Raw genomic sequence first — 62781 nt, 5'->3', positions numbered from 1 at the left:
TACCCTGTTCCTTTTTTTTTTTTCAGCTACACCAGTCAGTGTGGTGGGATCTGCTTGCACTCGCCGCCACCAGGCCACAAGAGGCAGGAGAGGACATCAGGGCAGGCTAGACCCCATGCTGTTAGGATCTCTTCCTTTTTGAATTAAAAAATGTTTTGCATTTCTTTGTCTGGGGGTAGGGGGAGATGCACCAGGTTGACTGTGCTGAGGTCAGAGGGCAGCTTCAGGAGTCAGAAGGCAGCTCCCTCCTTCCACCATGTAGGCTCTGGGCTCTGAGGTCTTGCCTCATAATACAAAATAAATAAAGAGATGATTGTGAAAAACCTGCTGGAGAGGTGTTCTCTCCACTTCCAGGGAAATGTTTAATCTAAGAGAGGGTTTCGGGAAAGTGGGCCAGGTAGCCCAGTGTCAAAAGCCCAGTTCCTAGTCCTTTCTCTGAGGGCATTCTGACATAGGAATGACAATTCTAGAGCCCAGAGGACACCGGACAGGACACTGCTGTTCCCTCCATACCATATGCTCCAGTTGGGCATTTGGAGTTAGAAAGGGCTCATTCGGTAGAATGCTTGCCTTGTAAGAAGCACTCATGTTAAAGAATACAAATAAAAATCTGGGTATGTGAGTGTGCATCTGGAAATGCAGTGGAGACAGGCAGATTCCTGGGGGTAGGTCAGAAAACAAGCTGGGTGGCTCTTGAGGGTGTCACCAGCTTCCTTACACCTGTACACATAGGATGATGACTCCAACACACACACACACACACACACACACACACACACACACACACGAAAACAGAAAGAACATGCAAGCTGAGGTGCGGTGACACTGGCCTGTAATCCTAGCACATGGGGACTTGGGAGGCTGAGGCAGGAGGAATGTGAGTTCAAGGTCAGAACAGAGTACAACCCTGTCTCAAAATACCTAAAGGAACAGGAAGAGGCAGAAGAAAAGAGGAAACTAGGCAGGAAGAGAAAAAGAAGATGGGGTTGGCGACGGGGCAGAAAAAGCAAACATTAACCAGGCTTGGTGGCTCACAACTTTACTCCCAGCCCTTGGGAGATTTCAAGTCCCTCCCCTACACACACACACACACACACACACACACACACATCTGCTAAAACTGGAACCAGGTGCCAGAACCAGTATGACCAACATAGCCTGAGATGAACAAAGGCTCCAGTGGGCCCAGCACTTCTGCATTTCTGCCGTCCCTGGCTTACAACCCTCTTCATTTCAGGAGTGCCTTTCCTTTATAAACAGTCTTTATTTTTATGTCTAACCATGTGTTCCTGGTACAATTCTTGGTACAGAAAGTTGGAGATCCTAGATCCACTTCTATATACAGGTTTCCTTGTTAACCTTGAATTTCAAGAGATGTTTTATAGGTACTATACATACTTGCATATATACATATACACACACACACATATATATACATATACTATTATGTGAATTGAATTTGAATTATTTAGTGATCCAGTGGGTCAAACTTGAGGCTTTAAGTGTGCTAAGCAAGAGCGCTATCACTGAGCTACACCCCCCAACATGTCTTTTTAAACTGTTAAACCTTACAAGTCAAACTTCACAAGGCTGGTGTATAGAAAGTACATCTGTCTTTCTTGTTATTTATGGCTGGTGCCTTGGTGGTGCAAGCCTTTTATCCCAATACTTGGGAGGCAGAGGCGCTCGAATCTCCAATTTTGAGGCCAGCCTGAATACAGAGTGAGTTCCAGGGCAGCCAGGACTACATAGAGAAACTCCGACTCGACGAAAACAAAACCAAAGATGGTATGTGTGTGTGTGTGTGTGTGTGTGTACACAGCTTGTGAAGGTCAAAGACAACTTTAGGGAGTCATTTTTCTTCTTCCACCCTGTGGTGTAGGTACTGAGAATCAAACTCAAGTTGTAGGGCAACAAGCGCCCTCACTTGCTGAGCCATCTCGTTGGCCCTTATGTGTTATATGATCTATATAATATAAATGCATGCGTGTTGTGTGCCTGCGTGTCCCGGGCACGCGTTCTAAGGCGGCTCCAGCGGTGGCCTCGCGTCCTCTTAGGCGTCAGTGCTACTGCTTGGGAACCCCAAACCAAGAACGAGAGCCCCGCCGACTGCATCACCCGCGCGTGCGCAAGCCTCGCGGTTTACTAGCTTCAGTGCGCAGGTGCAGCACGAAGCCAGGCGCCTGATGTCACTAGCGCGCCGGGATACGCTACGGAGCGTCGCTCGGTGACGTCTTCGCCATGGAGACCCAAGAGGGTGAGAACCGAGGGCAAAGGGGAAACCGAGGCTGGGACGGCACCGTGGTCCCCGTGGTCCGCATGCGTGGGGAGCACGCGGCTGGGCCTGTTACCGCAGGGAGGGAGGGTCAGCCCCGCCCTCACCCTGCCGGGCTAGACAAGTTTAAACCAGCCAGGATAGGGAGGTCGCGCAGCGTCTAGCACTCGCCCAGCAGGTTCCCTGCCCGCGCTGCAAAGCGTTTTCCACAATTAGGAAACGTGTGCACCAGCCGCGAAAGTATGGAAAGCATCCATTACTGGTCAGTGGGGTCTGCTACTGCAAACGCTGTGATACCAGCTGGAGAGAGAGAGGAGAGCGAGAGAGAAAGTGAAAAAAAGAGAAAGAGAGAGCGAGCGGGAAAGGAAGGGAGTGGAGTGGAGAAGAGAGAGTTAGAGCGGAGGGAGAAGAGAGCGAGCGCAGAAAGAGCAAGAGCTCAGTGGTTAAGGGCGTTTGTTGGAAAGGACTGGAGTTCAGGCCCAGCAAGCCTATGCGGTGGCTCACAAGTCCAGTTCCACGGGAACGGACCCAATGCCCTCCCGTAAGTGCATGCACCACCCACTAGTAGAAAGCAGGTTGCTGGCGGTGCACATATACAATGAGTACATCTTTGGTTTTGTTTTCTTCGAGTCGGAGTTCCTCTATGTAGTCCTGGCTGCCCTGGAACTCACTCTGTATTTCAGGCTGGCCTCAAAATTGGAGATTCGAGCGCCTCTGCCTCCCAAGAATTGGGATAAAAGGCTTGCACCACCAAGGCACCAGCCATAAATAACAAGAAAGACAGATGTACTTTCTATACACCAGCCTTGTGAAGTTTGTAAGGTTTAATAGTTTAAAAGGACATGTTGGGGGGTGTAGCTCAGTGATAGCGCTCTTGCTTAGCACACTTAAAGCCTCAAGTTTGACCCACTGGATCACTAAATAATTCAAAAGACTACTTTCTAGCCAGACCTGGTAGCACACACATAACCCTCACTCTTTGGGGGCTGAAGGAAGAGCACTTCAGGTTCAAGTGCCATCTTGAACAAAGAGACACCCTGCCTCCAAAAGGTGTGTAGCTCACTAGTAGAAAGCTTGCCTAGTATGTGGAGCCGCTAGTACTTCAGAGAAAAGAATACAAATTCATTTACAGCTAGGTTTTACAGTATGCTCCAGCTTCCTAGCAGAAATGAAGGTGCTTCTCTCAACTGGTGAGGGAGCTCGAGGGAAAACTAATATTTTTGATTATCTTAAGCTGGTCTGATGTCACAAATTCCTGTGCAAATGGTGTCACAAGAGCAGGTATACTTGTGCCCACGTGCATTGTGGGGTTGCTTATCAGTACGTTACAGTCCTTCGCTGCCTTAGGTGTCTCCAAGCAAAGCATACGTGAACGGATTTGGGACTATATGGAATCCCATGACATAGCTGACTTCCCCCGACCTGTTCATCACAGGATCCCCAACTTCAAGGTAGTGTTCCTGGGGTTGTTAGAAGGGGATCAGGCTATTCGTTTCAGGGGCACAGCTCCCCTGCTTTGTGGTGGGACGGATTTGGGGAGGGCATGGTGTGCGGAGGCTGCGTCCAGAGGGCCTGGAGGGCACGTGGTGTTTGGATGAGGCTTACTCCATCACTCCTTGAGCCACAGTCTCTGCACTTTGGTGGCTCCCAGTGCTTTTCACGGAGCTGGCCTCCCTCAGCCACTTAGGGGGGGGGCTTGTGAAGCCCACAGAGGAAAGCCCAGCCTTTAGTTTCAGCCCTGGGCCTCAAGGTCCTAACATCAAAATGTAAGTCAACCCAAGATGACGATTGCCTATAGTTTGCCTTAAGGAGGCGGTGTGAGCCAGGTGCTGGCTCAGGTTGGCCTTCCTGGCAGGCAGAGGCAGGGGGATCAGGAGTTTAAGGTCATCCACAGCTACATTGTGAGTTGGAGGCCTGACTGGGCTGCAGAAGACTGTCTCAGAGGTGTTTGAAAAAATCTGAAGTGTTTTGTGAAGACATACCAAGGCCCTCGTGGGCTTAAAACCAGGCATCCACCTGCACTCTGTGTTGCCTGGACTTTCTCCCTGCCCTGGCCTAGCTCTGGTCCTTGACTGAGCATGCTGCAGACTGCAGGGCCTCTGGAGACCATCCCTTCTACGTCTTGTTTCTGTGTTCTGTGGGAGACAGATGGATTTCAGGGAAGAGGGTGTGGGAAGCCCAGGACCAGCTCATAGTATGTGGACTGAATCAGACAAATCAAACAAGGCTTCGGGCCTCCTGTTCTTCTGCTGGGTAGTGCCTACACAAGCTCCAGTCTTTTGTGGAAATCCTGCAGATTCTGCCCTTGAGATCTGTGCTCTCTTCAGAGTTTTCTTCTAGTAAACACTGAGTTCTGGGTTAGCCCCTTCCCACCCTGTGCTCTTCCTGTCTCCTTGGGGGACCCTGGGCTCCTATATCTGAGCGGATGCTGGGCTGTGATGCCTAGGCCAGACCTAACCCTGTCTTCACAGTGACACGCAGTCACATCTACACAGGGCGCTTCTCATGCAGCGGAGCATTTCCCACACCTTCACGCTTTCGGTGCAGCCAGAACCATTAAAGTCAACCCTGATGCTCCTCAGAGAAACGCCCGCTTCCTGGTGCTGGAGGTAAGGGTGGCACTGTTTCTGCCCACCTAGGGGTCCTACCTGGCTGGCCAGAGCATCAGAGACCTGGAAGTCTTTGCTGGGACACAGGAAGTGAAAGTGGACCCTGATAAGCCCCTGGAAGGTGTCCGCTTACTGGCACTGCAGGTAACTCCACTTTCCAAAGCTGCCCTCAGTCATGAAGGCTCACCTTCCAGAGGACGCTGCATGGGCGGGAGCAGTGTGCTGAGCTAGACCGTGCCATGACCGCAGTTCACTGCAGTCTGCTGCTTTATTACATTGTTACTGTCCTGTTCCTTGAAACAAAACCCGCCTCAGTTAGAAACCTGATACTGTGTCTCCCAGACAGTAGAGTCTGGGTCTAAAGGCGTGGGCCGCCTCTCAAAGCAAAGGGAGCAGCCCAGCAGAGGCCACTTGTCTCCTACTGCTGTCACAGTAACACAGAAGCCTCAGCTGTGCAGGGCGCCTTCCACGCGGTCCAGGAAGGAAGGGTGGTGATGTGGGGGCTCCTACCCTGTTCTCGAAGCTGAACAGGATTGAGCGGGATTGGCCCATGAGACAGCAGGGAGTTGGTGGGGGTGGCACAGGGGATGGACACACTCCTGTACTATCACCGACAGTCCCTTTGTGGCCCAGAGGGGAACCGGGCAGGAGAAAAGAAGCAGCCTGGATCTGCTCAGGTGTTCCTTAGCCCTTATCCCTTTCCTCCTGCCTCGGGGAAAACAGGCGCCCGCCCTGTAGTTGACTGACTGTCTTCTCCCTCAAAGAGCAAAAAAACACTGCTGGTCCCAACACCACGACTGAGAACAGGGCTGTTTAACAAGATCATACCACCGCCTGGAGCCACCAAAGACACGCTGAGGAAATGTGCCACTTCCCAGGTGAGTGCTGGAAGCTCCCACCTTCAGGGGCTGTGCTCATGAGTCACTGTACTGTAAAGTAGAACACCACGGAGTGGGGCTTACACAGCGTGGTGAGAGCAGACACACTCAGTAGCTCCATCCATGCAGTAGATCCTTGACTGGATGGTTTCACCAGGAGAGCTGGTGAGACCCAGTATCGAGCACTCTGGCGCCCTCTTGTGGTGGGTTTGGTGCTGTGCACCTGTCATTTGGAACTGCTGACAGGAGCCTGATTGCCTGCCACCAGACACTTCATAGTCCCACTAAACTGGTCTGGAGATACACTCAAGGGATGGAGAGCCAGGGTTCGCATCTTACGTAAATAGCACTTGGTAGCTTTTTAAAGAACCATAAAACCCATGTCATTTCCATAAGAGGATTGTCCCCTGAGTCTAACATGTAGTGGTTGATTGATTCACCATTTCCACATAACTTTTCTTATTGAAAAAATAGGATTGTCGGGGGGCAACAATCAGAATGTAAATAAATAAAATAGACTTTTGAAAAAAAAGAAAAAATAGAATTGTTTACAGCTTACAAAAATGTGTACACTGCGCTATAAAGATAGAATGTGAGTGCATAGAGGGCTGGTTTTGGTGGTGCACATCTGAAATCAGCTGCTGGGCAAGCTGGTGTGGGAGCATAGCTGTCCAGACATGCCTTGGCCTCTCAGAGTAAAGATTAAAAGGAAGAATGTGTGCTTGCATGTGTGTGCAGTGTATAGTGTGTGTGTGTGTGTGTGTGTGTGTGTGTAACGCACCTCACTAGAGCTCTTCCGTAGCATGTATGAGGCCCCATATTCCATCCCATCACTGAAAGAAAATGGGAAAAGATTTTTTAAAAGAGAAGGAAAAGTAAGATAAACCGTGGTTCTGGTCAAATCCAGACCCACAGCTCAGGGTTCTCGGAGACAGGGTGGCACTCAGCCCCGGGCCCCAACTCAGGAAGGGAGGAGCCTGTTCCCAGGGCCACAGAGAGGGACGGCACAAAAGGGTGTGTGCTTCAGGCATGCCCAGCAATGTGCTTCAGGCTCACCCACACTGATCTTGCCAGGTCTCCGACCTGCTACAGGGAAACAGTTTCCTCACACTTTATACAGGCTTCTGATGGTCAGGATGGGTGGCTGCACTTGGGATCCATTTCCAGAAGCAGGAGTGCCTACATGAAGCCACAGCCACACGGGGGTGCCTACCGTTCCTAAGGTGCATAACCTATGGCCTCATTTCAAACAGGCATCCTGGTGTCCCTGTGCTGTGAGGAACCTGAAGCTCCTGTGGCTCACCAGGCTCCGTCCTGCTCATGTCCCTCCCACCTGGTGCTTGCTCCACCACCCCATGGTGCTCACCGGCATTAGTGCTGTGTGACTGTGTGATCAGCTCTCTCTGGCAGTCTTCCTGGGATAGGGACTGTAGGAGACTCACCCTCCTGATGACTCCCAGAACTGGCTGTCTCAGGACACTGCCTCCCGGAGGGTGGTATGGGACTCACACCCACTCTGCCCACTTGGAGACTGTGAGCCCTGTCTCACATTTCCCTTCACAGGGTGTGCGGAACTTCAGTGTCCCAGTGGGCTTGGATTCCAACGTCCTCGTGGATTTGGTTGTGGTGGGATGTGTTGCTGTGTCTGAGAAAGGTAAGCTAGAGAGACGGGCCGTCTGGATGTTCCTGAAGGCTGCCCTGTGCACCCCCCGCTCGCCACTGGCCATGCTGAGAGCTGACGCCAGCCCCTGTGCCGCTCACCTGGACAGGCTTGGTCCTGTTTAATCAGTCCACGTCATGTGCTGAGTGTGATAGGGGCGGGAGGGATTGAGTCTCCCACCTCAACTAGCGCAGTCTGGAGCATCCTCACAGGCCTCTGTGGAGGCCTGCCTGCTCATGGTTGGAATTATCCAACAATAACTTCTAGCAGACTGATGTTGAGCCGTAATCTCTCTCCTGCCTTTAGTTTTGGGCTTTAAAGATAGAGTGTTGCTGTTTAGCTCAGGCTAGCTTACAGTCTCCATACAGTGTCCTTACGATCTTCTCTACTGTATACTCCTAGTCGCCTTCCCTCAGGTTCCCAGTCCTATCCAATTCCTTCCAGACTCCCATGCATGTGTGCCACCATGGAGGACAGTGGTTCTCAACCTGTGGGTCGTGACCCCTCTGGGGCTCACATATCAGATATTTACATTACAATTCATGACAGTCGGAAAACTACAGCTTTGATGTACCACTGAAGTAATTGTATGGTTGGAGGTCAGCCCAACATAAAGAACTGTATTAAAGGGATGCAGGGTTAAGATAGTTGGAAGCCTCCTGCCTGCCTGTTTCCTGCCTCAGCTCACCTGGCCATGTAGCCTGCACATACCATCTGCTGCCTCTCTGTCCCTTTGTCTCCGTGTATTCCTTTGTGCATGTATTTCTGACTGTCAGGAGCTCAGGCAGGTCTCGGTCTTAGAGAGGCATCTCGGTGGTGTGCTTGCTCCTGGGGTGATGCTGTGGCAGTACCCAGACCCCAGGTGAGGAGAGCCTGGGCCCACACCGGAAGCCAAAGGCCATTACTTCTTGCTCACTGCTTTGGTCCTTGTTCTTCTGCCTGCATGAGTCCACAACTGTGAAGCCTGCTATGCCCAGCCTCCCCTTCCCATCCGCCTTTTGTTCCTGGGACAGGAAAACCAAACACCTGTCCCTCGAAGTAGAGCTTTCTTCTGTATCTTCACACACTGACTTTCGGTTCGGATGCCAGCCTCTGAGCCAGCCTCTGAGTGCTGACGGCAGCTCTGTGCCACAGCACCTGGCCCTGCCCATTGCTTTTCACGGTGTCTTGCTGTCATGACAGACCCCCAAGTGCCACTGTGGTCACTACACATGGCATCTGAGGCTCCCTCAGTCACTGTGTACTTTCAGTGTTGGTGCCTGTGGGTTTATGCTCCAGGCCCCCAGTGGGTGGTGGTGAACAAAAGGAACTCTGGGATCCCGTCCTCTCCACAGAAGCCTGACAGGAACTCCACTTCTGCTGTGCCCATCTCATCTCTTAGGCTGGCGAATTGGAAAGGGAGAAGGCTACGCTGATCTTGAATATGCCATGATGGTGTCAATGGGAGCTGTCCACGAGGGGACGCCGGTTGTCACGATTGTCCACGATTGCCAGGTACATCCTGCAGACCTGTCACCGGTGCCCCTGCCAGCTGCTCCAGGAGTTGGGGGTTGGGAGAAACACCTGCTCCTCCTCATGCCTGCCATTAGAGGTGTCGATTGGCGATGCTCGGTTCCTTCTAGGTAAGCCTGCTATAACCTGACTGTCAGTCTCCACCTTGTCCAGGTTGTTGACATCCCTGAGGCTCTTCTGGAGGACCACGACCTCACAGTTGACTACATCCTCACTCCCACCAGGGTCATCACTACAGGCTGTGCACGCCCAAAGCCAACAGGCATCATCTGGTCCAAGGTGGGTCATCACTGTGGCTGATGTGGAGTACTGTAGTGGCTCTCGTGGTGTTCCTTGTGTCCTGACCACTGTCCACTAGCCTGTGTGGATGGGTATCATAACTCTGAATGGTGTAGCCCAAGTGGCCTCTTCAAGCTGAGCCCTAGAGTCTTACCCAGGAAGCAGTGATGGAGACGGAGGGTCACTGTGCTCTGGCTCCCTTGCCAATGATTTTCATTCTCTGTGTCTCTATCTCTGTTTCTGTGTGTGTGTTCATGTGTGTGCATGTGCCGAGGTCAGAGATCAGCTTTGGATGTCGTTCCTCGGGGTATACACTGCCATGCCCTGCAGGGTTTCCTGTATTTGTTGCTTTTGCAGCTCTGTGGGGTTGAACTTAGGGCCTTGTGATGCTGGGCAAGTGCTTTGCCACTGAGCTGCCTCACGGCCCGTTGCCTGTTTTGTTTTGGAGGCAGTGTTCACTGTCTAGGTCTCTCAGGTAGCCAGGTAACAAGCCTACACTGCCAGCCCCAACTTGCAAACTTCTAGGTGATTGACACGTGAAAGTCAAATCCATGTTTGTTTTTGGAGGATGGAATGTTTATCTTTTGTGTGGTTAACAAGTAGCATTTTCATTTCATGTGGCATGTTGACAGCAGTAACGACCATTCCTAATTGCCAGTCAGGAAAAGTAGGTTCCATGTCAGCCTGGGCAGCAGCAGCAACTTCATTCTGTAAGCCCAGATGTAAGCAGCTGGGAAATGGCAAAGTCAATGGGGCCACACTGGGCGTCATCACTCCCTACTCAAAACAGGCTGCTCTAGAGAGGAGTGACACCTGGCTTCACAGTAGCCTGAGCATCGGGACATACTGTTATCTTGGTTTGAGCTACTCGGCTTGATAGGAAAGCAACCTCAGAGCCTGAGAGCTGACCTGAAGTACACACTGTAGAGAGCTGACCTCATGTGCACACTGTAGAGAGCTGACGTGCACACTGTAGAGAGCTGACGTGCACACTGTAGAGAGCTGACGTGCACACTGTAGAGAGCTGATGTGCACACTGTAGAGAGCCAGTGTGATCTCAAGTGGCCTGTAGAGAGCCTGCTTTGGAGCCATGGCTGTTCTCTCAGTGCTTCCTCAGCTGCTCTGTGGCCCCCAAAGACAGGAGAAAATTGTCTCTGGTGGCTGCGAATTGTCAGAAAGGACTAAACAGGTCTGACTCCTGGTCCGCTGCAGGTACAGTTGTTCAGGTTGAACAACTGGCTCAGTCCAGATAGTCGGCCAGTGGGCTGGTGATGGAGCCATGGCCCTCAGGGCCCTCCCCCTTCCAGCCATGTTTGTGCACATGGGTCAGGCACTGGCTCATTCTCCAGGGCACACTCTGCCTGCCTTCTGCTGTCTGCAGGTTGTTGGGATGTTGTGGCCAACTATACCAACCAGTTAGGGCTGTGCAAAGCCCCGTAGGCTGGCACTGAGCTCAAGCTGTTCATGTAGCCAGTTGGTGGCCTTCTGCTAGGGAGTGCTGCATGAGTCATGCTCCATGTCACACTGGCCTGGCTGTGTGCGTAGGGCCAGGTCTCGCTCTGACCCAAGAGATGCTCTTCAGCACGTAAAGGACTCTGTCCAGCCACAGGCACAGTAGATGCCCTTTGTGTCCTTTGTGAATACCAGCGACTGCAGGAGCCTCTTGTAAGCGGGTGGCCCACTAAGGAGCCCCAGGTCTTTCTTCTTCCTGGGCCTCTAGGAAGGTAGAGGCCTGTTCCACCCTCCCTGTGGCACACGAAGGACCAATCTGGACAACTTCAGAGTGCCGGGATCTCATTCAGGCTGACGTGGGGTCAGCTGCGGGTTGGTGACTTTCATTAAGCAATGGAATCTCAGCCAGTTCTGGCAGTGCAGGCTTCTCATGCTGGCACCCTGGATGCTGAGGCAGGAGAATGGCAGGTTTGGTGTCAGACAAACCTGGGCTATATGATGAGGCTTTGTCTCAAAATAAAAACAAGGGGCTGGGCTGTAGCCCAATGAGTTCTTGTCCTGACTGTGAGGGCCTGTGCTTTACTCCCAGAGCAGTGGAGTCTTCTCTCCCCAGAGACTGAGCAGGGCCCTCAGCATCCTTCCGTGCATATGGGGTGTGGCATTGCCAGAATTCCTCCTGAGCGTGTGGGCGTGGCCTTGGTATGACTACTCCCTGGTCACCCTAAGACCAGCTGTGGCTCCTTTCTCTTTCAGGTCAGCTGTGAGATGCTTACAAAAATCCCAGTGCTCAGGAGCCTCCGTGAGCGAGAGAAACGGGCGGGGAAGGATGTCACTCTTCAGGACGAGCCTGGCAGCCAGCAGCCAGCTCTAAGCACTGTCAGGAAACCCCAGGATAGACCACAAACAGGTTTCCGAGGAGAGTCCCATAGTCCCCTGCAGGGGATGGACACCCAACTAGCTGCCACTGTGTGCGTGGGAAACCTGCCCTATAATATGCGTGTGCGTGAGCTGAAGAGAGCCCTCCAGGAGCTGGGGGCAATGCCTCTGAGGCTTACCTGGCAGGGGCCGCAGCACAGGGCAATTCTATACTATACAGACTCAGCCACTGCCCAGCAGGCTGCCTCTCTCCTACAGGGCCTACATCTGGGTGCCAACGCCTTGAGGGTGTCCCTGGGGTGGCAGAGGGATACGTGAGCTGGTGAGCAGCCCCCAGCAGAAGAGTCATCCTTTCTGCCGCTGGGATGTGTCTGCCATGTGACAATTTGCCATCGGTGATGACCTGCTGCTGTGTGAGGCGCCTGCGCTGTTCTTCCTGGGAAGAGGTCATGCTTCCCTAATGGGTAGGGATGAGAGCAAGCAGCACATCACGACGCCCAGGGTGCTCAAGCTCCAGCCCGTTCCAGTTCTGGTTCTTGTGAAATCCACGTGATGTTCTCTGGGTGCAGAAGGTTCAGGGACAGCAGCCCGGACAAGAGGTAGACAGTGGAGACCTGCTTCAGGGTCTTCAAGGAGGAGAGCAGAGGCCTAAAGAAATGAGGCCATTGCAGGGATCCAGCCGAGTGTCCTTGGCGACCCCCCAGCCCAGCAGAGCAGGCGTTGGGAGGGCGGGGCCTCTGCAAACCTCAAGCGAAACCCTGCATTGTGCACATGCGTGATGGCGTCTACCCAGGCTGCTTAGGGCCACGCCATCCCTCAGGTGGGGATGTGAGGAGCATGACGGCTGCCTGTGCTCTCCCAGAAGCACGTGTGCCATTGATCCTAAGGAAAAACATAAGCACATAGGTGGAGGGTTTATTCTGTTCAAATATGCACGCCTGGCAAGTTTCTCATTTGTTTGTTTGTTTGTTTGTTTACCAATGGGTCTTCCACAGTGTCTGTCAGCATTGTCCTTTGACCAGGAAGGGTAGGCCTCACTTATATTAAAGGATAAGAACTTGTAACATATGTCTCCTTGCAGGATCCAGTCTTAGAAAACAGCTAGTTCAGTAACCACCACTTCCAGGTTGTCACAGGTGACGTGTGGAGTGGCTGTGGGAAGCAGGCTCAGGCTGTACTGTCACCGTGCTTGCTTGGCCCCCACAGCCACTGGCCACCCCATCCTCACTTGCTCTGCTTTCCTCAGGCTTCTGCCTGCATTTGGGTCCTTGCCTGCCACTTGTGTCCTTTCTTACCATTGATGTCCCGGTGGAACAGCACCTGCAGGTTAGCAGGATGGAGCTATTTATTCCCTCCTGCTGCAGACTGGCAGGACATGAGCAGCAATTCAGGCCTTCCACCTAGCGTGGGCCTCTGGTCCCTTGTGGCTAGAATAATCTAGATGTGTTGACACACAGTCTAAGCCACTGGTGTATTTGTGTAAAGTGTGTAAGCGCTGAAGGCCAGATGCCCTCAGTCGAAGCCCTGGTAGATGCTACAGGGCATACCCCTGCCTCAGGATGCCTTTGAGGTCTGGTTCTCCAGTTGACCGGAGCCACAGGTGACAAAGTCACTGCGTTGTCACTACAGTTGTATAGCACACATAATCAAAATGGACAGAAAGCTACTGTCAGGTGCCAAGGTGGTGAAGGCACTGTAAGCGTCACTACAGGGCTCTGGGCCCCTCCACACTTCCACTCATGGTTTTCTGCTTTGCCAGTAGTGAAAACCTGCGCAGGAGGTTGGCTGTTTGGAAGAATTCTTCGGGGCTGCATCTCACCCTGGCTGGCTTCCGTGATGAGCCATCATGACCAAAGCAACTTGGGAGGAAAGGGCTCATTTCATTCACAATTCCATATAACAGTGAGGCCAGGAACTCAAGCAGGGCAGGAACCTGGAACAGGAGCTGATGCAGAGGCCCTGGAGGGGTACTGCTTACTGGCTTGCTCCACATGGCTTGCTCAGCTTGTTTTCTTACAGAACCCAGGACCAGCAGCCAGGGATGACCCTACCTACAATGTGGTCTGGGCCCTCCCTCATCAATCATTCATAAGAAAATGTTTTACAGGCTTCTCTGCAGCCTGATCTTATGGAGGCATTTTTCCAATTGAGGTCCCCCCTCAGATGATTCTACTTTGTGTCAGCTTGGCATGAAACTTTCCAGTGCACTGGCCTCTTCCTGTGTGTGCTTGTCCTGCATCCTGACTGATACAGCGCTTGGCATCCTGCCATGATGGACTGATGCCTTGGGCATCTCGAAGAGCTGATGCAGGAAGATACAAACCAACAGAAGACCTGAGTTCAGTTCCCTCCACCCATGATGCCACAAAGCTCACAAGCACCTACAGCTTCAGCTACAGGGATCTGATGTCCGTGTCTGGCCTCCATTAGTACTGCGTGCACACACACACATACGCAAGCACACTAGCAGTAAAACTCATAAGTAGTTGAGACTGGCTGATGAGTTTTACAGAAAGTAGCTGCAGATCCGCAGAAGAATGTCAGTTCCAACATGGCCAGCAAGATCTCAGTAACAGCTCCTCAGGGAACTAAGAAAGCAGATCAGAGGCCAGGGTGCCCCAGAAGGAGAGGCCAGAGCAACAGCAGTCATTGTTCTGAGGAGCAAGATGAAGGCTTGAAGGCTAGAACGCAGGAGAAGAGGCTGCTGAGCAGAGAGGGGTCACTTCAGATGCCTTAGGGTTTCTGTCCTATAACAACACTGTGGCCAAAAGCAGCGTAGGAAGGAAGGGCTTATTTCATCTTACCTGTCCACATCACAGTCTGACCTTGAAGGAAGTCAGGGCAGGGGTGCAAGTCAGCTGATGCAGAGAACATGGAGAAGGACTGCTCCTCACTGCTCGCTAAGCCTGCTTTCCTGTAGAGGCCAGGACTACACAGTTGGTGTAAGACTAGACATCACATTTGGGGAAGTGTGTCTGTCTGTCAGGCACCCACAGCAAGTACCCACAGACCATGGAAACACATATTTAAAGGCACAGGCCTGATGGTCGTCTGTGGCCTGAGATGCAGTTTTCTGTCTTTAAAGAAGGAGCCAACACAGGCTTGCTTCCCAATCCTGGCCTGATGGTGGGTCCTTCCTGGACAGCTGGGCTGCTGTTACCCAGCCACTTCACATCCTAGGCACCTGGGCCCGATGCCACCTTCCTCCAGGTCCAGGACACCTGGCCTGTGTGTGAGCTTCTGAGGTTGCTGTCCTCACAGCCCCAGCAGAAGTGATGAAAGGTAGCCATGCTCCTGCACCTTTACCTGAGCTCTGTGACTAGCACCTCAAATAGATACATCCTAAAGCAAAGAGAACATCAAATTTATTATTTATGGATTTCCTTTTGTGTTCTGTGTTTGTTTGTTTGTTTGTCTGTTTTGAGACAAGGGTTTCTCTGCATAGCCCTTGCCGGCCTGAAACTCACTCTACAGACCAGGCTGGCCTCAAACTCACAGAGATCTGACTGCCTCTGCCTCCCACCACATTCAGCTTCAAATTTCCAAAATATCAAAGTCTTTCTACAAAGCAGATTTGCAAGTAGACCCACGTATATTGGCTACGGTGTAGGTGATACCCAACCATGGTCCTCAGCACTAAAGGTGGGCACTGCCCACCGCTGGCCTCTCACACTCCAAAGTCCCTTTTCCTGCAGTTGGGAGAAAGGCGCGCTCTTCTCCCAAGAATGCAAAGCGCCCTTTGGAGCTTGGTGCAACTCGCTAGGAAATGCTCCAGCCCTCCTCACCAGAAGTCATCCCCCCAATGGCTAAAGTCATATCATGCTTGGTTTGTCATCTGGAGACCAGTCCCATGCAGTGATGGTGCCGGGCTGCCCTGTGGAGAGGATCAGGTGCCCAGCACTGCCAGGACTGTGTGCCATTTTGCAAGAGATCCCAGGCCAGGTGGAGGAGCCCTGAGGAGCTGGTCTCACTGAGGCAGCTGTATAACCTCATGAGTAAGATGACTTATGGTTTTAAGCCACTAAACTCAGGGGTAAATGTTTGTTTCCTTGGGTGATCAATCTCACCTGTCATCACAAGAAGCGATAGGTGCAGGTAAACCAACTATAGACCTGTATTTCCTCTGAAGAATGGCAAGTCACAGGGTATAGGTAGAGGGTTCTGCAGGCAGCTGAGTCCCAGAAGCAGAGCCAAGTTGCTCTTTACGCACAGTGAGCAAGAGCAAGCCAGGGCCATTTGGCAGGAGAGAAAATGAACCCTCCCCTGTGCAGTGACCTTGGCCTTCCTAGGGCAGAAGAAACAGACTTGGGTCTGTGGCATGGGCTTCAGAGTTTACCCAGTGTGCTGGGCCCATCCTGCATCCTTCGGTTCAAGCCTCTCACCTCTAGGCTTTGGCCGCTGCCTTTTGGTGCTCCTGTGGCCATGCTGCAGGTCCGGAGGTCTCTGGAGGTCTTCCTGATCCTCCCCATGCTGCCAAACCCCAGAGAGTCTGGGTCACCCGAGGACTGCCACAGAGACGGTTCACACAAGCAGACTTAAGTAAGTAGCCGCTCTTCTGCTCTCTTGCAGGGGCTTAAGCTCTTACAGGGCTGTCTCCTGTGAATGGAGCCCTTTGTTTTTTCAGGGCCATAAACCTCGAAGGTTGAAATGGGAGCGGACGTGTCTGTGTGGTGTGGATGCTCCATACTTTGGTGGTTGGAAGCCGTAAGCACCGGCCTAGAGGTGCAGAGCTGTGGGTAAGTCTAACATGGCTCCCACCTGCAGGTCCAACAAACCTACCAGAAGGAGCAATTTTCCAGAGAAAGGTCTCAGGCCAGAACTGGCTGAAGTTCTGGAGCCTGGCCCTGTTGAATGAAAAAAGGCTGTTCCCTTAGGGAACACTGACCTGCCACAAGCGGGGCCTCCAGGCCAACTGGAAGCCGCAGCAGCCTGTCAGAACACAGAGAACATTTAGAGGGTGAAGAATTCCAAGCCACACTCCGCCAGAAGGGTGGGGTGGGTTTGCAGTGTGTTCTAGCTGTGTGACCTCAGGCAACAGCTCACCCTCTCTGTGCCTGAGTTCTTCAATTTGAGACTCACAGTCTGGGGTCACCCACCACGCACCACAGGACAGAAGCAAACAAAGTCAGGAAGCAGCGGAGCGGGGAACTCCACCCAGTTGCCCAGAGCCCTGAACCAGCATGTCCATTACCTACCTGCTTCTCCAGGGGCAACAGGGTCTCCCTGTGCAGGGCTTGTGTCCGCGGGCCGCAAAGCCGCCTGGGATTGGGCTGGAAATGACACAACCTTCCACTTTTCTGAAGCCTTATTGTTTGTTTGTGCGACTAGGAAAAGACAATTAGTTCAACTTCCAACAAAAATAATCCATCTCTCCTCAACTCCCCTAAACCAAGGTCACGGGGCCTTGAATAGATGAAACCTATTTTCTGTAGTTCTAACGTGAACTGTGAGAAACGGACAGCAGGGGGCGCCGTCTCCTCGTGAGAGATAGCCAGGAACAAAATCCCAGGGTAGTCTTGGTGCTTCTCATGCATTATCTGAGGTTCCCTCTCCTTTTCAAGGAGTTCCTAACCTTGAGCTCTCTCTGTCCATTAACACCACAACGAAACATGGCCTCTCCCCGCCCCTGGCGCCCCCGTCCCCCTCCCCACGTCCTCCATCCCCCTACCTGCTGCCCTGCCCTCCTGTGTAGCAGAAGGTCACACAAAGTCCATCTCTCTGACCCAACCCCACTACGGGAGCGGATGCTGGGGTCTAGTGAGAAACCAGGCCTGTCAGGCCCCCAGCCCAGAAACCCAGAGAATTCATGTGCCCATCTAGAACTTGCTTTCAGCACACATTCCCAAAGACAGTTGAGTTGTCCTTTTTCAGGGACATCTAAGAACTTGGCATTCTTCCACATGGCCGTGATCGGGACAGTCAGGGAACATGAGGCCCCTGCCTCCCTGGTGTGATGTCAGTAGTTTTAATGCTCAGAGAGGTTTAGCACATGGTCCATCCCCAGGCTAGTGCTGTGTCACCACAAGGGCATTGAACATAAGAACTATGCTAGAGGAATTCGAGTCCCAGTCATGCTGTCAGCCCTGGCCAGGCAAATGGCCCTCTGAAAGGGCCCTGCCGACACTATGGCTGAGTTTAGAAGGACTAACTCTTAGCTCTGTTTAGACTGCTGCATCCCGTTGTCTCTTGGGTGACCCAAGCCCAGTGACATCCTTTCAGGGGATCCGTGTGAGCCTCCCTGGTAGTGGAAATAGCAGCAGGACTCGGCCTCTGCTCTCAACAGAGCACACACAGTCCCACCTTTGTAATCCCTCCTTCCCATCAGGCTTTGCTCAAAGTGGGCGTCTTCTATATGGCCAGCCAAGTGACTGTGGACAGGAGTCCATCAACTGGCAACAGCAGGGCTGTGCCGATCTGTCCTCTGTGGAGGAGTCCGATGGCAGGCATCCATGGATGCTCGGTGAGGCCCTTATAGATGCTCAGCGTGGGTGGGTTGAGCAGCGGTGGCCATTCTTTACCTGTTGGATCATACTCTTCTCTAGGCTGTCAAAGCACTCCCGCAGGGATGGGAGCAGAGATCTATGGTAGATGGCATCCTAAGAATGAGACCCTGGTTACAATACCCATCGCAGAAAGAGTGGGGGGCAGGGGAGGAGTGGGTGGCAAGTGAGGAAATCCAAGCAGGGAATAAAGCTCATCGATAAAGCTCCACAGGAAGCTGGGCAGTGGTGGCACATGCCTTTAATCCCAGCACTTGGGAGGCAGAGGCAAGCAGATTTCTGAGTTCATTGAAAATAGCTGTAGAGATTGCTCAGTGGGTAGAGCACTGGCTGCTCTTACAGAGGACTGGATTAGATTTCGAGCACCCACTTGGTGTGGCTCACAACTGTCAGTAACTCCACTCCTAGAGGAATTCAATGCCCTTTTCTGGTCTTCACAGTTATAGCACACACACAGTTCACAGACAACAATCAAGGCCAATACTCAATACACACAAAATTATTTATATGTATAAAAAGAATAGCAGAGCCGGGCAGTGGTGGCAGACGCCTTTAATCCCAGCACTTGGGAGGCAGAGGCAGGCGGATTTCTGAGTTCGAGGCCAGCCTAGTCTACAGAGTGAGTTCCAGGACAGCCAGGGCTATACAGAGAAACCCTGTCTTGAGAAAAAAAACAAAAACAAAAACAAAAAAAACAAAAAACAAAAAACAAAAATAAAAAAAAATAAAAGAATGTCTCCAGAATGCTGCCTGTTACCCTGGCCACCCAGTTTTCCCAAGCTGCCACTTAAGGCAGGCAGGAGAGGGCAGCAGAGGCCAGACCAAGCTACCTCAGCGGGGTCTCCAGGAGTTGATCCAAGGAAGAGCTCACCCTTCAGCCCTTACCAGGACTCCTGTCAAGCTGTAGAGATGGGGACTTCCCTCCCTGTCTCCCCCCCCATTACAGTTACAGACTGGAACAGACCCCACCCCACCCCCATGTGGTGGGTCTCACAGAGCCACCACCTGCATAAGTAAAGTGACTTTTCTACTCCCATCCTGGGACCAAGTGTCAGAATATTCTGGTAGTTTTCATGGGAGTCTCAGGCCCAAACCTGCTGTTCAGTTATCCTCCAACTGAAAGTTCCCAGGAAGCTCCCAGGAGGAAGCTCCTGGAAAATGTGGGTTGGTTCCTACTTGCTGTGCCACCCCCCCCATCCTTATACTGAGAAACCCCAGGAGTCTGAAGGCCATCCTTCTGGGTTCCAGGAAAATATGTCCCCTTCCTCCTGAGCACTTCACTGCTCATCTCACTGGAACAACATTGTCAGAGAAGAGGAATTCAAAGAGGGGTGGCTTAGTTTACACAATGCCAGGTGGCCTCAGGGCAAGGACTCCGGGTCAGTATTTCCACTCCGTCCTAGGAACACAGTCACTGGTGGGGGCCTGGCAGACAGGGAGCCAGGTTTTGGTGCAGTACCAACCCTTCCCTGCCCCATCCTTCAATCCCAAAGAGAAAGGACAACAGTGTATCGACTGCACCCCTGTGGGCCAGGCGCTTGCACAGCAGAGCTCACAAACTCTGTAGCCCTCTACACTTTAGGCTCTGCAGTCGACCCGGCCTGGGTTCAGTGTCCGGGCAGTTCTTCCTGCCTAGATCTGTGGGACCCAGAGTCTGGGCCTTGGAGATTGTGCACCCAGATCCGCAGGAGGAGGTTGTGGAGGGGACTGTGTGATTTACCCACAGGGTCGAGCTTTGTGTCTCCCTACGGTTTGCCAGTCTCCATGCCTCCTGCCTCACACAGAGCCATTGCCTCCGGACGGTTCTGCAAGGGTCATTTGGCCATAACTAATGCTCGCTCCCTGTGCGCTGAGCCGACAGTAAGCACTCACAATTTCGTGACACTCGTGCTGAGTTTAAGCCTGTGACCTGCAGGTGCCGGAATGCTTTCTTGGGCACCGCGGCCGGCGCTTCCCGCTCCGGGCATGTGCGACCCTAAGCCAAAATGAGCCCTGGAGAAACCCAGGCGACACCAAAGCGGCGGCGGGAGATCTCGGGCCGCTGCTAGGCGATCTTTCCCATCGAATCCGGCCCTTCTAGGCTTGCCTGGAATCCAGCCCTCTTCCAGGGAAGGCCGGACTTTCCCTCTCACTCTCGGGGCGACAGATCAGGAGAGAGGCAGAGCCAGGCCCCCATCCCCTGGGTCCTGGCCAGTTCGGCTGGGGCGACTCTGGGTGCCTTCCACCCTGCTGGCCCTGATGTGGCGGGAGCTGGGAAATCCCACTGAACCCCGCAAAGGAGCCTGGTGAATAGCCGGAAGCCGGGGACCGCCGCAGCCGCCTCCACCGGGACACGGATCAGCTCCGGGGCGCAGGAGCCATAGCATCCGTGGCCGCCTCCGTGATCCCCTTGTCTTCACTGGGGCGCAGTCTGCCCCGGGAAGGGAGGTGCCCGGCTCCAGGCAGTTGCTCTAGGGCCTGAGGGCTTTTCCCTGGACCTGCTTTCCTGCCCGCGGGGAGGCCTCGGTCTGCGGAGGACAGAGCCGGCCCCTGGCTTCGAACCTGCTCCAGGACGCGGGACCCAGAGAGCAGCGAGACCGCAGCCCCCGCCCGATGCTCCAGACGCCCCAGCTCCGGCTTTTTCCCTGTCCTCTTTTTCTGGGTTTTATAGACAGCAGTTAGTTGGGGATATTAATTGCCCTGACTAGTTTATTGATAATTTTGATGTAATAGAGCACGGGAGAAATTACCCTCCCGTCCAGAATGTCAAGTCTGAGAAGAAGCAGGTTCTGAGGCGCGACCCCATGGTGCGCAGACACTGTGGTGGGTCAGGACCGCGCACCAACAATGCGGCTTATTATGTTTGTTTTCCTAGGTGGGCGGCTGATGGTGATGGAGAAGGTGGTCAGGAGAGACCGGAGCTTAGCTGTTCCTTCTCTCCAGAAAAGGAAGGGAAAAAAAATACGGTTTAAAGAGGAAATATGTTCGCGGCGGGAGCGTGGGCATAGCCCTGAGCACCCACGGATGATCCGTCCCTTCCTGACTGGGTTTTACAGGACACCACAAGAGAAGGGCACCAGGCAATTAAAAATAAAAAACGAAAACAAGAAGACAAAATAAGTAAAACAAACAAACAAACAAAGCTTTGAAGTTGCTTCATTATCTACAACAGAATGCAAGGCAGGCCAGGCTCGCCCCTGGAATGGAGGGCTCACTGAGCTCAAGGTAGCAGAAAAATTATCCATAAATATATATAAAGGCCGCGTGTGTACGGTCCTGGGATGAAGGACTACAGTTTTTCTTTAAATGTGTGATTATTTCTTCAAGCCAAGAAATGACATTTAGAGGGACAACGGAGGACTCAACTTCAAGACAGAAATGAAGAAAAAGTTACCCCTACTCAGCTTCTACTACCATGTGAAATAAAGGAGGAAGAGGGCTAACTAGGGGAAACAAAGTTCAGAATCACCTAGATTTAAAACTCCCCCGCAGACAGCTGAAGCTCCTGGGGTGGTACCGAGTTGGTCTACTATCCCCCCCAAAACAGCCATTTGGATTTATGTCTAGCAACAAGAGTTTTAGAGGCCGTGTACAAATGTTATACATTTTTATTTTTGTTCTTTTTGTAGGAAAAAAATACACAAAAAGCATATACCCTCAGATTGTCCCTTTTATACAGTGCAGAAAGGAGGTTTAAAATACGTGTCACAGATGCCGCACCTCTGCAGCCAAGAGACTAAAGGGGGGGACAGTCTTTCATATTATATATATTTATATAAAACATATGGAACTTTGTTTTTACACGGATTGGTCTTTGTTTCAAATTTACAATGGTTATCTAAAAAAACACAATAACGACAACTCTACACGGCAAATATTGCCAACCAAGTCACACCATTAATACTGAGAGGGCAGAGCTACGTGGTGTTTTGAGTAGGGAAGTAAAGCAGAAATAAATAACAGGCTGAGCCTGTCTATGGTGTCAGAGTGCCTGAACTACACAGCCAGATCGAACCGGTTCCCCACATCTCAATGCATTCCTTTCTTGTCAGAGAGTCACGATAGAGACAGAAAAACACCCAGGGAAAAAGTCAAAATGTAACTCCAAGCAAGGTGAAAGAGGCTGGAGGAGAAAAAAATGGACGGGGCTGGAGGCTGGGGCAGCTTCTCAGACACTGTTTCCTTTTTTAAAAAGACAAACAGTGGCTCCAGGTATCTCTGTCATTCCCATAAAGATTCACCTGTGATTGCTGGAGGAGACCCCCGGGTTGGGAGAGGGGATGCCACACCTGGTCCCATCCTCCTTCCCCGGGAGTGGGGGAAAAAAGACGGCAGAAGGTGGAGATCTGTGCATTTCAAGACATTCTTTCAAAAAGTTAAAAACTAAAAGATAAATACTCAACCAAAAATAAAAGTATTTGATAATGATCGGTCTCAAGTGCCCCTGCTTCTAAAAACTGTCCCTCGGTGTGGGAGGGGCCGAGAGACCTCTGCAGAATTCTTCCCAGTATCTGGCTTCCCCCAGACACAGCACCTTCGTGGCCGCTTTCAATGGGGTTGAAAATAAGTATTTATTTACTGACAGCTGCAGTCTGACCTGGCCCCATAGCGGCTGTTTTTTTTTTTTTTAGAAATCAGTGAGGGAGTTGGGGTGGAGTCGCCAGTCGCTGCTCCCAGTCTGTGGTGGGGTTTTCTTTACAAATAATCCGTTAGGGATGAGGCTGTCCCTTTTTCTCTTGCTGACGGGTTATACCTCCAGAGTAAAGCAGTTTGTGGTGGTGGGCTCCTGGTCCCTGGGCCGGCCAGGCTGGGCTGCAGGGCCCGGTGGCCTCACCTCACATCACACACGGCTTGATGTCTTGGTAGGTGACCTGCTGGTGATAATAAGATCCCCCGCCGGTAGTGTGCATAGAAGAAGAGGCCATGGCATTGAAAGAGAAGACAAACTCCTTTCTGTCACACATGCTGGGCGACTGTGAATGATACCGAGGGATGCCTGTAGGGTAGGGCGACAGCAAGAGGAGAGAGCAAAACATTAGCTTATAGGCTGTGAGTTCAGGACCAGGCCTAGAAGCCCCAACGAACTTTGGTGCAAGCAGGCAGCTCAGCCCTGCTCCTCCTAGCCCCACTTCCTAGTAAAACTGGCCTTCCTGGGGTTCCCAGTGCTCAGTGGGGACCAAACTGGGAAAGGGGAATGGCCCCTCTCTGTGCTTCCCTGGACCTGGACTAAGTCACTGGCTAAAGTCCTGCTTGCTGTGCTTCGCCATTCGGGCCTCTCTCGGGCCTGGCAGAGGGCTTCTTTGATGCGGAAGGGGAAGGCCGAAGAGGCTGTTATGGCTTCTGATGCCTCAGAGCCTGGAAGGCTGAGATTTCTATGATTGCCACTTTCACCCTTGTGGAGCCAGAAGCCCAATGCAAGGTCAGCAAGAATCAAAGCATCAAGGTTCAGTGAGCTGGAGTCCCCCTGAAGGACAGGCATAAGCAGGGGGTGACCGTGGTGGAGAGGTGCATCATCAGCTAACCACCTCTCTCCTCTGGTCTGCCTCCCCGGGGGTGGTTCTGACAGTTTATTTATGGCTATCCCTCTACCCACTTTTCCTTCCAGAACTAGGCTGAAAACTATCTTCTTTTTCAGTGGGGGAGTCTGAAGGGCCCTTGAAACTTGGATCCTAAAAGACAAAGAGCATTGGGGCTTGTAATTCAGATCCCAACTCCAGGCCTGGTCACCACACAGGGTCCAGCTTCTGTCAGCACAAAATGCCCCTGGACTCACCAAACCAGGTTTCCTGAAGGGCCTGGGCTTGTTTGGCCTCAGTGTTTGGCCCAGGCCGCTTTGGGCCTAACTCTTGCTTTGGGCCTAACTCTTCCGTTCTTGCCTGACACAGATTCTTTGCATAGGAAGTATCAGAAAGGTGGGCCTGTCGGCTAGGGCTAGGCCGCTGGCTAGATACACAGGGCCTTTGCTGGAGGTGAAGGAACCCACATGTCCATTGGACTTAAGAACGCTGGGGTCTGAGTATTTTTGGTGTGAATGGGGCCTACCTGGTCAGACTGGGGCAGCCAGAAAAGAGAAGCGAGAACAAGTCGACCAGTCTAAACCGGGAGGTATCAAAACTGCGCTCACTCCTCAAAGAGAGAGCAGTTGGTACCCAAAGGTCCGGTGGGCTGTTGCCTCCCCTCAGAGCTGGGGCTAATGCTCTAGAAGCAAGATTTGTTCACCGTGGCTGTCAAGGCTTGGGTCTGGGGTTGGAGACCCCCCCCCCCCGCACTCACCTTGCAGTTCCGCTGGCCCGTTGTGACTGTTTTGGTGCAGGTATGGCTGTTCCAGGGAGTGCGTGGAGATGCTGCCAGACAGGGGGTTGGCCGCTGGGTTGCAAGGGGACAGAGGCTGTTGCTTGATATAGGAGGCCCCGCTGTTGAGAGCCGCAGAGGCCGCGGGCGGCCAGGCTGCTGCGGAGCTGGAGTAAACGGCGTGCGGCTCCATGACCCCGCCGGCGCCGGCCGGCAGCAGCGGTGAAGCGGGCACCGAGCTGTCGTGGTGCGGGTACTCCCCGGTCGCAGAGCCACCGCAGCCGCCCATGTACGAGTGGCCGCCGTTGGAAGGCAGGTGTGGTACCGAGTGGCTGGGCAAAGCCATGCCGTCCACGTTGCTCGCCAAGTGGCCATTCATCATGCCCAAGCCGCCCTCCAGCGCCAGGCTGTTGGGCGCGCACGAGAGGCCTCCGGAGCCCTGGAAGCCGTAGGTGTCGGGGAGGTGGTTGAAGCCCAGCCCGTTCACCATGCTATACACAGGCTTGAGCGCCTGGCATTTCCTTCGGAAGCCGCGCGGCCGCCGGCGGAACGAGCCCTCCTCGAACATAAACTCGCTAGCAGGGTCGATGGTCCAGTAGTGGCCCTTGCCAGGTCGCCCGAGGCCCTTGGGCAGTTTGATGAAGCACTCGTTGAGCGACAGGTTGTGGCGCACGGAGTTCTTCCAGCCCTGGTAGGCGCCGCGGAAGAAGGGGAAGCGCGCCTGAAGGAACTGGTAGATCTCGCTGAGCGTCAGGCGCTTGCTGGGCGAGCTCTGGATGGCCATGACGATGAGCGCGATGTACGAGTAGGGCGGCTTCTCCGGCCGCCGCACGCCGGCGTTAGTCTTCTTGGCCTTGGTGGGGCCCGCCGCCGCGGGGTCCATGGCCTGGCCGCCCGCGCCGCCGCCTCCTCCTGTGCCCCCGCCGTGCGGCGGCTGCTGCTTGTCGGGCGCGGACATCGGGTGGCTGCTGCCGCCGCCGCTGCCGCCGCTGCTCTGCGGCGCGGAGCCGGGAGGAGGAGGAGGAGCAGGAGGGGAGGGAGGGGAGGGGGCTGCGCGGGGCGGCTGCACCTCTGCCGTCACTGCGGCTCCCGAGCGCGCCTCCCCCGCGCGCCCGCCCTCCCCAGGCGCGCAATTCTCCTCCTCCTCCCTGCGGGAGGCCACGCGCATCAGGGGGCCCGGCACCGCCCCCCCAATACCCCCTCCCGGTGCACGCCTTTGCGCCCCCGCAGCCTGCAGTGTCCGATCTCCCCCGTAGCTACTCAGTGGGCTCAAGCCCCCCAGGTCCCTCCCCACGCGTCCTCAGCCCCCTCCCACCCCCGCTCCCCGGACTGCGCAGCCCGCCCCCGCCTCTGCCGACCTGGACCCGGTGCTCCGGTCCCCGCCTCCTAGGCCCGGACAACCGGGCTGGACACGCGCCCAGGACCCCGGTCCTCCCTGCGCACTGGGCTGCGGCGGTGGCGGAGGCCTTGGGTCGTGACCAGCGCCGGCAGAGCGAGCGATTGGGTTCCCGGCCCCCGGGGCAGGACGGCGTAAGTTCCCGAGAGGGACCGCCTCCCCTCACTCCCCGCCCTGGGAAGCGCTGCGCCGGCGCCCCGCGCTCTTCGGACTCGCCCAACGGCTCTGCAGCCACTGCCCCGGCCGAGCGCTGGCGGGCGGAAAACGAAACCGCAGGCGGCTTAGCGGGCGCTTTGTCTCCAAGCGCTGCAAGCGGGTCCCGGAAAGTGGCTTCAGGTCGCGCAGTGCCACAAACCGCACAAGTTCCCTAGCAGGCGGCTCCGTGCCACTCATTCATGAAGGCGCTCACACGCGTGCATTAACACGCGCCCCGAGCGCACACGCAACGATGCCCCCGAGCGAATCCGCAAATCACCAACTCAGACGGGCAGGCTTGCACCCAGTGCGCGCCCCACTCACGTCCCCCAGGGTCCCCCAGGGAGCTGCCACTCAGATCTGAGCTCACAAAGTCTCCTCGGAGCCCCCTCCCCCCACGCTTAACTTGAAATCCGCTTAGTTGGCCCCGCGGCCCCGTGTCCCCTTTTACAAGCACAGGTTCTGATTTCCTGAGAGATGGCAAAGTCCCGGGCAGGAAGTTTACAAGGCTCAACGTAAACACGTTCCGGGCGATCCTTTAATAATAAGAGTAGAGAAGCCCGCGGGCGCGGGGGGAGTTGGCCTGATGCCCCTATGGGCTCGGCCTGCCGCCGCCGCGGGGCCTCCGACGCTGCGCGCCAGGCCAGGCTCCGGAAAGCGGGTGGCGCAGGCGGGGAGCGCGGCAGGGAGCGGCCCTGGCTGCGAGGTCGCGGCGGTGGAGAGATGATGCGGGGCGCAGGACGGCTCATGATCTCAGGTGGACTCTGCGCGCCCGAAACCAGGTGAGTGTGGGCCTTCCGCAGCCCAGTCACGCGCTCACTCGCGCTCACGGGGAGCCCTAGTGGCAGGGAGGGTGACGAAGGGGACCTTTACGCGAGTTGGTGCGAGGGACCGTGGAGCAAGGCGGCTGCGCCCTGCTGCGAGCTGCAAGAAGAGATGTGTGCGGGTCTCCTTCAAAGCCCGGTGGCCTCAAGTTTCTTTGGATTCCTGGCTTCCCATCTTCTCCCCACCCCCACGCCTTCAGCTTTGGCGGTAGGCGCCCTGTCGCCTTCGAGGCGCCTGGCACAACTGTGCGAGGGTCTGGGGGCTTACTGACTTAGGTTGCTGCTCTGTAGCAGCCTCCTTTGGCAGGGCTCGGTTCGCAGGAGGTGAAAGTCCTGGAACTTTCTCCAGGACAGATGTTAGAACTCTGTAGTCCAACGAAATAAAAAGGGCGGAAGGGGACGTGAACGCTTATGTGTGGTTATGTGTTCGTGCACATAGATGCTCTGGCAAGCCGGCTTCTGCGTCACACAGTCGCCCTAACCAGCATCCCTCAGCACTATCTACAGACTGGCGTATGCCTTCTCAGGGGACTTGTGTACAGTTCAGGGGCCCCACCCTGGGAGGACGCACCACATGGAGCCTGCACGCTGCTGGACTGTGCCTTCGCCCACACATAGCCACAGAATCACAAGAATGGGCCTGGTAGGCCAGGGCGCACCCTCTCACCCCAGGCCACGCATTCCCACACCCCCAAGTTTTCCTTTTTCTTTCTTTTCTCCCCCATTATTTTCTTTTTATTTCCATTTTTTCCTCCCCACTGGCAACTGCAGACCTGGGGACACTGGGCTGTACCTCAGGGAGGGAAGTTCTCAGAAGGTCGATACATATCTGGCCTTTAAGAAGAAGTGAGCTGAGGAAGGCGTCCAATATCCGAGCCAGCAACAGGCTGCATTTTGCATTTTGCTCCCTCAATCCAAGAAAGTGGTAGTGGCCGTCCCTCTGACCTCAGATCAAGGATGCTTTCAAATGGAGGGGCATGAAGCCTTTTTCCAGTTAGAAGATTTTGCCCATAGGTGACCTCCAGATCTACCCCCTTCCCGAATTCCCACAGACCACTGTCTTTCTTAAAGCCCCTCCCTTGGAGGCTCCTTATTCATTTTGTAGAGAAGTTTCCTTTCCAGGGGAGGAAACTGAAGTCGCAGTTCCACTTGCCCTTCAGTCTTCAGGCCTAGATCCTAAGGCCGCCTGGGAGGGGTAGGGTCAGGATAGCAGTCGCTGTGTCAGGGAAGACAGGGGGCCCAGCTGCCCAAGGCTCAACCCAAATTCCGGCTTTCCACTGAGGAAGGAGATGAAAGTAGGTACCCAAGAGGGTAGGAACCCTGAGAACCTCATCTTGTAGCTTGGACGAACTTCGTTTCTAGCAATCAGAGGGGATTGCCTATGTGTCTCGAAACAGTTCTCAGACACTCTGAGATCACCCTGAATCCCACATTTTTGAAGAGGAGAAACGGAGGTTCCGTTGTAGGGCTCTATGAGTGGCTCCCCTTGCTGGGCGAGTCCATCTCCTGGCCCCATAAACCATCTCCAAGGGACGCTTTTATAAAGTGTCAACTGAAATTGGGGCGGGCGGGGGCAGGGGAAGCCAAGCCCTTGGTCATTTTGTGTTAACTAGGAGGAGATTGACTTCAGGGTCACCATGTCTCCTAAGAGACTGCGAGAGCAGCTTTCCCCCAATATTCCAGTGTAGGACCACGCACAAATTTGAATGCTTCCTGCCTAGGCTATTTTGTACTGAGCCAAGTTTCTCCCTTTAAACGCGGCTCCAACTGAAACACCCACTTCTTATGGTTGTGGCAGCAGTGAGCGGGGACTACAGAAAAGGACTGAATGTCACATAAAGTCCCCCGGGGAGCAGCTCCAGAGAGGTAGGGCTCCAGGTCGGTAGGGTGATACCTAGCTCTCAGCTGAAAATTCACAAGACTCCTTCCCCATCTCAAATCAAATCCCTGCACTTATCACTGGCCCCAGGAATGCCCACATTTCGGGGAGGACGCCCCCACCGCGGGGGCCCCAGGTATCTGCGCTGGCTAATTGCTTAAGTGAAGCAGCCGGTTGAGAGTGCGCCCGGCGAAACCCGAGCGCGGAACCAGATCCTACTTCGGCTGTCCGGCCGCGGGCGCCGCCGACCACCCACAGCGAGGCCGGCTGCCCTGCTGCACATTAGCAAGCGCCGACCCCACGCGAGACTGCGCATCCCGGCATCCAGAGAGAGAGCGAGGGGCGCGGGCTGAAGTGCAGGGATGGAGAGGGGAAGGATCGTGACGGACATTTCAGCCTTTGGCTACCAGAATCCAGAGTACCGCTTTCCTGATGAGGTGATTCGTGGGCAAAATGCACGTGGGCAAAATGCACGCGTGGGACAGGCACAAAGGACTGCCATGGAAACTCTAGAGGGAGGTAGACGGAGAGGAGTGAATAGCGAGCAAACAAATACCATGCCTTCAGCCCTGCTCATGGCTGGAGGACCTGCGTTTGGTGTGGCTTCACCTGCAATTAATGTTTGAAGAGTCTAACTGGGCAGGACTCTCTTTCAGTCTATCCACTGGTTTATTTGGTAGGTTGCCCAACTAAAGTACAGAAAGTAGCGGTGATCTGTGATTCCAGCATTCACGTGGTGGAGTCAGAAGGATCAGAAGTTCAAGGTCGTCAGTCCTTGAATTTAGCAAGTTCAGGGCCAGCCTGGGATATCTGAGATCCCAGTCCCCCAGATTAAAAAACAAACACGGAGGACACACCCAGTATGCACGAATAATGCGGGATTGTGAGGTGTAATTACACCTGCAGGGTGGAACTGGTTTATGCACAGTGGAGAAATGTGGACAGGACTGTGTGTTACAGGAGGAATGTTCTGGAGTGTTCTAAATATGTGCCCAGAAGATAGAATATTGTAACTCTGCAGGCCTCAGGAAAATGGCAGCGTTGGGATGTAGAGTGCTGTGGGAGGTTTCTGTCAGGGGTGTAGGATGGGGTGCCCTTGAAACAAGGCGCGAGGCAGCCACTTGTATTGGGGTGAGGGGCTGGGTGTTCTGCCTAGCCAAAGTCAGGGGACTTGCTTTCGGTGGAAGGAGGGGGTTCACCGAGTGTGAGGCCTGCAAACTACCAGTCCCACCAGCTTCTAAAACCTGTATCTCCACTAGGCATTCAACCCTGAGAACAGCTTTATAATTTAAATAAAGCTGTGGATGTGGCACAATTGGCAAAAACAAAAACAACAGCAAAAACACAAAACAAAAACTCCAAACCAAAACAAAAAATTCACTTGCCAAGCATTCAGAAAGCCCTGGTTCCATACCCAGAACCAGATAAATTAGGCTCGGTACAAGCCCGTAATCCCTTGGAAGGTAGAGACAGGAGAATCAGAAATTCAAGGCCATCCTGAGCTACAAATTGAGTTTAAGGGTAGCTTGGGCTACAGGACACTGTCTAAACAAGTAAATACAAAGGCCAGAACTTGAGCTTGCTTCTTCCCACTGGCCCTTATATCCCAACGCATCATTTTCCATGACGTCCTTTAGTCCTTTAGTGAGATATTCGATGGCACTGCAGTCCCGGAATTTACAGCTCTTCCCTGAGAGATGGTCCGGAGCTCTCCCGGATGGTCAGATCCTGTTACTCCAAGAAGGCTAGGTTCTGACGCCAGGCTCCTAGGCAGCTCTTTCTTCCCAAAGAGGCACCCCAAAACTATCTCCAAACATTTTAATTCTAGCTGCCCGAGCAATTGTACTTAGAAAGATGGAGAAGTGGGGGGGGGTGTGCTTGCGTGTGTTTGTGTGTGTGTGTGGGGGGAGACAGATGGACAGGCAGACAGACAGACAGAGACTGAGCCACCAGAGAGGATTTCTGGGGAGGTGTCGGAGCAGGGGTATGCTCATCATCACAGAGAGGTGAGGATGCAGAGGAGTTTGGGGGGAAGATCCTAGAGAAACTAGGACTGAGGTGGAGGACTAGGGGAGAGGAAACAGAATGAACTTCCAAAACAACCCAACAGGAAAACACATATTAAATGTCAAGGGCCAGTTATTTTTATTTTTATGTTGTTCTGGTTTAGGAGAGATCCAGTAAGACAGAGCCCTGCACATACACCACGCACACAGTCAGCAGGAACACCTTGAGGGGAACCCATTAAGTGAAAGAGGCTGCAGCCTGAGCTAAAATGGTCTGGCGGGAAACCGGCTCAGATTTGTTTCTTAAAAACCAGCAATTTGGAGCCGGCAGCCTGCTGGTGTGCAGGGCTCACTATCCAGGTGCCTGGAGCCAGCAGCCTCAGTACAGCACATTCAGCAGCTTGCCCCATCAGCGACGTGTTAGAGGGCATCGAAAAGCATGGAGACTTGCCTTAGCAGAGAGAAACAAACTCCACCCCCAGCCTAGGAAGCTGGCAAGAGAGGAGGGAGCTCACCTGCTAGCTCCCAGCAAAGGCCTAGGCTTGGCTGAAAAAGTAGATGTGACACCTCTTTGCCAACTACAGTGGAGAATGAATAGAATGAATATATGTGTACACATACATACATATATACATATATATACATATATGTGTGTGTGTGTGTGTGTGTATCCCCTCTCTCCATTTATGTCCCAGCCAGGTTAGAAGGATTTATATTTGGGCTCCTGCGCAGATCTGCTTTGTGTACACCTGGAGAGACAAAGGTTGCTTGCTCCAGACAGGGGTGATGAGGAAGAGGTGGAAAGGCTCTCATTGGAATGGGAGGACCAGGTAGAAGCAGAGAGTAAGGTGCCCTGCCCTCAAAGGGAGGCTTGAAGCCCAGGGTGAGAACCCTCAGGATGAGTATGTGTGTTTGCTGCAGGATGGGGCCCTGAGGGAAAAGGTGTGTGTGTTTACATGCCTGTGAATGTGTGCATGCTCCTATGCTTTTATGGGTGAGAGTACACACGCTTGTGCACGTGTGCATGCTCCTATGTCTGTATGCATGCACATGCACCTGTGTGCATCCCTGTGTGCCTGTACATGTGTATACACTTGTGTGTATGTGAGCTCATGTGCCTGTGCACCTTCCTATGCCTGTATGTATGCACATGGTGTTTGTGTGTGTGTGTGTGTGTGCGCGCGGGGGGAGGGGGTGCACATGTGTGCATGCACTACTGTGCATCTCTGTGTGCCTGTGCATGTGTAATGTGTGTATACTCCTGTGTGTGTTCACGTGCCTGTGCATGTGTGCTTGCTCCTATGCCTATATGTGTGCATACATGCCTGTGTGTGCATCTCTGTGTGTCTGTGCATGTGTGTACACTTTGTGTGTGTGTGTGCGTGTGTGTGTGTGTGTGTTGGTGAGGAACTCTGCTCTGATTACCCACTGTTGGCACATAGAGAAGATCCCACAGGCAAAAGTTACAGGACTATCAAGGTACTTCTCTCAGTTTCTTCATCTTGCCAACAGGGTAGTGTCAGCCCATCTCTGGGCTGACCCAGGATAAGAGAGAAATCAGAACTACAGTGTTCTAGGAGCCTGGCCAGTCAGGGAGGAAAGACACTGTAAACTTAAAACCATGTTAAATTGTTAAACGAACAAACACACATAACCGCTCGGCCCTGTAGTGAGGATTTATGGTTACTTTTGGGTTCCATTGCTTTGTGGCTCAGAGCCACTGGCCTTGCCTCTCTGTGCAAACAAGAATAAAGATACAGTCTCAGTGTGGCTGAGAGGATCAGAGGCCAGTAATTGCTGCCTGGGGTTTTTCTTCCCAAGGTGCAGAAATCCCAGGAGGAGCCTTGCTGTTCGCAGGACTAAAGGGGAAGAGTCATTATCCCCCTTTTGAGGCAGCTGCTCAAAGTGGTGGAGTCCTAGCCTGGGCACAGGAGCTAATGGGAAGGAGGGTCAGAGGTGGAGGGACAGGTGAGGGGCAAGCGCTCCTGCCTGCTTTCTGAGAGAAGGGTGTGGGGCCTTGGATAACACAAGACACTTCCCACACAGAGAAGCTGGTGCCTACTCAGGTGCTCCTTTCTACAGAGCTAGCCCTAGCCTCAGCCCTGGATGAGCTTCCCTCTCTGTTAGGGTGCTGTCTTGGACCAGGCTCCCTCCCCATTCAGAGGCTGTGATTTCCAGGCAGGCTGTTAACTGAATCGCCGGCTTCCTTTCAGGGTTGCCCTGAAGACTGCAGGACAGCTTGGGGAAGCTCCGAGCACCTGCCAGCTCAGTCCGTTTCATTGTGGGACAACAAAGCTCATCCAGGGGTAAATAGGAAGGTCTCCGTACCCCGAGAGCTGATTGAAGGGTCTTCCCTTTGGGATGGATGTGGAGGTCCCTTCAGTGCTGCTAGCAAGGAGGACCTGGGAGATTGGCAGTGTCCCCAGGCTGGCTCTGCCTGGGTGGAAGGCAGAGCTTGATGCTGCTCTAGCTTTCTGCCAGCCACATATCTTTTTCTTTCTCTTTCATTTTCTTTTTCTTCTCTTTCTTTTCTCTTTCTTTCTCATTCTCTTTTCTTTCCTTTTTGTTGTGTTTTTGGTTTTGGTTATTTTGGTTTTTGTTTGTTTGTTTTTGTTTTTCACCCCCTCTGGCTGTCATGAAACTCGCTCTGTACCCCAGGCTGACCTCCAACTCAGAGATCTGCCTGCCTCTGCCTCTTGAATGCTGGGATGAAAGGAGTCAGACTTGGCATTCCACCACAGTTAACAAAAGCACATCTCCAGATCCCCATGCCCTGTTCTCTGTCCACTGGTTCCCCTCTCCTCCTCGCTTGGCAGGAGGGCAAGGCGAGCCGGCTGGTGGGGGAGCAACAGTTTCCCAGCAGCACTTTCTCCTGCCCGTTTCTGAGAAGTACCGGGAGGGGGTGGAGTGGGACTGGCTGACCACCTCTGGAGCAGCAGCATCTTCAGAGCTGACCCAGTCTTTTTCAGTAGGTGACTCATCCTCTGACCTCCCTGTCTGGGGAGTTGAGAGTCGAGGCTTCTGTCAAGGTATAGACTTATAAGAGAAAGGCTTTTGAGCAAAGGGGCTGCTTTTTTGGAGGCCAGAGCTCCCCATCCTGTCACAGACAGATCAGGGAATGAGTGCTTATGGACCAGGGTCTCCATCTAGCACCTTTGCAGAAACCCACTAGTACCCAAAGAGTCCCTTAGTCTCTTGCTGTTTAAGACCCTCTCCCTCCAACCCTGCCGTATGTCTTTGTGTCTCTGTGCCCCCTCTCTTTAGGGCTATTAGTTTTTGCCACCCACTCAACTTTCAAGGTGTTACCAGCCAGCAGTATTTACTCCCACACACCCCCCAGCCTAGCCAAACAAATCGACACACAAAACAAAAGGAGTCAAACCCCCCCCCCCCCACTGAGCGGCTGGCTGAGATTTTTCTCAACGTTTTTTATTTTACAATTTATTTTCTCAAAGCTCAGAAGCACCCCCAGTTTTTCACAGTTTGATCACTTGCAGTCTCCAGTCCCCGTTCGGGTTTTTTTTTTTTTAAAAGAAATTTCCCCGCCTCACTCGTACTACTTAGGGGTTCCCTACCCCAGCACCAGGGAGCTCCTACCACATCCCGTGTTCTTAGTAGTTCTCAATTAATTGCCTGCAAAAATTCTGTCCCTAGCATGGGAGGATATTCGTAATTAAATGCTATTTTTTGGAAAATATAAGCGCAAACATATTTCAAATACTTCGTTCGTGCTATCCCTAGGTCAAGTCTATTTGGAATCTTACGTCGCGCCTCCCTTCTCTCTGTGAAGACCTGAAGACAGCTTTCTCTACTGCGGCCCTCTGATGGGGTCATTATTTTTCCTGCAAATTGGGCTGAGACCTATTTAATTCGCCATGAAAACCAACCTAATTAGGAATCGAATTCGCTCTTTCGTGGGCTTGAACGAGCCTTCTCTCCTCCCCCCTCTCTCCTTCCCAGCTCTGAGCCAGTTTTATTCGGGCTTTCTGAACTCCCTTCCAATGAAGGTGAGTGCCCTTGGCAGCCTCCTACCTGCTTCTAAGTTCTCCCCCTTTTTCTCTCTCCTTTTTAAGCAGCCGAGACCCACTAAATTCCGTGAGTCTGTCAGGAACATTTTTTTTTCCCCATCGTTGTCTCCCAGGGGGGAGGAAAAACATCTTTGGCTGGCCTTCGGCTGAGGCGGTATGTTGTTGGTCCCGACGAACAAGGCTGAGAAAGTACCATTAGTAGCTGACTGAGTCCGATCAGTTCTGGCCGGGTGACCCCAGCAGCAGCGGGATCTGAGTTCCCTAGGGCAAGGCAGCGGGAGGGTCCCTGGCTGGTTCCCGTTGCTCTGTGCAGAGAGCAGTTCTTTTACTGCGGTTGGGCTAATGACGGGTCCTGATTTTGTGAACTCGGTGTTTATTTTCCCTCCACCAGCCGGGGGAGGAGTGCAAACTGGGGAAAGACCCTCGGGCCCGAATCCCTCTGTTCTTCTGGGAAACCGGCTGAGGCTCTCTCCTAATGCACCCCATCTTCACACATACCATTTGGGCAGTGGCCGTTGAGGTTGGGATTAGGTAGGCACAGGGCTTCACATCAGCTACTTTTGGGGGGACCTACTTCAGCACCTTCTGCCCTGGACACCTCTTTTGACCAGGTTCTGAGTACCCACCCATTTCTGGGTACAGGCAGCCTGGGGCCAAGAGGTGGAGAAGGATGCAGCCTAGGCTGCCTCTGAGGTGAGGTGACCACATCTGTGGATTGGGTGCCATTCCATCTGATATTGGACATGAAAACCCAAGATGTGTTCTTAAAATGGGAGATATGGATCCAGTCTTTAAAAATCCTCAGAGGACACGTCAAGAAGGAGTGTTGTTACATTGAGGCTTAGCCTGAGCCGGTGGCATGGCAGGCTTCCGATGCCACCTGCCCTGGAAGCCCGTGGAGTCTGGTTGATTTTCCAATGCTTTTTTCAATGCTCATTTCCAGCGATCGCAGGGCCCAAATGGAAACCAGAGAGCCCCTAACAGGCCACAGTGGTCAGTTACCCAGGACCACAGAGACACCCTTTACCCCTGCATGCATTTGATCTGACTCCACCAGAAGGTCCACCACCATTGGTCCAGTCACCAATGCCTAGCTGAGGTTCCAGTCTAGGCCTCACCCCCATCCCTTCCCCTCGGCCTCCAATCGAAGGACGGCCTGGCCGGCTCCAACTCAATTAGTGCAAAGGCTGCAGCAGGCACTCAGGCCTGTGCGGCAGGGCAGGGAGTGTCCTGGTGGGCAGGTAGAGAGGAACCGGCTAGCTGGGGCGTTTTCAGCAAGTGGCTTCATCAGGAATTTGAGCTGACAACTGCGCACCACCACCGGGTTGTCGGTGGGGGTGAGACCCGGGAGGCTGGAGCCCCAGGCTTCAAAGCCGCTTGAGGTGCAGCGGCCTTGGAGAAGGGACGTCTGGCGACAATCGGCGACCCAGAGCGAGGGCCGCCTGGACAGAAGCCGGCGGGCCAGTGGGCGCTGGACCATCTTTTTGGCGAAGTAGGTGGCCCTGTATATTTTTGTTCAAGTGGTGTTTACGTTAATGGAAAAGGGATGGGGTTACAAATAGCCCGCGATCGGAGGGGCCCCTGGGGATTCTACACTGAATGGGCTCTTGCTTTGCCTGGGGAGACTTAATAGGAACTCCACCCAGAATGGGGTGCTGCTGCAGGACCCCCCAAACCCCCTCACACACACACACACACACACACACACACACACACGCACACTCCAACGCGTGCACCCATCCAGCTCTCCCGACTAGAAAGCCTTGCTGCCCCAGGCGGCAGTGCAATTGGGTTTACAGAGGAGAAAGGCCTCATTAAAGACCCAAAGGGCTCTTTCCAAAAGGGCCCAGGGAGGGGCAATAACCCCTCCCAACACACACACACACACACACACACACACACACACACACACTTTCCCTTTCTTTTCGCAGCAACAAAATTTGCTAGGAGTTTGCCTCCAATTCCTCTGTCCTCCAGAGCAGTGGTCTTTCCAAATACAGTCCCCCATCCTAAGACTTTTTTCCCCCCCAGCAACTGAGCTGTTGCCCTCCTTTCTCCGCCTATGGAAAGCAGGATGTAGGAGGCAGAACAAGCTTCTGTCAGAGGAGGACTCAGAATACAAAAATCAAAGCAGGAGCCACGTGGTTTCCTCTGGGAAGTGGGTGGTGGTCCAGGTAGGTAGGAGGTAGGCAGTTGCCTGAGCCGGGACAAGAGGACTGACCAGGACAAGAGGACTGACCGACTTTTGCAGAGGTGTTTCCAGTCTCTTTCCAGGACAGCAGCTTGACCATGAAGTCAGATCCCCTCAGAGACTGTCCACCCAGCCGCTCAGCTCAGAGCTTTGTCCCATCTTTTCCTGGAAGGCGGTGGACTGGGCAGTTAGGGTTATCAGACACAGTTTCGCTGTTGTGCAGACTCGGTGGGACCCGGCCTTGGGGATGCCTGCAGGGAGGAGGGGCCTGGTCAGCTGAACATCAGGCCAGTTTTGGGGTTACCATAATCTCCTCCTCATTTAGGGCCTTCTTCCCAACTGTAAAATGTCGACAGTTTAACAGGAGGGAGCTGAGGACAATCTGACTCAGGAGACAGTCCCCCAAGGGGAGAGGGACCCTGTAAGAAGTTCTGGCATGAACCTGTTCTTGGATGGGGTGTTCGTTCAAGAGGAGAGTTTGGAGTTTAAAAAACATTTGTATGTATTTACTTTTGAGACAGGGTCTCACTTTACAGCCTAACTGGACCCTCAAGCACTGGCCTTAAACTCACTGGGATTCTCCTGCCTTAGTTTCTGAAGGCTGGGATTACAGGCCAGATGAACTACCACACTAGGGTTAGGCATCCAGCCGGCTCACACACTCCTGGGAAGCTCTTGAGGGCTTGGCTTCTCTGCTTAGCCACTTTAGGGTTGAGCGCTGAGCTCCCAGGCACTGGCGGGCTGGCCCTTCAGTGTTCCCACCTTTTGTTATGGAGCCAGTGACCCAGCTGGGCTTTTCATTTTCCTCTCTTTCTTTCTCTCTCTCTTTCTTTCTTTCCTTCCTTCCTTCCTTCTTTCCTCCCTCCCTCCCTCCCTCCCTCCCTTCCTTCCTTCCTGTTTTATTTTTTGAGACAGAGGTTTTTCCTCAGTAGCTCCATTGTCCTGGAACTTGCTTTGTAAGTCAGGTTTGTCTCAAACACAAAAGGTATACCCCTCCATGCCCCGCTTGCTCAGCTTCTCTTAATTAGTCACCAAAAGATCTTGGGTGGCGAGGGAGGTGTGTGATTGTACTGGGGGAACAGCAGCACCTTGACTTTCCCCAGACACTTGCGGTCCTAACCCACCAAAACAGAACAAAGCGGGTGTAAGTCATAGTTATTGGCAGCCAGCTGTCTTTCAAAGATGTTCTTCAAACCCGTGGACTTGTTGACACCCCTTTGACAGGCTCTGGAGCATTGACACTGAGCAGCCTTGAGAGGAATCTAAGCATGGAGAGAGAGAGAGAGAGAGGGAGAGAGAGAGGGAGGGAAGGAGGGAGGGAGGGAGGGATGGACAGATGGATCAGGAGGAGGAAGCCTCTCTGTGGCTGCGGGCCCATGAGGTTACAGTTCCCCACTTACTCTCCTGCCAGGCTGTGATCCTCAGTGGACAGGCCTGACTGATGGGTACAGCTGCAGTCTACATCCTGTGCACCTTCAAACCATGTGGGTGTGTTGTCTATCCAGCGAGGTGGCCAACCTTTCCCTTTGCCCCTGGGGTGCAGGAGCAGAAGGGTCTAAGAGATTAAGCCCCTCAGGACTAGGGTGGCCCTCATGTGGCCAGCCTGGGGACTCCAGGGTGGGTCCTGGTTGAGCATCCCTGGCCCCAGGCACAGCTTTCTCTGTCACTCCACTTTCTCCTGGGCCAGGGACACCAGATGCGGAGTCCTGAATGCGCTGGCAGGGTCCCTTGTGTGCGCCCCAGCCATTTCTTCCATCCTGCAATTAAACCCGAGGTCAAATATCTCCTTAACAACGCTATCAGACCAGAGCCTCATTACGGCATATATTTAGCCATAAAATAAGGGTTGTATGGAGCAGGGCATGGAAATGACTGCATTCTGGGAATGAATCCTTTTAGCAGAAACCAGGGCTGTTATTTACTGTGAGAGCTAAGTACAGGCTGGGCTTTCCAGGAGACCCAGGCAGGAGCAGCCGGCTTTCCAGGCTCTGCTGGCATTGCCTGTGCCCACCGCAGGCCTGCTATCTGCCTCTGAGTTGCTGCACCACTGAGGACCAGGAGCTGGTGTTCTGAAAAATGCCCACCAGGCTTGCAGCTGTACACAGGGTGCCAACAACAATGTGGGGATGGACAACATCTGCAGGCTACTGGGCTGCCGTGGGTGCGTTATCCAGCCTCTCTGTGCTGTATAGGGACGAACTCAAGCTTCTTCTTCTTGGAACCCAGAGAGGAATTTAGTCGGAAAGCTCAGTGAAGGCTGCAGGCCTGGGAGAGACTTCCAGAAGCAGGAGGGTCAGACTGGGGGTGTAGCTAGGTGGGAGAGCCTGCCTGAAGTCCTGGGTTGGACCCTATCACTAAAGAGGGGAGAGGGGAGGGGAAAGAGAGGAGAGGACGAAGAGAGAAGGGAGGGAAGGAGGGGGAGGAGAAAGAGTGAGTGAGGAGTAGAGGGTAACTTTGGGTTCCTGGGAGGAATGAATGAGTAGAGCCAGCGCAAAAGGCAGAGTGGAACTGGGGAACAGGGGAGAGGGCTGCTGGACTTTGGCTCCCGGGGCCCGGCCCCAGGTTGACATCCCTCAGCTCCAGTCTATGCTGAGTAGAGGAGGTTCCAAGTCACCCCCTTCGGGCACCATCCTGGGGACAGGTGGCCTAGGTGGACCCCAGAGCCCTTCAAACATACTGAAGTCTCTCGGTTTCACTCTGAGGGACCAGGATTGTGTGGGCAGGAACATCCCAAATCCTTCCTCTCAGGAAGTGGCTTGGGTGACCCACAAGCTACAAATATTTGGTATTTGGACGTATCAGAGGAGAGGAGGGAGTCCCTAGTCTAAATGTTTGCCCAAGGTCTCTGAAGGACAGATTAGTCACAAGGCTGAACGACCCCTATACACACACACACACACACACACACACACACACACACACACACACACACACATATACACACACCAACTATGATCTAGAGGAACATGGGCTAGGTCCCCAGACCAGCTGGCCAGGGTTCAACTTTCAACTTCCAGGTCAGGCAAGGTCAACTAAGACCTTCTACCTGTACTCCACGATCCTGCCTGGAGATCCTAAGTGTCTCCCACAGTGGTGCGAGCTGTATTGGCCTTGCCTGCTCGAACACACCCATATTCCACATAGGCACATGTACACGGGCACAGCCTCTGGGCCTCCAGAATGCTCCCGCGCTCTCTTCCTTAGCACCCATTCAAAACACCTTGGGAAGGGGAGGAAGTTTTTACCTTTCTTTTCACACACACACACACACACACACTCTCACACGAGCATTTTCAGGGAGGGTCACTGGAGCTCTGTGGTGGCAATACCTGGGAAGGAAGTGGTAGGTTCCTCACAGGGATTCAGTCTCCACAGTCCTTTGAGGCAGGTGTCTTTTTTTTTTTTTTTTTTTTTTTTTTTTTTTGGTTTTTCGAGACAGGGTTTCTCTGTATAGCCCTGGCTGTCCTGGAACTCACTCTGTAGACCAGGCTGGCCTCGAACTCAGAAATCCCCCTGCCTCTGCCTCCCAAGTGCTGGAATTAAAGGCGTGCGCCACCACCACCCCGGCAAGGCAGATGTCTTATTCTCTCTGTGTCTCAGAATCAAAGAAGTTAAGTGAGGAGCCAAAGGGCTCGCAGTTTTCAGCTGGGCGAGAAGGACCTGTGACCTCTGAGGCCTGTGTTGCTTTTATGTGTTTAAAAGGCTCTGGGTCTACCTAGGCCACCTGTCCCCAGGTGGTGCCGCACAGGGTGGTGGGGTGATAGAGGAGGCTGGAAGGGGGTGACGTGGAACCTCCTCTACTCAGCCTAACCTGGAACCTCGTCTGGGAGCCAAAGTCTAGCCCTCTCCCCTGTTCCCCAGCATTCCTCTGCCTCTTGCTGCTGGCTCTGCTCACTGTGTTGGTTGGTAGTTAGAAGGCAAACGGGACTTGTTCCCAGGAGAGCCGGATGCAGATTCTGCAGTGGTTCCAGATGTTCATCGCTCATCTGCGTCAGAGGCTGTGCTAAGCCATGTTATATCTGAATTATTGCGGTGAAATCAGGAGCAGAAAGTGGTCCGGGTTATGGTCCTGAACCGCTCAGGCCCTCCAAGGAGTGAGCCAGGAACAGAAGACACGGGCCATGGAGATGACAGCTCTGCTGAAGAATTCCATACCTTGTCACCAGGCTCTGTGCCCAGCCACTGGACTCTGGCCACCTGCTCCTTGGATCAGAAGCCAGGATCTCCACATCATCACTAGCACTTGGGCTGTTTCATTGTTGCTGGGGCAGTCTCTCCATCTCTCTCCATGTAAGATGACAGATTTGTTCCCCCCATGACTCAGCCCCAGTTTCCAGAGCTGTTTTAGCTCCAGCTGCTCCAGCAGGAAGGCAGGTAGAGTGCCCATCGTGGTACCAATGCCTCAGGATGGAGCCCAGACTTTATGTTCCAAAGGGGTTTTTAATGTGTGTGTGTGTGTGTGTGTGTGTGCCGTGTGTTTGCATGCCCATGTACGAGTTTGCATACCTTTCCTGCATGCCAGTGTACATGTGAATGTGTGTATTCTTACCTGTGCTCTTTTTCTTCTGAGAAGTTAGGATGTCTGTCCCTCATCTAGACACTTTGCAAACAGGATATGTCAGGACCAGCAGTCTCCAAAGCCAGCCCCACCCACAGATACAGGGTGAACCCCAGCCTCTTGAGAGGGGTGGGAATGTGGGAGGGGCAGAAGGGAGCAAGGCAAACCTGAGCTGGTGATGCTGATCTCAGTGCATAGAGGTTGAATACCACACTCACCTTGCTACGTTTTGTTATTCTGTGATTAAAAGGTAATAAAATGATCTTGTTTTTTTTTTTTTTTTTTAAGACAGTGAGTCACTATATAGCTCTGGCTTCTCTGGACTCCATATGTAGTCCAGGCTAGCCTTGAATTTACAAAGCTCTGTCTGCTTCTGCCTCCCAAATGCTAGGATTATAGGTGTATACTTCCATGCGCAGCCAAAAATTGTCTTATTGAGTTGGTACCACATAGGATGAACTGAGGAAGTGCCTTAGATCGATCCTTCCTTCCTTCCTTCCTTCCTTCCTTCCTTCCTTCCTTCCTTTCTTCCTTCCTCCCTCCCTTCCTCCCTTCTCCTTCTTCTCTTCTTCCTCCTCCTTTTTGTTTTGAGACAGGGTTTCTCGGTATAGTTCTGACTGTCCTAGAACTAGATCTGTTGACCAGGCTGGCTTCAAACTCAGACATTTGTCTGCCTCTGCCTCATGAGTGCTGGGATTAGAGGCTTGTACTATGATGCCCACCTGGGCATATGTTCTCTTTCTACCATGTGGGTTCCAGTGATCAAATACAGGCCATCAGGCTCGGCACCAAGCACATTTAGCTGCTGAGCCATCTCTCCAGCCTCTGCCTCTGTTTAAGAGATGGGCTCATGGTAACAGAGGTAGACATTGGAGGGGTTGTTTCAATGATGAAGGTCTGAGATAGCTGGGGACAGAGGATGCTGGGGACACAGGACACTGTAGAGAGGCAGAACAGTCCCAGAGCCTCCAAAAGGACCAGCTGTGCCCTCATCTTCCAGCCTCTGGCCTCCAGAGCACAGAGAAAATAGACTGTGCTGTCTAAACCCCTGAATCAGAGACAAATGGAGAAGCTGGTCCCAGGAAGCCGACTCCAACAAAGAATCTAATTTCCATGTATTGTTAAATAAAAGATCTGGTATTGTAAGTCATAAGTGACAGATAAAGTTCACAGGCTTCTGTTATTGTACAATTATCACGTCATACATGATGGTAAAGATAAAAACCCAAAGCTTCATGGGGCCCCTTGGTTTAATTATTTTACTCCGTTAAATAACAAATGTGGCCATAACAAACAAGAGAAGTTACTTTTCTTCAAACCCACTTCAGTGATGAACTTCCCAGCACTGTGGAGACATCATGAGGCAGAGCTTCGCTGGGGCGGGTCTGCGGAGTTTGGGGTTTTGTTCTGTGGAGCTTTTCCCAGAAATGAGCCCTACTGTAGTGTGCCATTGCCCTGGCTGGGATGGCTAGCTCAGTCAGTTTGTGCAAATTTTGCCTCTCTAGAGTCTCCTTGTGAGTTTGGGGACAGATTACTCTCCTGTGATATGCTTCAGTGCATTTTCTGTTAATGATAAAACACTTGGCACTTTATAAAGAGAAAAGAGTGATATCAGTGTGAGTGTGAGTGTGTTTTGGGTGGGGGTGTCCTATTTTGCTTCCTATTTCCGTGATAAACACTACGATCAGAAACGGTTTGGGAAGAAAAATGATTATTTGGCTGATGCAGCCCATTTCAAAGTTTATCATTGAGGGAAATCAGCGCAGGAGCTCAAGGCAGAAACCTGGAAGCGGGAACTGAAGCAGAGACCATGGAGGACCAAGCTGCTTACCCAGTGGCTCAGTCTGCTTTCTTGGGTAACTCAGTACCACTAGCCCAGGAATAGTGGGCTGGGCCGTCCCACATTAGTCAAGAAGATTCCATTCAGACTTGCCCACAGACCATTGTGATAGAGGCAGTTCCTCAATGAGGCTCCCTCTCCCCTGATGATGCGAGCTCAACCCTAACCAGCATGAGGTGTGGTGTGGTTAAAGCCCTGGCTGTGCCCTGGTGTGATTTAATGGTATCATAGCGGCAGTGGGTGGGAGGGAGGAGTGACAAGGTTAGACCTCAGTTGAAGGACTCAGAGAGGCCATCTCCCTTGAGTGTGATGTGCTTTCCTAGGAATCTCCGTCAAACACCGTGTTCCCAGAGACCTGACCACCTTTCCCTAGGACAAGCCTATTAAAGGTCCTACCACATCCCAGCTCTGCCACATTGAGGATGAAGCCTCCGCATGGGAACCTGGAGGAAGGGAAGTATCAACTCCAGGACCTCAGCCTTCCTGTCTACCTAAGGGGTCAAGGGTAGAAACAGAATCAAGAAGCATTTAGAACAAACATAGTCCAGGCTTCTGGGCATCTCGAGACCTGCTCACAGGCACATGCCTAACACTCACCCTCCCCCATACCCAGTGGCTTCTCTTTCTAGCGTGCCAGACAGCACACATAGAAGAAAATGACAGAGCAGACCAATGGATGAACAGGATCCAGAGTGACCAGAACCAGACCAGATGTCCTGTGATGACATCACAGGAGGGGCCAACCTTGGGGGAATGGTGCTTGAAGATGATGGTGACAGTTTCTGGGAAGACCTTCCTGGATCTGCAGATCTGGCATGGAACCATTACATGCATGGGGTGCCGGTCCCCCACTTCACACAGAAAGAGCCACTTCTCACCTGTCCAGGCACCTGCAAGTCCAGGTGCAAAAATGCAGGCTTGCTCGTGTCCTGGTAAAGGTTTAGTGCCTGCTTCTGTACACGGTGCAGAGAAGGATTGTGGTGGGAGTCGGGAGGCATTGTGGGGAAACGGGCAAATCAGCCGGTCCACCAGCGGGGATACTTATCAGGTAGCCATCTGATTCCTGGCTCAGATGAAGGTGCCAACACTCTGTCTTGGGATGTTTTTCCCCAGTCCTGGAAGTCCCAGGTTTTTTTATTTTTTGTTTTGTTTTGTTTTTGGTCTGGTTGCCTCCTTTACTTAAAACCAGAGGGCTGGAGGGTCACCATGTCCCCCAAATGCCTTGAGAGCTATGAAGGCTTGATTGCATGGACTTGCCAAGGTTACTGTCCATGTGTCCTGCAAGTCCATTCTTTGGGCACTGGGCAGGTCAGTATCAGCCATCAAGCCTGGCCTGGGGATCCTCAATCAGTGAACTCCAATGTGTTGTTAATTAGAGTTTGTGTTGACATTCTGCAGGTCCAAGTTTGGCATGTTGAGTCCCAACCTCCACCATTGGTCTTTGTGCCCTCCTGGTAGAGCTGAGCCCTGCCTGTGCAGTGATAGTGGGGGCACCACATGTATGTAGAGGATGAAGACAGCCACAGTGACATGCTGGGCATTTATTATGCATCAGTAGCCTTCAGCCACTGTAAGTATTAACTCACTTATGTATGTCCTGGGCTGTAGTTACATGCATTGCTTAGATATGAGAAACTGAGGTCTCTAGACACAGGAACTCGCCCAGAGTCACACAGCCATTACATGGAGAAGCGGCAGTCAGACTGGTGATTGCCATCTCAGGATGTCTCTGCTCTGTGTCACACTGTGCTGGCAGCCCAGAGAGTGTCTGCAAACCTTTGAGCAGGATCAAGAGGAGAGTTCGTCTCAGGTTCCCCCTCTGGAACATCCTCGTGTTGCATACTCAGGAGAAGCATGGAAAAAATTTCCCAAATGCCAGTTTTGTTTATTCCAATCGGCTGTAGGTTGGCTTCAGGCTTACCCAAAGGCAGCATAAAAGCCCGAACTTTCTTCCTGCTGGATTCAACACAAATCAGCCCTCAGCTGAGTCTTGGGGGCTCATGCCATAGCTTTGGGTACCACAAGCCAGTGGCATCTTTGGGGAGGGGGCAGTGCTAGGCCAAGGTAGGAATTCTAAAGAAATCAACGGTGCAGTCCCCACGGCAAGAGTGTGGTGTGTCCCCAGGTAGCACCTGTAAGCAGTAATGTGGATAAAGTTTCTGTGATTGATGATTCAGCAAGAAGAGCTCTGTTCCCACCCCAGAGCATCCAGAGTCCAGTCAGCCTTCCCAAGCACGCAGAGCTTTTCTTTCAGATCACAGGAAGAATGGCCCTGCCTGGCTTGCCGGCTGGGTTTTCCTTCTGGGTGCCTTGTTTCCAGTGGCCCACCAGAGTGTGGCCACAACCCAGTCAAGCTTTGCTGCATCCGGGGAGGATGGCCCTGAATTCCTGTGTTCCACCCTGCTAGCCTTCTCCAGGCACAGGCTGGGTCTCCTTGGGGATAGAGTCTGTGCTGCAGATCAGTCTGGGAAACGTGAGTCTCCAGCAGAATTCAGCACTGGGGAAACCGCTGCGAAATTACTCCCTTCCTTCTCTGGAAGCCAGTGGACAAGAGGGCATTGTGTGGGGTCAGAGCCCTCCTGTCACAAAGGGGCCTTTCAGAGGAGCTGATGGGGCAGGCGGGACCCCAGCAGCCTGCGCTCCTGGGCACGTGCCCTGTCTTCTTTGTGCACATGTGTATGTATGTGTGTGCATATGTGTGTATGTACACACATGTGGGTGCATGTGCATGTATGTGTATGTTCATATGTGTGCATGTGTATGGATATATGTGTGCATGTGTGTGCATAAGTGTGTCTTCACATGTGTATTCATGTGCATGCATGTGTGTGCAATACGTATGTGCATAAGTATGATCACGTGTGTGTGCATGTGTGTGGGTGTGGGTGCATATGTCACATATGTGCATGTGTATATGTGTGTGTATATACACATATATATGCACATGTGTGTGTGTGTGTGCATACACATGTGTTTGCTGGGGACAGAGAACTGTGTGTGTGTGTATTCCCCGTAAATGGGTAGAACAGAGCACTAACAAACATCTCTGTTAGGAAGTTATTTCCTTGTAGGAGAAGGACCAGGCATGAGTAGACAGTATGACTGGATCCCTGAAAGGTACAAGCAAGGCTGCCAGCCTCTGAGCTCCTGGCTCATATGTGGTAACAGATGATGTGGGGCCAAGAAATGTAGTCTAATGGCCTTGTGGACTCTGGATCAGTCAGCCATGTGAGAAGTTGCCCATTCAAATACTCCTGCACTCTGGAAAGAGACAGACACACACACACTCCTGAGGGAGGGAGGGAGGGACGGACGGACGGACGGACGGACGGGAGGTGTTTGGGGTGAGAGGAGGCTTGGATCCACCTGAGTGTGAATGCTGTGTGTGCATGAGTGTGTGCCTGTGCATGCTCTGGGGAAGCTCTGCAGTGTAATTGCTCTCTGCAGAGCACGGGCCGCTGTGTAATTAAGCTGAGTGCTGGCGGCTCCCAGCACAGAAATGATTTTGTGCGTGTTTGGTGATCACTCCGTCCCTTTCCTTGATCAAAAGTGCTGCTTCCGTTTCCCACACAAAATGGTTCCCAGACCAGGAGGAAGGCAGCCTTCCCTGCAGCCTTGGCAAGATGGTGGCTTCTGGGAAGGAAAGATGGACAGAGGGAGGGAAAGAAGGGGATGTCCTCAAAGTGCAGTGACTGAACTGTGCTTCACCCCCCAAGAAAAGTGCCTTTTACAGCATGCGTCCCTGCCATCTGGCCCTATTTGGCCCCACTAGTGATGAACAGTAATTACTCCGAATATCCAAACCACTTAAGCAGTGTGTGTGTGTGTGTGTGTGTGTGTGTGTGTGTGTGTGTGTATACGTGTATGTATACAGAGTATTCCCTCTGGAGCACGGGCTGCCTGGGGATTGGCCCAGATTGGTGAAGCCCCTTCATGGTCTGTCCCTGAGGCTACATAGAAGACATCCAGCCATCCAAAAGGGACTGGAAAGACCATGAAAGGAGTGCGGCTGGATTTTGCTCCTTCACCAGACTGGAAAAGTTTGACACCAGTTTCAGAGCTCCCGGAAGCATTTTTTATAAAATTGTTAACATTATGGCTGTGTGCTTCAGGCAACTTAATGCAGTTCTTTGAGCCACTCTTTGGGAGCAACAGTAACAGAATGAAACCAGAGTGAGACTTGCTGGGGACCAGCGGGTGGGGCCACTGTAGCAGGTGCTGCCTTTCTCACCTGCAACAATGTATTTCTTTTTATCCCTCAAGGAATCACAACCTCAGGGTTAGCACTACCCCTCCATAAGCCCTGTGATCCTCGTGACAGGACCAGGAAAGCAGAGGTTGTCTAGCTCTGGGTCACTTGTCTATTTTGGACAACTTGATAGATTGTTACAAGAAGGGCACGCTCCAGGAGCAGGATGCAGATCCTGGTTGTGTTACCAGTAGTGAATCACCTAGCCTATCTGTCCTGTGCCTTTTGCTGACCAGCAGGATCCTGTAGGGCTGTATTACTGAGTAGGTCAGGCTGGCTAGCTAGAATTGTATTTAGGAGAGGGAAGGAGATTATAGATTTTGGTGGCTAAAGCATATGCTGCCCAGGGACTATCCAGGCTTGACAGCCTGACTTGCTATAGCAGCATGGCTTTAGGAGAGAGAGGTCCGTTCCCCATTTAGACTCCTGCTGTCTCCTTCACACGATGAGATAAATATGGAAAGAGGTGCATCATAGGGGTGTCTGCCAAGAGCCCAGTGTGCATCGGCTGCATTTGTCATCTAGGAGGTATGGGTGTTGGGACCCAGGCTTGCCTAAGACCTGAGAATCAAGGAAGGACGGTAGACTCAGAGCTGTTGAGATAGTCTTGTTACTTAGGAGTGTGTGTGTGTGTGTGTGTGTGTGTGTGTAGTTTCTACATTTTATCTCTCTCAATGAATTTATTAACATAAACCCGCTCCAGTATTTTTCAGATCAAGTTTTTGTTTTGTTTTGTTTTCAAGACAGGGCCCTGTGTCTTGGCTGTCCTGGAACTCACTCTGTAGACCAGGCTAGTCTCAAACTCATAGAAATCCATCTGCCTCTGTCTCGCATGTGCTAGGCTCAAAGCCATGCACCATCAGCACCAGGCTATGCAGATCATTTAAAAAAGACACCTGTAAAGTCTGTAGTAATGGCTCATCCTTTGTCCTCAATATCTGTGATTTGTGTGTTATTTTGTTTCCTTCTTAGTTGTTTGATACAGCCCCTGTATCAACTCTTTCAAAGATACTACTTTGGGCCTTCATTAATTTTCTGCTTTTTCCCTATTGCCTTATTTTTAATCTTTTCTTTGTTATATTTGTGTTTGTTTGTCTGTTTGCATGCCAACACATGTATGTGGAGATCTGAAGGCATCTTTGTGTAGTCAGTTCCCTTATACTGCTCTGAGGGATCGAACCCAGATCATGAACTAAGCTCCTTTACTTGCTGAGCCATCTTGTTGGCCCTTTACTATTTCCTCGTCTTTGTTCTTTCTTCCTTGGATCTTGTGTTTAACTTGCTTCCCTCTTCTTTCCCTAACTCAGGTGCCCACAGCACCCACCTGAAAGTCATTCATAGCTGACATGGCATGTCAACCAGAATCCTCTCTCCGAGGATCTTGTTAGCCACGAAAGGCAAATTAGAATATGCTCTTCTTTGCTGCCGCTGGTCTGGGATGAGGGCTTTCCCATGTCTGCTTCTGTTAGCTGTGAATGTTTTTGCCTTCTTTTAAAAGAATATATATTTTTTTATTCTTTGACAGTTCCATACATGTATACATGTTGTGTTTGCTGATTATATTTTATGTCAACATCTCACTCCCCTATGTTTTCTCAATACCTCCTTTTCTCCTCTCTTCTCCCTCCTCTGCCTCCTCTCCCTCCTCTTCCCCCTCCTCTCCCTCTTCCCTCCCTCCCCTCCCTCCTCGTACTCTTCCTTCTCCTCCTCCTCTTTAAAACCACAGAGTCCAGCGAGTGTTGCCTGAATAATACACATGGGTATTGAACCATTCCAGGGGCGTGGGCAGCCTACCAGCAGCCATCCATATCTTTTGAGAAGCTCAGTGATCCTTCCCTGGAAGCATCCATTGTTAGTAAATCCGCACCTAGGGATGGGATTTTATGAGCCTCTCCCATCCATGCTGGATATTGACTGGCTTTCGATTGTGTGCACATCAACACAGCTGCTGTGAGTTTGTGAATCCCATGCTCACATGTCGTGTCTAGAGAACAGCATTTCACGCCCCTCCCCCAGCCTCTAGCTCTGACCTTCTTCCTGCTTCCTCTCTCTTCCTCTCCTGAGCTTTGCAGGGGACAGGTGGATGTAGGTGTCCCATCAGGGTTGAACATTCATGGTCACTTAGTGTAGCACTTTGATCAAGTTGTGAGTCCTGGCACTAACCACTATACTGGAAGAAGAAGCTTCTCTGACCAAGGCTGAGAGCAGTGCTAATTTATGGATATAAATAAAATATTTAGGAAGCAATTTAACAGCATGTCCACTTAACTGGTAGTTTCTCTCCTAGGGCCTATGACCTCCTGACTCCCAGCTTTTGACCAGGTGTACAGTAGTAGACTTGAATTCCCTCCTACAAAGCCGACCTCAGATCCTGTCAGAAAACATTTGCTTCCCACAACTGCTATGCCTGTATTGCACCAGTGGCAGGGCTTGCTTTGGCTTTGTTCCTTAACTCTCAGCTACCCTGAGATCCTCTAGACAGCTCCCCTGCAGCCAGAGATTCAGCTGCACATTCATCTTCCTGTGACAGATGACGATGTCCCACCTTCCACACAAAGCTCTGTCCTGGTGTCAGCCTCTGATGTGCTCAGAAAGAAGGAGGCATCTATAGCTGCTGGGTTAGTACTCATGAAGTTCCCTGAGGTCAAGATGACTCTCAGGAATGTGTCAGCCTCATGAGTCTGCTGGTCTGTCTTGCTCATTGACTCCATCAGCCGAGGGCGGGATTTGAACAGCTCCAGTTATGTAACCCGCGTATCACTGGGATGTGTACCGAGAATCAACTTGATGGGACTCAGACTCACCATGGAAACAAGCCTCCGGGTATGCCTGTCAGGAAGCTTCTAGAGTGTGTTCACTGAAGTAGGAAGAGCCTCCCTGCTGCGTGTTAGCAGTGCCATTTCATCATGAACTGGGGTCCTGGACAGAATGAAAAGGAGCAAGCAAGATGAATATGAGCAGTCACCTCTCTGCTTCCTGACTGTGGATGCCATGTGACCACCTGTCTCCTGTTCCTGCCACCATGCCTCCCTGCCATGATGGACTGTGTCCCCTCATGCTGTGAGCCAATGTGAGCCCTTCCTTCTTCAAGGACTGTGCACCCTCACACTCTGAGGCATCATGAACCTTTCTTCTTTTAAGGTGGTCTCATCAGGCATTTTGTCACAGCAGTGAGATAATGGCTAATATGCCACAGACCAGTGCACAGTGTGCAGGGTTCGGGTGGACTACACACTCCCTGCTGCATCTCACTTGTCTAGCTCTCGGCATCTGCTTCAGCCACTTTTCTAGAAAACCACTTTTGTTCTCCTGGACTCTCTTTAGCTCATAAAATAAAATGCAAATTCTATCACCGACCATGTATAATTAACACTTGTCCCAAGTTGGTACATCTGTATCCTGTCACAATTGGAGTCTGCCCTGATCCTGGGGCTCCAGCAGCACTGATGCCCATGTGGGCTTATGTCGATATTCGAGCACAGCTGGGGAGGAGGGGGAGCTGGGAGATACCATGCGCATGACTAAACACCAGAGTCCAGGTCCACGATGCAGACTTGACAAAGTTCTGTGGCGAAGAGGAGCTGTCTCCAGGAGCAGGAGTCAAGCACTGCACAGGGTGGGCGAGCAGAGCCTGGCGCTTTGGGTCTCACTAGCACAGGGCTCTGTCCTGTGCAGTCCTGGCTCTCCTTCACAGCAAGTGGGGGGTGAGGAGAGCAGCGAGTTTTTGGCAGAGGAAAAAACATGGAACGCCCAACCACAGGATTCCCAAAAACATTGCTAAGCATTAATTTCGCTAACATGTTAGATGGCACGCAGGTCTCGGCAAGCTCATTCCTGGGCTAGACACAGTTCCCAAAAGCCATCTGATTCCACATTCCCCCTGGCCATGTGTGGGTAATGAGCAGATCCATCTGGGCTGGCCCTGGCCTTCCAGTCACTTGGGGCCAGGCCTTCCCCAGCTCTGCCCATGGGATGCCTTAAGCACCCTCCTCTGCCTTGTCCTCCTGCCCTTGGTAAAGACCAGGGTAGATAATGCTCAGAGGGTTCTCCAGCCCCACAGCCTCACAGTGGCTCCTCCTCCCAGCCATGCAGTGTCTCAGGGACAGGCCAAACCAAGAGGCAGCTAGAGTAATGTCTCTCAGGTCTTGACTCACAAACATCATTTCCATGGTTTTCTTTGAAAGACACATACACACAACCAAACCGATTTTAATTAAAGATCTTGTCTTGTGGTCAGGCGGCCACAAATGAGGGCAGGGCAGCTTTCATGTGATGAACATACACAGCGCTGAGCCTGTTTCCCATAAAAGGACACTTCCCCCCTCCCATCCCACCCCCCACACAAGTAAGAAAATAGTTTGTTCTGCACAGTTCGGGAATGCGAGGCAAAGCTGTCTTTTGCAAAGTCTACAGTTAAGGGTCTCCCCACAGCAGCCTCTCTGGATGTTGGGGTAACTGGGGCATTTGTCAACCTCCGGTGCCTGCTGGGATCACCCACACAGAGATTGGACACGCAGTCCCGACTGTGACACAGAAACTAGTTGAAAGCCATGTTAGCACACCCCAGATGCTCACAGGCTTTCTGTAGAGTGTTGGGATGCCCGTTCCTGCCCTTTTCCCTCTTGTTTATTTTAAACATTTAAGAATTGGGAGTGGGAGTGGTGGAGATGGCTCAGAGGTTAAGAGCGCTAGCGGCTCTTGTAGAGGCCTGGATCATATTCCCAACACCCACGGGGCCCCTTACAACCATCTGTAACTCCAATTCAAGGGGCAAATAATGCCCTCTTCTGGCCTCCAAAGGCACCAGGTAGGCACGTGGTGCACATGCATGCACACAGGCCAAACACCTGTGCACATCAATAAGCAAAACTAAATTTTATTACTGTGTGTCCACGATGCATGCCAAGGTCAGAGGACACCTCGAGGAAATTGGTTTCTGCCACCCATTACCCTTGCCCAGCTCTGTTCCTGTTTTTTATTGTGAGATAATTTCTGTAGTTTCCCTGGGTTGTCCAGGGAACCAGTGGAGACCTGAGGAGAGAGGAGGCTGGACCATTGGCTGAGGAGCATATGAATCCAGGGTCCAGGATTCAGGGACTAGCCCATGGTCTGGCCTGAGCTGAGAACCTCTGAATGAGGGTGTGATGTGCACTGTGCAATGAGTACTATGTGATAAGTACTGAACAATGAGGAACACATGAGCACCGTGTGGCTAGCACTGTGCAATTAGTACTATGTGGTAAGTACTGTACAATGAGCACCACACTGTGAGCACTGTGTGATGAGCACTGTGCAGTGAGTACTATGTGATAAGTACTATACAAGGAACACCACGCTGTGAGGACTGTATGGTGAGTCCTGTGCAGTGGGTACTATGTGATAACGACTGAACAATGAGCACCACGTGTGAGCACTGTGTGATGAGCACACCGCGGGCACTGTACACTCCTGGCACTGTACACACCGGGTTGGAACTGTGATCAGGACTGCACTAGTCTTCACACTGAGAAGGCTGCTTCTCTGTCCTGTGCAGGATGACGCTTGATCTGTCAGAGGCTCACACCCTTTGACACTGGACGAATGTCTCAGGTCGGTTTCACAGAGCAGAGCAGGAACCTCCTGGCCCTTTATATAGCCCAGAGCTTCCCACCGGGCAGCACCCTCTCTGTGTAGCTAGAGCCTCTTGCACCCACTGTGGCCTCTGGTGGATTGCAGTGGTCTCCAGGTGAGAACAGCAAAAGAGCAAGCGGGAGCTCTGAGAAGGACGACTCCTCTCTGTTTCACCCGCAGCCCCAGGGCTGTGGCCCTCTCCTGTGTGACATTTTTATCTTACCCTCTGCCCTCACATGCCTTTGCTAAAGATGGCTGCTTATCACTTCTATGTTTCCAGCCAGCAGGAAGGAGGACTGCCTAGAAGGAAGGGCGGGGACTCCAGTCACCTCTTTACTGCATTTAGGGGATAAGATGACCAAATTCTTTTTTTTTTTTTTTTTTTTTTTTAGTTTTTTGAGACAAGGTTTCTCTGTGTAGCCCTGGCTGTCCTGGAACTCACTCTGTAGACCAGACTGGCCTTGAACTCAGAAATCCGCCTGCCTCTGCCTCCCCAGGGCTGGGATTAAAGGCGTGGACCACCACCGCCCGGCAAGATGACCAAATTCTTACCTTAATCTTATTAGCTGTAAAATATGACCTCAGTGCCAGGCAGTGGTGGCACATACCTTTAATCCCAACACTTGGGAGGCAGAGGCAGGCGGATTTCTGAGTTCGAGGCCAGCCTGGTCTACAGAGTGAGTTCCAAGACAACCAGGGCTATACAGAGAAACCCTGTCTTGAAAAAGACAAATAATAATAATAATAATAATAATAATAATAATAATAATAATAATAATAAAATAAAATAAAAAATGACCTCAGCTACCAGCAAGGGTAGCTGATGGGAGGCTTGACTGGCTTTGACTTCTGAGTGTCAAATACCTGGATCCAGGGGCTGCTCCTGTGTTCCTATGTGTCCCTAGTGTTCACGACAGAGAGCCAGGACTGTAGGAGGGTTTTTGTGACAGGACAAATGTGTGCCAATGCAGCAGAGGGACTGACACAGTCCTAACTAGAACTCACTGCCCAGTCTTGTGATGTGTGATGGGTCGGGTATAGGAGTCCATATATTACCATGAAGACATGAGGTCTACAGAGAGATAGCTTGTCCTCCCCAGAAGCCAAGAGCCCTCTCCTTTTTTCCTGGGTCATTTCATGATCCCACCCCTCCAACACCAGGCTAGCTCTTGCAGAGAATGTCCCAGTCACCCTACCCCACAGTCTTCATTCATTGACTCCGGTCACTGGGGCCAGGTTACCTTTGCAGACAGCTGTGAGGAGGATCATCCTTTATAATCTGATCAGCAATGGATTCCCTAAACATCGGCAGATGGGAGGCCCACTCACTTGTTATGGGGAAAGTGAGAAGAAAACTGGGGTTCCATAACCTCGTGGGGGACAGACATACTCCTGAATGCTCAGCCAGACCAAGAACTGAGGAGGTGGTCAGGAACCACCCACACAGTTCCCCCAAACAGCAGCAGAGCTGCCGCTCCTAGAGTTCCGCTTGGGGCAAAGGATTCCCATCCTCACATCGCCTTCTATCCTGGCAAAAATGCGACAATTGGCCCCATCTTCCCCCTCTGTCCTGAGCAGAGGTAATGGGGAGAAATCTGAGTTCTAGGACAGACTTACAAGCTCCTCCGTCCCACTTCTAGTTTGACACAGGAAACCGAGGCCCAGATGGCGAAGTGAGTTCCTCAGAGGTGCGGGAGAACTGGGACTACACCCAACCCTCTGACTTCACATCAGATTCCCAGGAAGGCTCACCCAGAATGAGCACACGGGTCTCAGAAGTTCATTGTCCTGTCTGCGGGCATTTTACTTCCCAGCTCTGTTAGTTCTGTCACCATCTGCAGCAGAGGACCCGATTCAGGGTGTTGGGGGGTATCATTTCCTCAAGGGATGGGGCACTGAGGTGCCTGTGGCTTCTTAGAAAAGAAGCCTCCTGATCCAGGATTCCCAACCTTGGCACACTGTCTGCTCTGGTCCGGGGGGCCTCTCCAGCCCTGGATGTCTGAGGCTCTGTTTCCACCCATGACAGTGCCCTGGGGCTCTCTCTCCAGCTTACTTCAGCATAAAGTTACCAAGGAAACTCTGCCAGGAACAGAAACTTCAAGGCTCAAAGAACTGGGTGACCTCAAGAAATTAAGAGACAGCTGGACAGAGGACATTCATGAGCCTGGGTTCCAACTGGAGTGGATATCTGGAAACGGGCTGACTTCTTCTCTGTGTCTGCAACCCAAGAGCGTGGCTCTGAAACTCCAAGTCAGAGGCCAGGATTGTGGCTCAGATAGTACAGTGCCTAGCACACAAGAAGCCCTGGGTGGAACCAGCTGTGATGGTGCATGCCAGTAATCCTAGCACTGGGGAGGTAGAGGCAGGAGGAGCATAAATTTAAGGGTATCTTGGGTTACATAGTGAACTTGGGGCTAGCCTGAGTTATACCAGACCCTTTTCTTAATAAAATCTCAACTCCAGTGAAAAGCCTGTTCTGAGCCTCTGCATCTTACCCTCATTCCTCCTCAAGAATGGGGTGCTATCTAGCCACCTTTGCCTGCCTTCCCTTTGGGGGTAGGTGGGTTACCCAGAGACCCTGCCATGGAGCAGAGGGAAGGGGGTTCACAAACTTGGTCCTTGCTAACTGTCCCTCCTGCCTGCCTGCCTGCCTGCCTGCCTGGCCTGATAACCTGGCTGCATTTGGAAATAAATGACACATTTTCCTTACATCTGCTCCAAATTTTCGTTTCAGAAATTAGAGCGCTCAGTTCTATGGTATTACGCGGCACTCCACTGGCCTGGGAGTGCGGAGCTGATTGGATGTCCCACCCAAAGGAGAGGCAGTTCAAGCTCTTTCCAGGAAATTGAGTGGAACACCCAAACTGACATCCAATATTAAAGATTATATTTGTGGAGTTGTTCGGGAGAGTTCCCCGGCATCCGACATCTGGGAGAGAGACTCGTAAGCGGGGAAACTGAATGCCTTGTTGGAATGAGACTTCATCAGAGCTGGGAAATTAGATCATCACTGTGCATGGGGTGGGGTGGGCTTCGTAGAAAGGTAGGGCTATTAAAATATGATTAGCCGAACCATATTTTGTCTCAAAGATGTCATACATCATTAAAATTGAAAAGACTTTGATGCCAGTACCCCTGGCAAGGGCTGTGCCCCGTCAGCAGAATGGACCCCAGAACATTCTCTGCAAATACGAAGGATCATCAAGAAGGGCAGGACCTAGAAAACCATAGCTGTACCTCTAAATCCAAGCCCCACCACTCATGAGCCTCAAGTGTGCTATGCATCAGGCCAGGCAGATTCAAGAAGTGGGACACGGGGCAGGGTCACCTGCAGAATGCACTTGAGGGCTAAGGGTGCAGCCTGGTGGTGGCAGAGTGCCTTCCCAGCGTGGGTGAGTCCCTGAGTTCTGTCTCCAGCAACGTAAAACAAACGAAAGTGTTTCTGAAATCTGGGTGGTCAAGAGAAATGGTATTTTAGGGTAGGGACAAAAATTGAAAATGCTAAACCATTATTTGCTGTGAGTGGCTAGCCTACTTTTTTTTTTTTTTTAATAAATAAAGTTTTATTAAGCTAAGGACCAGGGTTGAGGAGGTTTCTGTAATCCTATAACACTGATGCATCCACAGCTTCCCCACCATGGGCACAGCTGGCCTCAGAAGCTTCTTTTTCTTTGGTGGTAGAAGATGTGGTTCTATGGGTGGGATGTGGGGTTGGCACCTCTTGGTCAGGATCTCTAGGCATCAGGCGAGAAGTTCCACTATGGACCAAAGTGACCCATGTTTCAGGAGAGAGGCCAGGCACCTGTGCTTAAGCATCTGGGCATGAGCATCCTGGGTGTGGACAGCTGTGAGGACTGCTGGCAGCAGGGAGAATAAAAACCGCCAAAGGCAGCTCTTGGCTCCCTCCTGAGCACAGGCATGAACCCTGTGGGCTGTGTCACTCAGCAGCTGGATTTAGGGGACCCCAAACATCTCCACCCTAGAGCTGACACGGGAGCCCGTATAACTTGAGTGGGTCCTTCGAGACCTGGAGTGGCCTAAGATGACCCTGAAGGGTGAGGTGGGTATCCCTGACATGGTGAGAAGCAACCACAGCCCCATCCAGGCTGGAGTTGCCTGGTTGGTTTGAATTCCCTATGTTGCTCAGGCTGGCCTTGAACGATATAACTTTGTATCCTCCCGTTTCAGCCTCTTCGAGCTGCTGGGTTGACAGGCCTGCTGCCCTTGGCTTAGAGAAGCTCTCTGAAAGAGCTTTGACTGTTGGGAGGAGGGGCCCAACAAGATTAAGTTAGTATGGACATGCCACAGGGAGCCCACGGCTCTCTAAGATAGCAGGTATGGAACTCAGAGCTTCATACACACTAAACGAGGTCTCTGGCTCCAACCTCCGTTCCCTGGAACCCATTACTTTGCATGCCAATTAAAAATAACTATAAATAATGGTATCAATTCCTGGCCACATTCCATATTTACTGAACAGGAAGTGTTGACAGTGGGGAGCTCATTTTTGACCCTTCTCGTGTGGCCCCGACAACCATGAACAGAGCCACAGAAATGGCTCTCTGACTAGGATACCTCAATAATACCTGGGAGGGGCTGGTTTGTAAGTAGATGCTCCTGGGTCCCCCTGTGGTCTAAACTCCTGGGACATACTTGGGCAGTACTAACTCCCAGGTGCTCCTAGCGTGAGGCTGGAACACAGAAAGAACCACCATCTTCCTCAGAATCCATTCATACCCTTCTCATTAGAAGAGGAAGGGGAGTGGAGGGCTGGGTGGCTGTGCCTCCCCGCTCCCCCCCCCCCAGGGGCACATTAGAAAGTGCCGAGGTTGGAGTGTCATCAAGGGAAGCTGTAGCTGGGGACATGGGATGAGTGACTATGTAAGGCTGGTTTTGCCTCCAACCACTGAGGGCTGGAAACGGCCCAGTCATAACAGACTTGACCTGCTGCCTGCCACTGATACAGACCCGAAAATGGCCCAAGAGACCCATAAACTGAACTCCCAGCCCCTGCCTGCCCCTGGTTTGGCTTGGTGGAGGCTGGCATTACTACCATGGTGGGGAGGAGTTGTGGTGACTCATGACCCTCCCTCCCAGAGCTTCCCCTTGATGCTTTTGAATGTTGCCTCTGAAGTTGCTGCAGAGCCTCCTGGAATGGCCAGAGCTCTTGGGCATGATGAGGCCACTCCCACGGTTGTCCCCAAACCCCTACACCCACCCTGGAATCTTGGCTCCAAGTTTGTGGGAAATTTGAGGTCAATGGGTCATTAAAGGGGACTCTTGGACTGGTATAGGATTTGGTTCAGAGTGTGTGCTTGGCTCAGTGGTAGCTGAAGGAGGAGGAGAAACTGAGTCACTGGGAAAATCCAGGCCAATAAATGTGGCATATGACTTCTCAGATTCAGCCTCCATCCTCTAATGACCTTGGAGAAACATACTGTAAATGCCCAATGCTCTTGAGGAGCCTCAGTTCGCCCATCTGTGACATGGGAAGAATACCTACAGTGTCTTATGAAGTTTTAAAACATGAACTGAATTCAGACCGGCAGAGTAAACCATCTTACCAAGGCACAGGGACAGCAAGTAGCACACCTGCTGGGAATTTGCTGTCCCCTCCCTCTGTCCATCTCCCAGACCATATTTATTCTTTATGTTTATTTTATTTTTTACCCATTGACTTGGTGTAGCGTGGTTATGCTACTGGGTGCCCTTTATGTAGTCTCTACAACCTTACTATATAACTTTTACTTATTCTTTGAGAATGTTACACATGTATACAATGTATTTTGATCATACCCATCTCCCCTTGCCTCCTCCAGATGTCCCCAGGCTCCCCTCATGTCCCTTTCCCGACTTTATTTATTTTAAACCGACAGGGTTCAGATAGTGCTGCCCAGGTGTGCGTGGGTGTGGGGTCACCAGAGCACAGGCACCCTACCAGTGCTCACACCTCAAGGAAGAGTCACTCTCCCTCCTCCAGCTGCCATCAGCTGTCAAAACTCCTGATCTAGGGGCAGAGCATCAGGAGCCCCGCCCCTCCCCATCTGTGCTGGAATGCTGTCTGTCTTGATCCTGTGCTCGGTACCCCCAGCTGCTGGGAGTGCAGTAGCCATGTCCTGTCCAGAGGACAGCATTTCACAGCCCTGCTCCATCTTCTGGCTCTTACTACTCTTGCCATGTCCCTTTCTATGATGTTCCCGGGACCTCTTGCAGAGAGATGGTTGATATAGATGTCTTGTCTATGGCTGAGCACCCACTGTTACATTTTCTTAATTCTCTGACCAGTTCCGAGTCTCTGCATTAACTACTGCTTCTTGCAAAAAGACATTTCCCCGACCAAGGTTGAAAGCAGCACTAATCTCTGGGTAGAAACAGAAATATTTACAAGGCATTTTGGTGACATGTCAATTAAGCAAAACAATGCTAGTAGTTTCTACCTAGTGCATATGACCTCCTGAGTTGTGAGTCTTTAACCAGATTTACAGGACCAGGCATGAATTCCCTCACATTAACCAGGTCTCAGCTCCAAGTATCAAGTGGTTGCTTACTCCTATAACAATCAAGCCACTATTACCCAGTAGATACTCTTGATATTGTTTTACCAGTAGATGCTCTTGACTGACAAATCCCGACTGGTGCACGTGGGCTCCACTCCTGGGTTAGACCATGGATTGTCTCTTCTGTCCCAGCTGGCTCTCAAAGCAGTTTTTGTTGTCATTTACTTGGTGGTTACGGATCTTGAGCATAAACAGTATTCACTGGGCATTTGCACTTCTCCTTCTGAGAACTTGCTGTTCAGGCCCATGCTCTGTTTCTGACTGGCTCACAAATTTGTTGATTTAAAGAGGTTTCCAGCTTCATTTTGGAAGCCTAATCCATTTAATGTCTCTGCTTTGGGTTTCAATAATGTGTTTTCAGCACCACACCCCAGCCCTAAGCTGTGTAATATGCTGAGGACCCAGAGTCTGTCTAGTAATTTTTGGCTGGATAAAGAAAGAGCAGCCTGCATAGGAACACGTGGTCGGCTAAGACTGATTCTTCCACCCATCCATTTCTTCTCCATCAGCCCAACTACTGTCTCTAATCTGTGCATTTCCCATCTGCTTATCTGCTGTCAACCATTATATACCCATCCATCAGCCCATCCATCCACTCGCTTGCCAGCCCACCCATCCTCTCACCCATGTGTCTGTCTGTCTGTCTACATATTCTCTGTATCTCTACCATTCATCCACCTACCTTCTACTAACCCTCCACCAATGCTCCACCCACCCACTCTGTCTACTCTCCACCCATCCACTCACACATTCATTCATCACTAAGCATCCATCCATGTGTCTGTGCACACATCTATCTATCTGTGCATACAGCTGTCTGTCCAGCCCTTTGAGCACACACCCATCTTCTCGTGCACACATCCATGTGCCATTATGAGCAGACACCAGCCACTTCTCATTTCAGCTCTCTTAGGCAGCTACTGCCATTACAACTTGTACTGGCTGGTTCTTTGTGTCAACTTGACACAAGCTGGAATTACACAGAGAAAGGAGCCTCCTTTGAGGAAATGCCTCCATGAGATCCAGCTGTAAGGCATTTTCTCAATTAGTGATCAAGGGAGGAGAGCCAGGCCCATAGTGGGTGATGCCATCCCTGGGTTGGTAGTCCTGGGTTCTATAAGAAAGCAAACTGAGCAAGCCAGGGGAAGCAAGCCAGTAAGTAACATCCCTCCATGGCCTCCACATCAGCTCCTGCCTCCAAGTTCCTGTCTTGTATGAGTTCCTGTCCTGACTTCCTTTGGTGATAAACAACAATGTGGAAGTTTAAGCTGAATAAACCCTTTCCTCCCCACCTTGTTTCTTGGTCATGATGTTTTGTGCAGGAGTAGAAGCCCTGAGTAATACACTCCTTCTTTGGACATGTTGGGAAACTCAGGCACAGAGTCACAAATCTCCAATCATCAGTGCTCGTAGCTGACCTCAGGCTTGTAGACTTCCCAGCTCCAGTGCCTAGGGCTAGCGCCTTGGAGCAACAAATGCTTAGGGCTGGGGTGGGTGAGGTCAACATTTGTTTCAAGGCTAGACCTTCCTAGCCATACTGGATTTTTTTTTCCTCAAAGAGCTGGAATTTGACTTGAAGTATCCCACAGAGCCCATCTATATATGGAATCTGGGAAAGTCAGCTTTGACACTGGATTCAAGGAGTTTAAAAAAGGAGTATGCACTATACATCAGAATTTTGTACACTCACATCTGGAAACAAACCCACATTTTTTGTATTGCTCAAGCATTGTGTAGGAGGATGAGAAAGACCCAGGTCATTCAAGCCCCAGGGTCCCCAGGGCAAGGGACCAGCTGCCCAGGAAGTAAATCTGGGTGATTCTGGAAGGTGCCTAGTAAAGTTGGTGTGGCACCATAGTAGGAGACATCCTTATCCATTGTGTCTAAGATAACGGAAGGTAGAGAAAGCCACGATGCTCTTCCTCCTCCCTCCATTCCTCCTCCTTTTCTTCTCTTCCTCTTTTTCTTTCAAGAGGTGATCCTGCAGTAAGATTAAGACTAAACCCAGAGTTTACCATTACCATCCCCGCATGCACCATCATTATCACCACCATGTGACCATAATTATCTTCATCATCATTGCCATCATCTCCATCACCATCAGCATCATCACAGTCATCATCACCCTATCCTACATCTTGATCTGCAGGCAGCAGAAGTAAATGTCACCTCAGGCCTGGCTTAAACAGCTGAAACCTCAAATCCCACTCCCACAGTGGCACACTTTGTCCAATAAGGCTACACCTCCTAATAGTGCCACTTCCTATGGGCCGAGCATATTCAAACATATGAGTCTATGGGGCCAAACCTATTCAAACCACCACATTCTACTCCCTGGCCCCCATAGCCTTGTGTCCATAAAATAATGGAGAAATGCATTCGATCCAACTCCAGAACTCCCCATAGTCTATAACAGCCTCAGCTCTATCTAAAAGTTCAAAGTTCCCTCTCCTCCCCTTCTTGCCCCCCACCGGCTGCAACACTCAGGAGAGTGGACCCTGCACCTCACCTAGAACATTCAAGCTGGCCCTGATAGTGGGGGTTGTGGGAGAGCCATCCCCAAAGGTGTGAGCATGGGGGACAGGGAGCTGTCCTGACTACTTGTCTGCCATGAGGTGGCATTGATGTGGGCCATCCCTGCTATCCTGCCCATCGACACCTGTAGCAGACTGAAGTGCTGGTCCCTGGGTCATGAGAGTGGGAGAGCCAGCCCCACCCCACCTCTGCAGCAGCAGTCCTGAGAGTGGGTGCTTCACTCCTCCCTACCCCTTACACAGCAGAGCTAGCTCTGGTGGCATGGGTGAACCAACCCTAAGGGCATGAGGGAGCAGGAGAGCTGGCCCTACCCCTTGCTGGCTGCGACATTGGGTGAGCTAGCCCAAGGAGGGGCTGGAGAGGTCACCCTGGAGGTGATGGTGCAGGAGAGCAGGTAAGCTGACCAACTCAGCTGCCACCCAGGTCCAGATCCAGGGCTCTGAGCTGGCCCACCACAACAGCTATCACGTCTGTGCACTGCTGGAGCACATGAAAGGGCTGGACCTGCAGATCCAAACCTGTGGGATCTCCAGGATACGGGACAACAGCAGGACGTCCGAGAGGAGTCCCAGTGAGGATCCAGTATTGACAGTGTAGCAGAA

General features: G+C 52.0%; 2 protein-coding genes across 7 annotated transcripts; one reads left to right on the top strand and one right to left on the bottom strand.

The window, feature by feature from the left end:
- The first annotated feature begins 2062 nt into the window (after window positions 1-2062).
- On the top strand, window positions 2063-12609 carry Mthfsd (methenyltetrahydrofolate synthetase domain containing). 6 transcript variants are annotated; one of them, XM_031341610.1, is made up of 8 exons: window positions 2063-2257; window positions 3623-3726; window positions 4771-4884; window positions 5649-5762; window positions 7326-7416; window positions 8804-8916; window positions 9088-9213; window positions 11419-12609. In XM_031341610.1, exons 1-8 carry the CDS (start codon window positions 2242-2244, stop codon window positions 11857-11859), a joined length of 1119 nt encoding a protein of 372 aa, XP_031197470.1. In that variant the 5' UTR covers window positions 2063-2241; the 3' UTR covers window positions 11860-12609. The 6 variants fall into 6 exon arrangements, with proteins under 6 accessions (XP_031197470.1, XP_031197469.1, XP_031197472.1 ...); XM_031341609.1 differs by lacking the exon at window positions 4771-4884 and adding an exon at window positions 4915-5028 and having other exon boundaries at window positions 2070-2257; XM_031341612.1 differs by lacking the exon at window positions 4771-4884 and adding an exon at window positions 4915-5028 and having other exon boundaries at window positions 2070-2257; window positions 3607-3726.
- Window positions 12610-21610: 9001 nt separating this feature from the next.
- On the bottom strand, window positions 21611-25303 carry Foxf1 (forkhead box F1). The gene is made up of 2 exons (XM_031337335.1): window positions 24294-25303; window positions 21611-23016 (listed from the first exon to the last, which is right to left on the bottom strand). The coding sequence occupies exons 1-2, from the start codon at window positions 25267-25269 to the stop codon at window positions 22856-22858; spliced, it is 1137 nt and encodes a 378-aa protein (XP_031193195.1). The 5' UTR covers window positions 25270-25303; the 3' UTR covers window positions 21611-22855.
- Window positions 25304-62781: the final 37478 nt, after the last annotated feature.

Source organism: Mastomys coucha, unplaced genomic scaffold (genome assembly GCF_008632895.1).
Source record: "Mastomys coucha isolate ucsf_1 unplaced genomic scaffold, UCSF_Mcou_1 pScaffold22, whole genome shotgun sequence".
In the NCBI taxonomy this organism is placed as follows: Eukaryota; Metazoa; Chordata; class Mammalia; order Rodentia; family Muridae; genus Mastomys; species Mastomys coucha.
This window is presented reverse-complemented; position numbering and strand designations above follow the sequence as displayed.

Coding starts and splice junctions, on each gene's coding strand:
- Mthfsd (XM_031341610.1), top strand. Junction 4,885..5,648: donor CCCGCTTCCTGGTGCTGGAG/GTAAGGGTGGCA, acceptor TCTCCCTCAAAG/AGCAAAAAAACACTGCTGGT. Junction 5,763..7,325: donor GGAAATGTGCCACTTCCCAG/GTGAGTGCTGGA, acceptor TTCCCTTCACAG/GGTGTGCGGAACTTCAGTGT.
- Foxf1 (XM_031337335.1), bottom strand. CDS start 25,269: ATGTCCGCGCCCGACAAGCAGCAGCCGCCGCACGGCGGGGGCACAGGA. Junction 23,017..24,293: donor CGGGCCAGCGGAACTGCAAG/GTGAGTGCGGGG, acceptor CCTACCCTACAG/GCATCCCTCGGTATCATTCA.